The 72,089-nt window shown below is 33.8% G+C and overlaps 1 protein-coding gene and 1 pseudogene across 1 annotated transcript; both read right to left on the bottom strand.

Moving 5' to 3' along the window:
* Positions 1-12,941: 12,941 nt before the first annotated feature.
* On the bottom strand, positions 12,942-15,262 carry LOC139860439 (uncharacterized). The gene is made up of 3 exons (XM_071849197.1): positions 15,152-15,262; positions 13,730-14,206; positions 12,942-13,541 (listed from the first exon to the last, which is right to left on the bottom strand). The coding sequence occupies exons 1-3, from the start codon at positions 15,260-15,262 to the stop codon at positions 12,942-12,944; spliced, it is 1,188 nt and encodes a 395-aa protein (XP_071705298.1).
* A 16,252-nt stretch (positions 15,263-31,514) lies between these two features.
* Positions 31,515-52,878, bottom strand: LOC139858534 (uncharacterized; annotated as a pseudogene).
* Positions 52,879-72,089: the final 19,211 nt, after the last annotated feature.

Here is a 72,089-nt window from a genome sequence, read left to right as displayed (position 1 = left end):
GATATAAATTTCGAAGTACTAAAGCATCCGGTACTTTGGATGGGGTTTGTTAGGCCCAATAGATCTATCTTTAGGATTCGCGTCAATTAGGGTGTCTGTTCCCTAATTCTTAGATTACCAGACTTAATAAAAAGGGGCATATTCGATTTCGATAATTCAACCATAGAATGTAGTTTCACGTACTTGTGTCTATTTTGTAAATCATTTATAAAACCTGCATGTATTCTCATCCCAAAAATATTAGATTTTAAAAGTGAGACTATAACTCACTTTCACAGATTTTTACTTTGTCGGGAAGTAAGACTTGGCCACTGGTTGATTCACGAACCTATAACAATATATACATATATATCAAAGTATGTTCAAAATATATTTACAACACTTTTAATATATTTTGATGTTTTAAGTTTATTAAGTCAGCTGTCCTCGTTAGTAACCTACAACTAGTTGTTCACAGTTAGATGTACAGAAATAAATCGATAAATATTATCTTGAATCAATCCACGACCCAGTGTATACGTATCTCAGTATTGATCACAACTCAAACTATATATATTTTGGAATCAACCTCAACCCTGTATAGCTAACTCCAACATTCACATATAGAGTGTCTATGGTTGTTCCGAAATATATATAGATGTGTCGACATGATAGGTCGAAACATTGTATACGTGTCTATGGTATCTCAATATTACATAATATACAATACAAGTTGATTAAGTAATGGTTGGAATAGATTTGTTACCAATTTTCACGTAGCTAAAATGAGAAAAATTATCTAATCTTGTTTTACCCATAACTTCTTCATTTTAAATTTGTTTTGAGTGAATCAAATTGCTATGGTTTCATATTGAACTCTATTTTATGAATCTAAACAGAAAAATTATAGGTTTATAGTCGGAAAAATAAGTTACAAGTCGTTTTTGTAAAGGTATTCATTTCAGTCGAAAGAATGACGTTTAGATGACCATTTTAGAAAACATACTTTCACTTTGAGTTTAACCATAATTTTTGGATATAGTTTCATGTTCATAATAAAAATCATTTTCCCAGAATAACAACTTTTAAATCAAAGTTTATCATAGTTTTTAATTAACTAACCCAAAACAGCCCGCGATGTTACTACGACGGCGTAAATCCGGTTTTACGGTGTTTTTCGTGTTTCCAGGTTTTAAATCATTAAGTTAGCATATTATATAGATATAGAACATGTGTTTAGTTGATTTTAAAAGTCAAGTTAGAAGGATTAACTTTTATTTGCGAACAAGTTTAGAATTAACTAAACTATGTTCTAGTGATTACAAGTTTAAACCTTCGAATAAGATAGCTTTATATGTATGAATAGAATGATGTTATGAACATCATTACTACCTCAAGTTCCTTGGATAAACCTACTAGAAATGAGAAAAATAGATCTAGCTTCAAAGGATCCTTGAATGGCTTGAAAGTTCTTGAAGCAGAATCATGACACGAAAACAATTTCAAGTAAGATTTCCACTCGAAATAAGATTGTTATAGTTATCGAAATTGAATTAAAGTTTGAATATGATTATTACCGTGTATTAGAAAGATAACCTACTGTAAGTAACCAAGGTTTCTTGATCTTGGATTATTACTTGGAATGGATTTAGAAAACTTGGAAGTAAACTTGCAATCTTGGAAGTATTCTTGATTTTATGAAACTGGAACTTTTGGAATTTATGAAGAACACTTAGAACTTGAAGATAGAACTTGAGAGAGATCAATTAGATGAAGAAAATTGAAGAATGAAAGTGTTTGTAGGTGTTTTTGGTCGTTGGTGTATGGATATGATATAAAGGATATGTAATTTTGTTTTCATGTAAATAAGTCATGAATGATTACTCATATTTTTGTAATTTTATGAGATATTTTATGCTAGTTGCCAAATGATGGTTCCCACATGTGTTAGGTGACTCACATGGGCTGCTAAGAGCTGATCATTGGAGTGTATATACCAATAGTACATACATCTAAAAGCTGTGTATTGTACGAGTACGAATACGGGTGCATACGAGTAGAATTGTTGATGAAACTGAACGAGAATGTAATTGTAAGCATTTTTGTTAAGTAGAAGTATTTTGATAAGTGTATTGAAGTCTTTCAAAAGTGTATAAATACATATTAAAACACTACATGTATATACATTTTAACTGAGTCGTTAAGTCATCGTTAGTCGTTACATGTAAGTGTTGTTTTGAAACCTTTAGGTTAACGATCTTGTTGAATGTTGTTAAACCATTGTTTATTATAACAAATGAGATGTTAAATTGTTATATTATCATGATATTATGATATATAATATATCTTTGTATGATATATATACAGTTAAATGTCGTTACAACGATAATCGTTACATATATGTCTCGTTTCGAAATCATTAAGTTAGTAGTCTTATTTTTACATATGTATTTCATTATTAATACACTTAATAATATATTTACTTATGATTTAACATAATTAACCAAGTGTATCAATATCTTAATATGATTCATATGTACCTAGTAAGACGTTGTTATAACGATAATCGTTATATATATCGTTTTCGAGTTTCTTAAATTAATAGTCTCATTTTTATGTATATAACTCATTGTTAAAATACCTAATGAGATACATACTTATAATAAAATCATGTTAACTATATATATAACCATATATATGTCATCGTATAGTTTTTTACAAGTTTTAACGTTCGTGAATCACCGGTCAACTTGGGTGGTCAATTGTCCATATGAAACCTATTTCAATTAATCAAGTCTTAACAAGTTTGATTGCTTAACATGTTGGAAACACTTAATCATGTAAATAACAATTTCATTTAATATATATATAAACATGGAAAAGTTCGGGTCACTACAAATATTGTGATTCAAAATTGTAGGAAAGTACGTAGACGCAACAGAGATGATAAACATTAGATTGACCTTACGAGCATACCCTTGAACCATACCCATAACTTCCATAGTTATAACTCATAATTTTCTTATCTCTGCCCCACTCGTAAAACCGGTTTTTAAAAGTGACACGCTCATAACCTCGTCGTAGTATTTTATGTATAAATGGTAATAATACTAATAATGATAATAAGATTAATAATAATATTAATCTTTAATACTAATAATAATAATAATAATAATAATAATAATAATAATAATAATAATAATAATAATAATAATAATAATAATAATAATAATAATAATAATAATAATATATTATATTCATGTGCATAGTTGATTTGTAATTTTTGTCCCGATAGGTCGTACGTTGTCACTCGACTTATGTCCCGGTTCCGGTTTTTCAAATGTTCCTTCGTACGCTGAGAAAACTTGTAATTTACATTTTGAGATACGTACCTTTGTCAAAATATAGCCTTAAATTATCCCTAAACTATATCACTCGAAATATAACTTATACAGTTGAATGTTTTGGTTATTTACTTCTATAAATCAATGTCTCGCTATTTGTTAAAATACATTTTAAAATAGTGTTTTACTGTAGCAAAGTTACTGTAGCAAAGTTTTTTTTACTGTAGCAAATAGTGATTTTCGAAAATACTGTAGCTTTTCGGGTACTGTAGCAATTCGAAAATACTGTAGCAAATTAGTGTTTTACTGGTTCATCTTAAACTTTTTAGTTAACTTATCTAAATATCAATCAGATAATCAAACAAATAAGGTTAATGCACAGTATCATTTACTTAACACTTTGTTACGTTTTCAAGTTATAATATATGTATCTATTTACATATAATTGTTCACGAATCTTGAGAACAATCGAAGGGTAATTAAATAGTTCAAAATTTTTAGATTCAACTTTATAGACTTTGCTTATCGTGTCGGAAACGTTAAAGTTTAAGTTTAAATTTGGTCAGAAATTTCCGGGTCATCACAGTACCTCCCCGTTAAAGAAATTTCGTCCCGAAATTTGAGTGAGGTCGTCATGGCTAACAATAAAAATGTTTTCATGACGTACATGAGTTGATAAATAGAATTTTATCTCCGTTGAATAATATGGATAAAACAATCCGATTACTCGAAGCGTATGCGAGAAGTTATGAGGAAATAGAGGTTCGTTTTAACTCTTGACGTAGTAACGATTGATTTCCGGAATTTAAGGAATAGAAAATCTTCATTATCTAAATAAGATTTGATTCTTCGGAATTTGCGAAAATTAGGATTTTCTTTGATTAAATGTGTAATCTGCTTCGATTGCTATGTCTGATATTTCGCTATAAATTGACCTCTTCCGTTTCATTTATTTTCACCACTCCTATTATCTTTTCCCTTATTTTATACTTTCAAAAGATTGTGAAATGCTTCATCCAGTTCTGATTCTTGATATACTCCTAACTTTCATATCTGTCATTCTTCTTTTTCATCTACCACCAGAGGAAGTTATTTTCTTCTATCACTACCTTGGGGTTATAGTGTTTTTCATTCTCCCGTGTCTTTATATTTCTATACGCATTGATATACACGGTTTGTAAATTTATGTGTTTTTATCGGGCTTTTTATTCTCCGTTATATTTCGAAGCTTCATGCTTTCGTTCTCTCTTCCCGCCTTCAAGTCAAGCGAATAATGGTCCAGAATTCGTAGGTATGGATTTTGAAATGAACATAGTTAATGTTCTAAGAAGGGAATTGTAATGGCACGATCTTGATTTGTCAAATTACTAGAATATCCGGAAAAGACCGAATCATCAAGAAATATATTTTCTTGATATATTTAGAGATTATATAGAATGAAAGAGTTAGGTAACATGGTTCATGATGAGAGTGGGATCTGTGAATCTTTATCACATTCCATTAGAAACTCAGCATGACTTACTGTAATATAATCACGTTGATCAAGTGTCATTATATTATACTAACTCATGCTTCAGTTCCCAACACTGTTTCGAAAACATCCATTTTTCAAGATTTTCATAATTTAGAAACTAAAATAGTTTCTTTTATGATGTAACACATATAGCGCGAAGAAATAAATAATTTTGGATAATAATAGTTATGAAGATATCTTCAGAAATATCGAAGATATTTATAATGAAAGATATAATGATATCTTAGAATTTCTAATATCGAAGGATGATGAAGAAGATTTGTTCGTAACGGTTTTGAGTCAGGAGCAAGGTATTCGTTAATGACTTCAGCAGATACTGAATCATTTGTATTCTTTGAAGGCAAGTTTAGTCTTTGTGATTTGTCCACAGCCTCCTTCATGGTTTGCTCAATCCGTTTTCCAGTTCCAAACCTTCTCTTTTTCTGAGCTTTGCCAACACACTATTCTTTATCATCAAACTTTTGGCTGATAAAGTCATTTACAGTTTTTGCTGCTTCATCAGCATTTTTCCAAAATTCAGACAACTAGTTTCGCAGTTTGGTGTGTTTTTCAGAAACTTTACCTTCGAAGTAAATAAGTCTAGGAGATAGACATTATATGTATATATATAACTGTCGGCGTAGAATTGCTGCGAAATTTGAAATAGTGATTGCTAATTCTCGGTAGTTGGTATGGCAATTACCGTTACAAGATGTGGATGGGTACATGATAGGGTTTCAATGAACAATTATAATGGTTTTTCTGAGAGACTTTAAGTCACAGATTAATGAATTTACTGGTACATTTACTGTTAATGTGGTGGAACATGAAAGGTTCCCCAGTAACAAAAACGTATATACCAGGGTTACAAGTCTGAAAGGTCGTCGTTGACTGGTTGAACGGTTGATAATACTGGATACTTTTGAAAAGGAATTGCAAGGTTATTTTCGGTAAAAACAATGCTAATGGATCTTGCACAGATTTAAAGTCAAAGTATAGCTTTGAAAGATGTAGAGATCTAAGAATGATGTCACCTGTTCAGACCGTCAATATCAGAATATGTAATTGAATTTGTATGAAAACGATTGTATATTGTTGTGAGCATTGTTAATAATTTTTGAATCAAAGTTGAAGAATGTACAGTGTAACATATTAATTGCGAACTTATATATTTCCCGGGTATTACCTACCCGTTAAAGATTTCACAATTAATACTTTGTACAAAAGAATTTTTATTACCGTCTTTATAAAAATATATGTATGTATATTTTCTTCAGATGTAACACAGATTTAATGAGTTAATATCATATTAAGCTCATTTAATTTTTGGCTTGACTTAGAAATGATTAATCTCTAAAACATTAAAGATTACATAATCTTTGCGGAGTATTTCGCTAATGTAATCGATACTTCATTATTTATTCTTATTCCTCGGTGAAGGATGTTGATGCTCGTGGAATTTTTGTGAACCTTACAAGGCACAGATGATGTTTTCTGGAAAGTTTCGAGTACATCGAAAATGAAAATGTAAGATCAATTATGTAATTGAATAATACACTTGGTTTATTATGAAATGGAATTCATTGAGTTGAAACAAAGATTGTAGTTAACGATGGTTAAGTCGTTAACGAAGGATGTACATCATAGCATATTAGTAATATGAATTAACCGAGTAGTACCTACCAGTTAAGATTCACATGTAATAGCTTAGTACGAAAAGATTTATTTTGATTTCAAAATTCATATATATTAAATATACATAAAATTTCTTTAGGGGAAATGAGTTAATACTTCATCGGTTATTGTTGCTGGTATTTCTTGGTAACTATGGTGCGTATGACGTTGATGTTCAAGGTACATATTGTGATGTTGAGGCTTGCGGTGCAGATGTTGTTGGTGGTGGTAATGGTACTGTTGGTGTTGTTGTCGGTGGTACTGTTGATGCCGGTGATTTCGCTGGTGCTTGTAACCTTTGCACCATATTCTCCAAAGCCACTACTCGAGCGCGAAGCTCGTTGACTTCTTCCACTACACCGGGATGATTGGCGGTTCGGATGAGCGGATGAATAAGATCCAGAATTTGAGAGAGTATATGATCTTGACGAAATATTCTGGAGATGAGAGAAAAAATGGTATTACGAACAGGTTCGCCGGTAAGTGCTTCAGGATCTTCGCCAAGAGGGCAATGTGGTGGATGGAAGGGATCGCCTTCTTCTTGTCTCCAATAATTAAGTAGGCTACGAACCCATCCCCAATTCATCTAGAATATATGATGGCTAATTGGTTGATCCATTCCGGTTACACTGTCTTCGGAATTCAGGTGAATATCCATATCGGAATAGCTGTCAGAGTTTAAGGAATTTGAACTAGATACGGGATCCATCTTGTATAATTAGGGAGATGATTTTTGATATGAATTAGATTATAGAATTTAGTTTGGCATTCTTCAATACATAATTTACATATGTATATATAATACCAAATTCCATAAATAACGGAGAAATTTTTGAAAGATGTCAGGAAAAGTTTACAGTAACAGATACGCTAAGATATGAATTTTGTCTATACACTATTCATTCAATCAATGCAGTAAAACGTGTCTAGACTAGGAATGATAAGCATGTAATTTCCGTCAAGAAATGATAAGCAAAACTTTTGACATGCTGACACGGTCGAAGTCCAGACTTACTAATGCATCCTAACAACTATCAGTTAGACACACTCATGCAAGACCTGGTTCGCTAGGACCAACGCTCTGATACCAATTGTGATGATCGCTCCAAATCCATATGGACGAACACGTCATTCATCGATTTCATTGCGTGGTATTTGACCTCTATATGATACATTTTATAAACATTGCATTCTTTTGAAAAGGCACACCATAAATGAATATTTAAATCAAAGGTTTTCGACATCTGATGATTTCTACATATAGACAATCACCGTAAATAATAGTTTACAATAATACTTCCGTTGACAATGCAGTTAAAATAAGATACATGGTGATGATTTGGTGAATGCAACGTTTTCTTGAAAAATATGTCATGTAAGACTCCATGCACATAGCTTGTCTAACATGTAAGCAAACAGCGGAAGACTTCTAGGGAACCTGAGAATAAACATGCTAACAAGTGTCAACACAAAGGTTGGTAAGTTCATAGTTTTAATGTTTCGCATACTCTGTATATAAAGGTGGATCACAAGATTTCAGTTGTTTTATCCAAAACGTTTATCAAAAGATTCTACAAGATTGAGCACCCTGGTAACTAAGCTTTAACGTTATAATAAGTACCCCTGTTTTAACATACATGCAACCAACATGTACAATACACGCAATCCAACGTATATTAACTCAAACAACATACGTCTGTTTTATAGTTCAGGCTAGGGTTTTTATACCTGGAACAGACGGGGATGTCAAGCCCTATGGATCCATATACTACTACTCGCGCCCACCAGTTCTTATAACCGGCAGTTACTAGTTACCAAAGCTAAGGGATTTTCAGTTCAAACTCAGTGTAGAATTAAGTATGTACTTGTATCCATTGCGTTTAAAATAAATTGCATGTATTCTCAGCCCAAAAATATATATTGCAAAAGCAATTAAAAAAGGAGCAATGAAACTCACCTTAGCAGCACATAAAGTTGTTCATCGTAATGTGACCGAAACTCGGAATATCAAATAATAGTAGATCTCAACCTAGAGAACATATGTTGGTCAATAAATGTCTATCAAGCTAGGTCAGGTCATAGTGTATCACAATCCTAATGCTCGATATCGACATACAAAAGTTATCCAATGTTGTTTCAAAAAGTCAATTTTGACAGTAGTTCAACAAACGAGACGTACCTTATATAAGAATTCATTTACTCGGTTGGTAATATTTAAAAGTTCACTTTATCAATCTTGTAAACAAGTTGTTTAAATCTTAATTGCAGATTCAAAAGCAATTTCAATTAACGTCAATCATAATTCAGTTGATCATATCTTTTAATCCATTCATCGAAACTATTCGATATCTAAATGAAAAGTTATTGATTTTTCGCCAGCTTTCCAAAAACATGTATATCATATACCTTTTACCAGTAGTATATGTATTTAATTAGTGATTCATTATAAACTGTTTAACAATGAAATTTAGCATACAAGCCTGTATAAATATATATACTCGAGCACTAGACTTGGATACACAATTAATATATAAAAGATAAGATATGAATGCTCACGTATCAATATTGTGATTCAATATTGTAGGAAAGTACGTAGACGTAACAGAGATGATAAACATTAGATTGACCTTACGAGCATACTCTTGAACCATACCCATAACTTCCATAGTTATAACTCATAATTTCCTTATCTCTGCCCCGCTCGTAAAACCCGTTTTTAAAAGTGACACGCTCATAACCTTGTCGTAGTATTTTATGTATAAATGGTAATAATACTAATAATGATAATAAGATTAATAATAATATTAATCTTTAATACTAATAATAATAATAATAATAATAATAATAATAATAATAATAATAATAATAATAATAATAATAATAATAATAATAATAATAATAATATATGATAATAAAATAAATAACAGAGGGAGTAATATAGATTTTATGTGTGTGTTTCCCTCTAGCCAAAACTGTCGAAATATATAGATGTTGCCAGGATTTTTATCCCATGCGATCGCATGGGAATCATGGCACACAGCCATGCGATCGCATGGCTCTTGTTGCCAGCCCACAATTGTTTGTTTGCTACCTCGTTGACATGTTTTTATATTATAAATATAATATATTTAATTTTATATAATTAATTATATTATATATTATATTATATTCATGTGCATAGTTGATTTGTAATTTTTGTCCCGATAGGTCGTACGTTGTCACTCGACTTATGTCCCGGTTCCGGTTTTTCAAATGTTCCTTCGTACGCTGAGAAAACTTGTAATTTACATTTTGAGATACGTACCTTTGTCAAAATATAGCCTTAAATTATCCCTAAACTATATCACTCGAAATATAACTTATACAATTGAATGTTTTGGTCATTTACTTCTATAAATCAATGTCTCGCTAGTTAGTGTTTTACTGTAGCAATTCGAAAATACTGTAGCAAATTAGTGTTTTACTGGTTCATCTTAAACTTTTTAGTTAACTTATCTAAATATCAATCAGATAATCAAACCAATAAGGTTAATGCACAGTATCATTTACTTAACACTTTGTTACGTTTTCAAGTTATAATATATGTATCTATTTACATATAATTGTTCACGAATCGTTGAGAACAATCGAAGGGTAATTGAATAGTTCAAAATTTTGAGATTCAACTTTATAGACTTTGCTTATCGTATCGGAAACGTTAAAGATTAAGTTTAAATTTGGTCAGAAATTTCCGGGTCATCACAGGTTACTTACCTCTTGATCCTACCCCTATATATATATATATATATATATATATATATATATATATATATATATATATATACATTAAACTATAGTTTTTTAACGACTATATATATATATATATATATATATATATATATATGTGTGTGTGTGTGTGTGTGTGTGTGTGTGTGTGTGTGTATACATATACATATATTTCATGCGAAAAATTTAAAAAGACATTCATAGAAATAACATTCATAAAAATATTAAACATTTGATTACAACAACAAGTGTTTTTTGATAAATGACAAGAATTACACATCAATAATCATCATCATCGCTAGAGTAAGCTTCATTTAGAGGAATTTGGGGATTTAGCTCATCTTCAGCCACCACATCATCATCATCATCATCATCATCACAAATGTCATCATCATCATCATCAACTTCATCATCATCATTAACTTCATGTGTTGGTGGATTAATTTCATGTGTTGGTGGATTAAACTGAATTGGTATTGATTCTCCGGGTACACTCATACTTGTATAAGTCATATTATCTAAATCAGCATCAAGGCTAAGATCGGATGAATTGGTTTCGTGTACAACATCCCGTATGGTGTCTTCGATAATGTCCCTATCCCAGAGTTTTCGATGATGTACCTCATGAACGACCTTCCAGCTGCTAGAGGTTTGTGAAGGATCGTCGATGTAAAAGACTTGTTAAGCTTGTGTTGCAAAAATGTGTTGATCATCTTCGTGCCACTCATCTTTCGTGTCAATACTAGTTATGTTATTCACTTTAACTGTACGTTTACGATTCCGGGTGTTCTCAGTATTGAACCACCGGCATCTGAATAACACAACACTAAATGCACCACCATAATGCAACTCAACAATATCTTCCAACCGACCATAATACTTAGAGACACGAGCACCGGCATCTGCGAGTGTTGCAATTCCATTATTTTGTGTTGTGCATCGATCATTATAATTGCTAACCACAAACCTGACACCATTCACATTGCAGGCACTGTAATGGTTTGAGGTACCCACCGGTCCTTCAGATAGACAGATCAATTCATCGCTATACTTCGATCCGTCAACTGACCGTAGTTCACGTATCTATTAAAAAATAGTTATCAAATGTAAATTATATATATATATATATATATATATATATATATATATATATATATATATATATATATATATATATATATATATATATATATATATATATATGTATATACACACATACACACACACAATGAGTTTACCTGGTTGGTGAACCAACTAGGAAAATTTGTTTTCATGTCCATATTGGGGTTCTCTGCTTTAAACCTACTGTAAATGTTTAAAGAGAATTGTTAGTATGATTAACGTTTACACAGTTAAGTCATTATAAATTCATATTTTAGTATAATGACTTACATTTTGTATTCTTCGATGTCAGAACAATTGTCGAGTATATACCAGTGAATTTTATCCTGAACATCCCGGGCCAGAGATTTGAACACACCTTTACTGATAAATTTACATAACGAGTTGAACACACGAAACTCACATGACCTAATTGGCTCGTCTGCATATCTGTCAGGACGATTAAATCTCGTCTGTATACCTTCAAGAGACATTGAACATGCAGTTAATGCTTCATCGGCAACGTACCCCTTAGCTATACAACCTTCAGGCTTAGCTTTATTTCTAACATAATTTTTTAGTTTTTTCATGTATCTCTCAATTGGATACATCCACCTCATGTAAACAGGCCCTCCATATATAGCCTCTTCCGGTAAATGCATGACCAAATGAATTATTATGTCAAAAAAAGCGGGAGGGTAAATTAACTCGAGAGTATATAACAGTTTAATAAATTGTTTTTGAGCTTTCAACATGTCTGCCACCATTAACTCTCGAGCAAAAATTTGCTTAAAGAATGCGCATAGCTGCATTATTGGTGTAGAAATGGTTTCGTCCAAAAATGCGTTAACTCCGACCGGTAATAATCGTTGCATCATGATATGGCAATAGTGAGATTTCATGTTCGTAATGTTGGTATTATCCTTGTTCACTTTGTGCCTGAAGTTTGATCCAAACCCATCTGGAAGTTTTACTTCTCTAATGAATTTACAAAAACTTACCCTGTCTTTGGGTTTTAAAGAGTATTTGGGAAGAGGTTTGAAGAATTGCCCATCTTTTTTACCATTGGTTTTAGGTTTGAGCCACAAATCTTTTCGAATACCCAATTTTTCCAAGTCAACTCGTGCATTGTGAGTGTCTTTGGACTTATCATTCATTAATAAGGTACCCAAAATAGCCTCCAACACATTCTTTTCAATATGCATGACATCCAAGTTGTGTTACAGTGGAAGATATTTCCAATACTCAAGTTCCCGAAAAATAGAAATTTTAGTCCAGTTGTGACGACAATCAGGGGGACGTTTTCTTTTATCACCAACATTTGTATGATTTTTACTGGGATTACCAACTGGCAACAAATCTGTAAGTTGGTTTTCAATATCAGCTACTTTGAACTTTCTAGGTTTAGAGGTATGATCAACCTTACCATTGAATTCTAAGCTTTCTCTGTATGGGTGATTCGATTCAAGGTTCGGTCTGTGACTGACAAAAACAATTTTGTTTTTCACACGCATAACAGGAGTGTCCTCGTTACATGTAGGGCATGCTTTATAGCCTTGGCCACTCTAACCGGAAAAACTACTACGGGCAGGATAATCGTTTATGGTCCAAATAATCATTGCTTTCATTTGAAAATACGTGTTTGTAACTGAGTCATGTGTAACAACCCCTTCGGACCATAAAATTTTTAGTTCATCAACTAAAGGCCTCAAGTAAACATCAATATCTTTTCCAGGTGATTTAGGGCCAGGAATTAAGAGAGTCGACATGAGAGAACTTTCTTTCATACATATCCACGGCGGCGTATTGTACGTTGTCAATATGACTGGCCACATGATGTAAGGATTATTCATGTTGCCGAATGGATTGAAACCATCAGCAACCAACCCTAGTCGAATGTTTCTGGGTTCACGTGCAAAATCCAGATATCTTTTGTCAATTTCTTTCCAAGCTCGGCCATCTACCGGATGACGCATCTTACCCTCTTCATTGCACCGCCCAGTAGCATGCCAAGTCATATCCTTTGCGGTGTATCTGGAACTGTACAAACGTTTTAGTCTTGGAGTTATTGGAAAATAACGCAAAACTTTATTAGGAACTTTTTTCCCCGTTGTGCGTTCATCTTTCCATCTACTCTCTTTACATATTGGACAGTTTTCCAAATCCTGGTATTCTTTATAAAACAAACAACAATCATTCTTACAAGCATGTATCGCTTGATACCCTAAACCGATCTTTCTCATCCACTTCTTAGTTTCGTAAAATGATTTCGGAATCGTGTTATTTGGGGATGTGATTGTATGAGTAATTCTAACAATTGGTCAAATGAAGTATTCGTCCATTTGTTCAAGACCTTAATGTGTGTTAACTTGGCTAAAAACTCTAATGAGGACAACTTGCTACCGGGATATAGCTCGATTTGGGTGAAGTCAATTAAATCATCAAGAGCAGTTGCAGTCGTGTCATTCATAGTCTCATCGTCATTCGGACCTTCGTCCTCAAAATTAGGAACTTCCTCCAACTGAATATCGTGCAAGAAATTTCTTAGAGGGTCCGTTGTGTTGTGTACTTCGGGTGGTTGTGGTAGTTCACCGTGATGCCGCCATATGGTATAAGAGGGTTCAAACCCATATCTAGTTATATGGGCTTTTATATGTTTAGGTTTAAGAAAAACCGTATTACCACAATGTTTACATGGGCAACTACACTTACCGTGCGAATCCAAATTGTTGTTACACCTCTCAATAAATGCATTAAGACCTTTAATAAAGTTAGGATTAAATGTATGTCGTATAGTAGTCCACCTCTTATCAATCGTCATAGATATTCCCTAATTAAATGAAGTTTAAAACAACAAAAAACTTTAAAATTAAAAACACTTAATATATGTATAATCACTATGGAAGGCAACCTAACCCACTCTCTGAATGTTTTGTCTCAACTATGGATGCGCACAACTAATTTAATAGTTAGCAAAAATTCGGCAGCATTTCCCCTAAACTCCCCAAATATGTCGTATTAAACGCATATTTGTAGGAGTAAAGGGAAAATGTGTACCAAAATTTTTGTAACTAGTAAATAAGTTATACGCATCCACATCCTAAAAGAGACAAAACACACAGAAAGCAGTCCCAAAAAGGGGACCTTCCAAAGTTAATTTCTAATAAATTAACCTTGGATGGGTATTCTATAGGATTGATTAATTTCGAACCTAAGGTACAACTATTCCGAAATTAACCACTAAACCTAATAATGTTCATAAAACAATAAGCATAAACATAAACATAAACATAAACAATAACATTTACACTTATACTTATACTTATACAAACTAAACATACAACTTTCATCATCAAACCCATCAATTTACTAACTAAATAAATACTTAATTTTCTAATTAAAAAAATACATAACTAAACATAACTTAATTTTCAGTTTATATTAATTAAAAAAATATTAATTTTCAACCTACATAACAAACATAATCAACATACATAAGTAAAATTCGGATTTAATTAATAGCAATAACTCAAAGCATGTTCTTCATGAGCATAAACATAATCACACACAAAAATCTTCAAAACATACACATAAAAATCGGATTTAATAGCAATAACTCAAATTAAAGCATAAAAATTCGAATTTAACAAAAATAAGCAAAAAAAAAAAAAAATCGGATTTAACAAAAATAAATGAAAAACATACCTTACTTAGTGTTATAGGAGTAAGATTAGGTTGGATTAGGAAGGATTTGGTTGGATTTGGTTGGATTTACCTCAAAATCGTCGGAGTGTATGGGAGTTTTTTTTTTTTTGTGATAAGCTCGACAGGCCCCAGCAGCTTTTTGGCCAAAGTTTTTTTCCGGACGACTTTTCCCAAACGACATGTCGTCTGGGAAGCTGGTGGAGGGAAACCAAAAAATTGCTGCGCCACTTTTTCATGGATATTTTAAATATTTTAACATTTTTAATTTATTTTCATTTATTAAACAAATCTATATAATTACTTAAGTAATTAATTAAAATTACTTAAAAATAAATTTTAAATTCTTAAACATTATTTTTAATTACATTTAAATTATAAAATTACTTAAAATTTATTTTTAATAACTATAAAACTTACTTATACTTACTTTTAAAATTACTTTTAATTACTTATATAATTAATTATAAATTACTTTTAAAAACTTAAATATTTTTTTAATTACTTATAAATTATATAAATTAAATCCTAATTAAACCCTAATTATCATCATCGTCATCGTCGTCATCCTCATCATCATCATCATCATCATCATCGTCATCATCGTCATCATATTCCTCTTCATCGTTAAATTAATCTGTTATTATCATCGTCATCATCATCGTCATCATCGTCATCATCATCGTCATCATCATCATCATCGTCATCATCGTCATCGTCATCATCCTCGTCACATGTGACGTGAAATCTTTGGCGGAAAACATTTGGTGGGAAATTTTGGGCGGGAAAACAGAAGATGGCTTTTTGTGCGGGAAAATACTTCTATATAACTACCCCACCAATCACAACACTAGATGACAGCAACAATATGGCTGATAATTACCATTATGGACCAGTGGAAACTTTGCCTGTGAAATTTTGTCGATCTTGTGGTTCAAAGATGGTTCTCAAAACTTGCTTGACTGATGAGTACCAGTACGGTCGACGATATTATGGTTGTGGTGGTAGGTTCAGCACCTTGATGTCTACACTTTGTAGAAAGCGACAAATTTGGATTGATTCGCTCTGGTCTGAGAGGGCGCTTGAGGTGATACCAGAATTGTTAAGGTCCAAAAAAGATCTAGAACGTTCACTCAAAACCGCAAAACGTCAAGCAAAAATGTTGAAACTGATGTTAATTTGTACTTTTGTAGCATTTGTGTCGTATTTCATTTTCAACTAGTATTTCAGTTTGTAGTATTTCAGTTTCAGTATTAGTTTGTAGTTTCATAATTAATTTCAGTTTCTAGTATTTCAGTTTCTACTATTTCAATGCATCTTCATGGTTGATATTGATGCCAGCCTTCCATCATCTAATCCACTACCACCACATTCATGACCAACTTTGAATCAATGTCATTGTTGTATTTTTAATTTCAATAAAGTTGTGTTGAGCAGAGATGCTCTGCATAAAGTTGTGTTGAGCAGAGATGCTCTGCATAAAGTTGTGTTGAGCAAAGATGCTCTGCATAAAGTTGTGTTGAGCAGAGATGCTCTACATAAAGCGGTATTCAACATGTGATTTTAATTCATGACCACTGGATGTGTTCAAACAAGTGCTTCAATCCCCTATAAATACAACCCCTCAATTGTTAACAAACCATACCTCAAACACTTATCTCTCTACTAAATCTAAAATTTATAAGTTCAAAATGTCTCAGATGATTGTTATGCTTCAAGTTAACTATGGTGGGGAATTCGACCGAGAGGTCAAGAATTACTCCACCATCAATTCTGAACAGAGGAAGTATTGCATGAATGTCCAAAATTACCCGTTGTCTGAACTACTTGATTTTCTCAAGGAGGACATACCTCTTTCATTCTTACAAGTGTGGTTCTTCAAGGAACCCAATGTTCCAACCAGTCTTCTTAAAGATGAAGAAGACTGGACCATGCTTGTGGGTCGATCAGTGACCAGCAACGAAATCATCAAGTTGCATATCGAGTTCCGGGATGAGAGCGAAAACATTGTGTCTGATGAAGAGGTATGTGCCCTCCGGGAAACAGTACGACACGGATGGAAAATTCTATTCATCTGATTCTCCTGATCTCAATGATTTCTAAATGTTTTGTTGTATTATCGTTGTTTATTATCGTTGTTTAGCTTTCATTGTTATTGTGTTTAATCTGTAGTTTCAAAAAATTGTAACCGTGATGTTATTTTAATTAAAGTGATGTTAAAAAAATAGTGATTTATATTTGTAATAATATGAAAATTTTAATAAAGTCTTAATAAATTACATAATCAACAATACACCATAACAATACACCGACACATGCATAACACTGTTACAATACACCGTTACATAACAACGTTACAATCGCACTTTATTTCCGGTACAATAATTGGATCATATATTTCCGGTACAATAATTGGATCATATATTTTCGGACGACACTGGGTCGTCCGGGAAAACTTTGTGGATCTACTTAAAGAGTAGCCATACACACTCTTTTCATCCATATCCACCAATTCAAGTCTCTCTATCTCTATCTCTACAATCACACTATGAATCAACCAACAAATAATATACCTATTAGTGAAGGTCGACAAGTCAGACTACAAGAATTTTCAGAGATCGATCGTGAATTCAGAAGAATGGGTTGGCTTCCTTTCCTTTTGCTTGATAAGTTTTTTTTTTCTGCTCTCGTGCATAAATTCTATTCCAACTTTGAATTCACTAATGAATAATTGGTGAGGTTTCAAATATATGACAGGCAACACGAGTATACTCTTGAACAATTTGGTATGCTATTGGGCGTACCATTTGAAGGTAAAAATATCTATTTTCCCAGTGAAGACCTCGAAGCTCTTCCTCCGGATATTTCAAAATATGACATGGCCATACTTGTGTGTCGTATTACGGTTCCATTTAGAACCATAGAACATTCAGGCATCCTTGACGAATACCTTCGTCCGGTAAATATTGCTATAAGAAATGGACTTATTAGGAGTAACATGTACCACCGCGAACCAAACGTCACTCGATTGTCAATGACCGAAGCATGTCTTCACTGGTGCATAACTCAAAACATCCAAGTAAATATTGCTCATTTGGTCGCTTCCCGAATGAATCAACTTCGTTATGTAGAAACAAGACCTCATCTTCCGTACGGAGCATTTCGGAACCGTCTATTTACTAGTATTGGTGCGGTTGAAGGTCTGTGTAACAACCCAACCCGTAATACAAACGATCACGCGAAAATATCAAATAATTTTTTTTTTTGCTGGAACAGCATATGGCGTGGCGCGCCATATGGCCGCGCGGCGCGCCAAACTGACCTGTCCAAAAAGTCATGAAATGCGAAAAATGTTTGACCACTTCCCGACGTATTTAGACAAAACGCTTTTCACAACCTATTCATATATGAAAAACTAACACGTTCCATTCATAAAATAAGTTTTATGAGGCCGGGCCCACATCGGCCGTTTTACGACTTTCATACGAAAATACAAGTTTTCAATCACAAGATTTGTAACACCAAATAAAGCCGAGCATGGCGATTGGGGATACGCTACCCAATCCTAATCAATCCAAAAGCAAGCCTTCTAAAGCAACTACGCGAGTCCACTAGTCCCACGCTTACCCGAGCCACCGCATCCATGCAAATCTATAAAAAGGTAAACAACGAGAGGGTTAGCTAACGCTTAGTGAGTGGGAATATACTACATACATATATATATGCATAAAATAGACATGCCACACAAAACCAAATAACGCATACCAGAGCATCCAAGCATAAAGGCAAGCTAGTCTATGCATACCGTAAGATCACTAAGCAACGAGCTAAAGATACATCAACAAAATATAAGTTCACCAACAACAATGTGAACAATGCCAATAAGCTACACCCGGAGGGTTAGCTACATCACGACAATACAACATTATATGTATACAATATATATATATATATATATATATATATATATATATATATATATATATATATATATATATATATATATATATATATATATATATATATATATCGAATAACATAATTTGCTTACGCTTACAACACAATAACCATGGTTAACCAAATCTTCGCAAGGGAATGACTTCGCGAAACAAGTCATCGATGTTCATAACAACCATTAGTGCACTTAACACTTCGTACACTAACCCTACGGGTGGCATCTTAACACTTCGATACTTCACCCCGGGTGGCGTCTTAACATGTCGACACTTCACCCCGAGTGGTGTCTTAACACTTCGACACTTCACTCTTCATTTTACTTGAGGTGGCATCTTAACACGTCGATACTTCACCTCGAGTGGCGCCTTAACACATCGGCACTTCACCCGTTATTCTCTTGGAGTGGCATCTTAGCACATCGATACTTCACTCCGGGTGGTGTCTTAACACATCGACACTTCACCCCGGGTGGCGTCTTAACACATCGACACTTCACCCGTCACATTACTTTGAGTGGTGTCTTAGCACATCGACACTTCACTCGTCACGTTACTTTGAGTGGTGTCTTAGCACATCGACACTTCACTCGTCACGTGAAATGTGGTATCTTAGCACATCGACACTTCACATCTCACGCTACAACAAATAAATACATTATATACCTACGCATATAATTATTCCACTCACTATATTAACCATTCGTCATTGGGGTTATATAAGTCCACATCACACGCCCATGTGATAACGTACACATAAAGTGTGCACCTCGCCAAAGTGGTCAACCAAAACGCACAACCGTGCCAATTGGACCTATACACAAGTCCAACAATTCCACCTATACGAGAAGCGAGCTCTATAAGCGAGAACCCCTTCACCCGACCCGCACCCATCCTACACATACATATGCATATAGGATGTTAACACTCACCTTGTCGCCTTGAAGAATGCTACCGAATAATCCGCAATCGCCGATGGAATGTACCTAATCCATTTATCACATAACAAGTAACACAATTAGGGTGGATATACAAATCAACCCAAATTGACAACTAGTGCAATTTCGACCCAAATGCACTTCCAAGCACAAACCGCGCCCAAACTAACCAATAATCACTAACACAAGTGAGAATGGTCCTAATATGCCAATCAAAGCCAATCATAGGTGTTAAACACCTATCTTGCCCAAAATGACACTTAAACCCTAATTTGACCCATAAGAAGTCAATATCACGCCATTAGCAAGTTTTGACACCAAAACATATTTAACTCGGTTCTATGCTTCAACTTAATCCATTTTAAGTTTATAAACCTTATTAAATCGGCAATTGAGTCATAATCATCAACAAACCCTAATTTTGACGTTAGTCAAAATTAGTCAACCATAAGAACCCTAATGGTTTCCAAAACACCAATAATCACTAACACTAGTGATTATACACCATTTACAAGTCTTAAACATGGTTAAATCATTAACCAACCCAAAACCCGCCAAATATCATAATAGCAAGTTTCCATAAACCCTCTTCATCAACCAAATGGGTTTTACAACTAACAATCTCAAAACCCTAACATTGAATCTCAAATCAAACAATGAAATTCGGAGTTTGAACTTACCAATACCACCAAAATGATGCCGTTGACGAGTAGAACAACTTTAAAACCCGAGCTTTGGTGAGAATCCAACTCCTTCTTCTCCAATTCAAGCTCTCACACTCTAGAACTCTTCCTCTCTCTCTAGATATGGATGGGAGTGTTTGTATGGGTGAGAAATGAGCTCCAATGGAGTTCTATATCAGGTTTTGTGACCCTAAACCGACCCTAAATGAAAAGACCAAAGTACCCCTCATTTAAACCTTTTAAAAAGGCTGAAAATTTCATTAGCAGCAATCGGAGCACCGCGCCAAATGGTGGAGCGCCGCTCCAATCTGCAGGTCAGTTTTCAGAAACTTGTTTTGGCCATAACTTTTTGACCGTAGCTCCGTTTTCGATGAATCAAATATCGTTGGAAACATAATAAGATTTCCTTTCCAATGGTAAGGCTTTGAAACATCAACACAAACTTTATTTGGGGTTGAAAATATACGTACACACCTTGTCACTTCAGACAACGTCAAGTTTCCTTCGGCGTTCGAGCAAACAACACGTACACTTCATACACGCATCGTACACCATAAATACATTATGTACAATAAATATTTGGGTCTTACAACTCTCCCCCACTTAAACTCGATCACGTCTCCGTGATCTTCTCCACTTAACCAATCCGGACCTACTCAACGGTCCTCAATTATAAGTCCCAATCCGAACTTTCCTGGACAATTCTTCCCAATAAATCTCCTTTAACAACTAAATCGTCACCCGCGATTTATCAAATCCACCAACCGAGCACTAAAACCTTGCTCAATCCCTCACATCGGGAAAAACTCAACCAATCTCGTACCGAGATATCAATTCCTTAGCGTACCTTTACCATGGACAACGCTAAAAGCGACCAAGTCTCAACCTAAAGTCAACAATCTGAACGTTGAAGATAGAACCACATGAATCCTTACGGATTACACTTACCTCTAAACATCCTTTGTAGTGCGCAATATAACCAATACGCCACTATCCTAACATCATAAGCAACGGCTAAAACCAAAAGCGCCCAAAATGACTATGCCAACGCTAATCCTAAGGTGTACAAAATCGACTATTGTCACACCCGTAACAACATGTGAGCGAAACACGGCTATCACATCACTAATCACACAACATGGTCCTCACGACCCCACCATCGGTGTATAAAACAACCGATAGATCACCCAACACCGGATGAAGTCAGCGGACCCCGTCAACGGTCATGCTTCACCGATATATCACTACTCCCATAATGAAGTCAGCAGACCCCGAAGGTCATGCTTCACCAATCAACAATACCATGATGAAGTCAGCGGACCCCGCAGGTCATGCTTCACCAATCAACGCCCTTTTGGCCTCGAACAACGAGTAGCGTAACATCGCGCTCTGCTACGCCATAGTGAATCCTAACGGATACCACTAACCATTCACATAATCGAGCAAGAACCACCTATATCGAACATAAGCACAAAACAAAAATTCTCTAAAAGAGAATCCTACACACACATCCCTTAACCGAGGGATTTCACCTTGCTCGCCAAACACGTCCATTATCTCTCAACGTGATTTACCACATTACCACCTCGGTGATAATTTCTAAATCCAAAATCATAAGTACAATTTAACCAAAATTGTACTCTACCACAAATCGACCAAAACTAGGTCCCAACACAAGTTTCGGATCTACCATAGGCATTATCCGAATTCACACCCTATGGATCTCATCATGCGGGAGTGTAACTCCCCCACTTGGAACTACGTTCCATATCTACCACTCGTACAATGCTACCAAAGGTAGACTTTACCAACAATTGGGTTCACACGATCCATCACCATATCTTGCTCTAATCTTGGGCACACGAAGGATTTCAATCAATTCTTAAACACTTCGAATAAAAAGTGTACCACAATTACACAAACCATACCCCAACAATCATCCAATTGCTTTAGTTTGTCAAATTCCACCTAGTCACTCATGTACCTAAGGGTTTCTCCTCGGTACCCTAAGTACAATGTAACCGCAACACAATCGGAGTCGAACACCACGATCGTAGGTATAAAAGAGGCACCTAATGTCGCATCACGTACACTCCTTTACCAACATACATCGAGATCAACACTCGATTTCTCGGGTTTCATCCCACCCGTCGAACCTCATGGTTCATCAACTTCAACACAAAAACGAACACGCTCTAACATCCGAACACCAAAACTCATTTCCATGGCTTGGTAGAAACATTTCTCAAATACTAAGGAATGCTTGGTTACGCCAAGTCTTACGCCCTTCGTCCAACAATCAAAACGTCACCATAGTGTACTTCCATTAGGAACGTCACCCATGACGATAACAAGCACAACACGATGCATTTAACATACTCCAACTCAAACGGCACATAATAAATAATCAAAGGACATATTTATCAAAACGAAACGTACCTTAACGTCTCCTTGCCGCCCCCGTCCCTGCTAACTCGGGACATTCGGACTTACAATGTCCTTCTTCTTGGCAATTGAAACATACTGTGCCATCACCCTTTGGCACCGGACATTCCCAAGACTTGTGACCCCTCACGCCACAACTGTAACACCTAGACGCATTAGAATCCGATATACCCGTCCGTGTACCACCCGTGCTCACACTCGGACCCTTAGTCCTCTTACTCGGAGCACCAAAAGAAACAACCCTTCTCTCACTTGAAGGTTCACCAACCTTCGATCGCGAATACGACTCGAAACCTCTAGCCGCGGTGAATAACTCCGCAAACGATTTCGCCTGAACTCTGCTAATCTTACTCCTCAAGTCATTATTCAAGGTTCGATAGAAATCTTGCATCAACAAATGATCATTCCCCAAATACTCCGGGCAAAAACGATCCTTCGCCATAAAGGTCGTCTTGAGAGTATTCAAATCCATAGCTCCTTGTCGCAAATTTCGTAACTCATTACGCAATTCCCACAAATCGGCTGAAGTCCGGAACTCCTCGAAGAATTCCTCCTTAAATTCGTCCCACGATAAAGCCATAAACGTTTCGCCACCGACAATATCAATCTTACCGTCCAACCAATCCCTCGCCCTACCCCGCAACAAACTAGTAGCGAGTCTCGTCTTTTCTCGGGAGGGCATTCAATAGTGCGAAAACATCCTTCGACATCCGAGATCCAAGTTGTGCTTATCAAAGGATCCGGTTTCCCGTCATACATCGGGGTTTAGTCCTCATGAAGCTCTTAAGACAACGCTCCATTTCACCACTACTTTAAAGTTCGGAATACTTCCTATCCATTTCTTCTCGAAACGCACTCATTTGCTTCGCAACGGCGGCCGCAACTCTAGCGTTAAACTCAGCGTCGTTCGTCTCGATCCCATTTCCCGTCGCCATTCTGAGGAATGCAAAGCGATTATATCACGAACGTATAAAGCACACACACAACACCGCCCCATCTTGCTAAACACTCGTCGTACATCACTTGTTAGACACAATTTGCACTCGTAATAAGGTTTGCAAGTCCTTATTACGCATACACGCCGTATCGATTCGTTAGTACAATGACCGCCTCGCTCGATGATATATGCAACTGCAAACGTAAACAAAACACAACACAAGAATCATTATCACAACACAATAGCATATTAATAATATCCGCATTACTAATATAAACGTTAGTCAACCTATAAACAAGGCACTAACTAAACCCATTCCGACCCGTAATCCTACAAGTCCTGCAACAAATTAAGCACACACAAAAGTCTAAGTCTAGGCACCGATCTCAAGTCACCTAAATCCCTTAGACCATGCTCTGATACCACTTGTAACAACCCAACCCGTAATACAAACGATCACGCGGAAATATCAAATAATTTTTTTTTTTGCTGGAACAGCATATGGCGTGGCGCGCCATATGGCCGCGCGGCGCGCCAAACTGGCCTGTCCAAAAAGTCATGAAATGCGAAAATGTTTGACAACTTCCCGACGTATTTAGACACGCTTTTCACAACCTATTCATATATGAAAAACTAACACGTTCCATTCATAAAATAAGTTTTACGAGGCCGGGCCCACATCGGCCGTTTTACGACTTTCATACGAAAATACAAGTTTTCAATCACAAGATTTGTAACACCAAATAAAGCCGAGCATGGCGATTGGGGATACGCTACCCAATCCTAATCAATTCAAAAGCAAGCCTTCTAAAGCAACTACGCGAGTCCACTAGTCCCACGCTTACCCGAGCCACCGCATCCGTGCAAATCTATAAAAAGGTAAAAAACGAGAGGGTAAGCTAATGCTTAGTGAGTGAGAATATACTACATACATATATATGCATAAAATGGACACGCCACACAAAATCAAATACCGCATACCGGAGCATCCAAGCATAAAGGCAAGCTAGTCTAAGCATACCGTAAGATCACTAAGCAACGAGCTAAAGATACATCAACAAAATATAAGTTCACCAACAACGATGTGAACAATGCCAATAAGCTACACCCGGAGGGTTAGCTACATCACGACAATACAACATTATATGTATACAATATATATATATATATATATATATATATATATATATATATATATATATATATATATATATATATATATATATATATATATATATATATATATATATATATATATATATATATATATATATATATTATATATATATATATATATATATATATTGTATACATATAATGTTGTATATATATATATATATATATATATATATATATATTATATATATATATATATATATATATATCTCGAATAACATAATTTGCTTACGCTTACAACACAATAACCATGGTTAACCAAATCTTCGCAAGGGAATGACTTCGCGAAACAAGTCATCGATGTTCATAACAACCATTAGTTCACTTAACACTTCGTACACTAACCCCACGGGTGGCATCTTAACACTTCGATACTTCACCCCGGGTGGCGTCTTAACATGTCGACACTTCACCCCGAGTGGTGTCTTAACAATTCGACACTTCACTCTTCATTTTACTTGAGGTGGCATCTTAACACGTCGATACTTCACCTCGAGTGGCGCCTTAACACATCGGCACTTCACCCGTTATTCTCTTGGAGTGACATCTTAGCACATCGATACTTCACTCCGGGTGGTGTCTTAACACATCGACACTTCACCCCGGGTGGCGTCTTAACACATCGACACTTCACCCGTCACATTACTTTGAGTGGTGTCTTAGCACATCGACACTTCACTCGTCACGTTACTTTGAGTGGTGTCTTAGCACATCGACACTTCACTCGTCACGTGAAATGTGGTATCTTAGCACATCGACACTTCACATCTCACGCTACAACAAATAAATACATTATATACCTACGCATATAATTATTCCACTCACTATATTAACCCTTCGTCATTGGGGTTATATAAGTCCACATCACACGCCCATGTGATAACGTACACACAAAGTGTGCACCTCGCCAAAGTGGTCAACCAAAACGCACAACCGTGCCAATTGGACCTATACACAAGTCCAACAATTCCACCTATACGAGAAGCGAGCTCTATAAGTGAGAACCCCTTCACCCGACCCGCACCCATCCTACACATACATATGCATATAGGATGTTAACACTCACCTTGTCGCCTTGAAGAATGCTACCGAATAATCCGCAATCGCCGATGGAATGTACCTAATCCATTTATCACATAACAAGTAACACAATTAGGGTGGATATACAAATCAACCCAAATTGACAACTAGTGCAATTTCGACCCAAATGCACTTCCAAGCACAAACCGCGCCCAAACTAACCAATAATCACTAACACAAGTGACAATGGTCCTAATATGCCAATCAAAGCCAATCATAGGTGTTAAACACCTATCTTGCCCAAAATGACACTTAAACCCTAATTTGACCCATAAGAAGTCAATATCACGCCATTAGCATGTTTTGACACCAAAACATATTTAACTCGGTTCTATGCTTCAACTTAATCCATTTTAAGTTTATAAACCTTATTAAATCGGCAATTGAGTCATAATCATCAACAAACCCTAATTTTGACGTTAGTCAAAATTAGTCAACCATAAGAACCCTAATGGTTTCCAAAACACCAATAATCACTAACACTAGTGATTATACACCATTTACAAGTCTTAAACATGGTTAAATCATTAACCAACTCAAAACCCGCCAAATATCAAAATAGCAAGTTTTCATAAACCCTCTTCATCAACCAAATGGGTTTTACAACTAACAATCTCAAAACCCTAACATTGAATCTCAAATCAAACAATGAAATTCGGAGTTTGAACTTACCAATACCACCAAAATAATGCCGTTGACGAGTAGAACAACTTTAAAACCCGAGCTTTGGTGAGAATCCAACTCCTTCTTCTCCAATTCAAGCTCTCTCACTCTAGAACTCTTCCTCTCTCTATAGATATGGATGGGAGTGTTTGTGTGGGTGAGAAATGAGCTCCAATGGAGTTCTAGATCAGTTTTGGTGACCCTAAACCGACCCTAAATGAAAAGACCAAAGTACCCCTCATTTAAACCTTTTAAAAAGGCTGAAAATTTCATCAGCAGCAATCGGAGAGCCGCGCCAAATGGTGGAGCGCCGCTCCAATCTGCAGGTCAGTTTTCAGAAACTTGTTTTGGCCATAACTTTTTGACCGTAGCTCCGTTTTCGATGAATCAAATATCGTTGGAAACGTAATAAGATTTCCTTTCCAATGGTATGGCTTTGAAACATCAACACAAATTTATTTTGGGTTGAAAAGATACGTACACACCTTGTCACTTCAGACAACGTCCAGTTTCCTTCGGCGTTCGAGCAAACAACACGTACACTTCATACACGCATCGTACACCATAAATACATTATGTACAATAAATATTTGGGTCTTACAGTCTGGTGGGATGACATTCGATAACCACGTTACATATCGACCGGTCCTTCGTTTCTGAAACATCGGCAGCATCGAGCTCAGGTTCTGAAAGTTCGTCCACTAAATCGGATGCTTGTAGTCATCCTCGACGTCGTTATTAGTGTGTTTCAATACCAGTAACTTTGTAGTCGTGTGCTTGAAGTGTGTTTAATTCAGTAAGTGTGTTTAAATTTAGTAAGTGTGTTTAATTTTAGTCGTGTGCTTGATGGATATGTAGGACGACGTCTGATAACTAAGTGTGTGTTTATTCCAGTAAGTGTGTTTAATTCAGTAAGTGTATTTAATTCAGTAAGTGTGTTTAATTCAGTAACTTTGTATTATATTAATTTAATGTTTGTCGTTTGTTGTGTTTAATTCAAAAAAATTTGTTTGTCTACTTAAATACTGCTCTTTATATATAATAACCTATTTATCTACTTACAATCCGTTTTCATTCAAAACAAATGACAACAACATAACAATTTCATTCAACGGAACTAATACAACCGATACAAATACAAACGATACAAATACAAACGAGACACAAATACAAACGATACAGAAATACAAACGATTCAAATCCACCAAGTTAACTAACTAACTTAACGGAAAGTTAAAAAAGTGTTTTCGTCTTCCAAAACCAAATAAAGAGAAATGCGATCAGAACGCCAACTTAGGGTTTCTTTTATACCGTTCCACTGATCATTGGTACGGAGATATGTGGCGGACAATTCCGGAACACAGTCATCTTCATAAAACAAGACGTCCGTATGTTCGAACGGAACATTTTCTTTCAAAAAGGTTAAAAGCTCATCTAAACCAACGTCACGAACGTCAATGTTTTTGAACGTAGCTTTTGAACCACGCGTATAATCGTAAACTTTCATTTCATTACGGAATTCACTTCCGTAATACACTTCGATTGAGACAATCATCGGCGAAAGGGTCACCATTTTGAGTTTGGAAGTGTGATAGTGCAGTTTAAGTATTGGATGTGTGTTAGATACGTGTTCAATATGTGTTGAGGATGAATTATAAGTAGACAAAATCGACCTGTCGTCCCCAAAGGTTTTCCGGACGATTTTTCGTCCCCAAAGCCTTTCCAAACGACAAATCGTTCGGAAAAAAAGCCCGCGAAAGCTTTCTATTTTTTGGAGCCAATTTTTTTGGGTACAATAATTGGAGCCTATCTTTCCGGACGACATTTAGTCGTTCGGGAAAATCTGGTCAAATATTCAGGAAAAAGCAAACAGAAAAGGCAAAAAAATTTGTCGGTTTGTGGATTTTTGCGGACGACTTAAGTCGTCCGGGAAACCCCTGTTCGGAAAAATCGTTTTTCTTGTAGTGTTTTAGTAAGAATTTGAAGTCCTTCCACAACAATAATAAAAGATCATCTTGTCTAACTGCTCTTTCAATCATATTCCTTAGTAGGTGAACGGTTCACTAAAATAAAGATGGTAGCCAAGCTAAGGAAAGAATTGATCCACGACCTCCATCGAAACCCATACATTCCATAATATTAACCAAGAAAGTTTAATTAATGCTATCTAATGCTTTCTTTAAATTCGCCTTAAAGATTAGGCCATTTCGACGTTGGTTCCTCAAATCGCAAATTGCTTCATTAGATATAAGAACACCATCCAAGATGAATCGATATTTAAGAAACGTACTTTGTTCCTCTCCAACAATACTAGAAACCACCTTTCTAAGTGGATTGGATAGAATCTTGCCTATTATTTGCAGAACAACTAACAATAGTTATTTGGTTACATATATTATTATATAGTTCAACATTTGACATATTATAAGCAAACAATAAAATCATAAACATTGCAACAAAGCGAGATGTCTATTTTTCTTTGTTTATAGCTACATGCAAGAGATAAAGGAAGAATCATCAAAGTTTGGCTTGAGTGGTATATGGGTGAGATCTAACTTGGGGTACTACCAACTCATATTCGATTCTCATTCCAAACACTGAGTTTTTTTTTTTTTTTTTCTTGGCGAAAAATAACGAAGACTTATATAAAAAACGAATAACGTTTCCGAAAAGAAAACGAAATCAACAAAAGATACAAAAGATGACCCAGGTGAGGCTCGTACCTAGAAAGCGGCTAATAACGAAATGTCTATACCGAGCCTCACCAAACCTAAAACGAAACATAAAAGTATAAAACCACTATAATAAGCTAACAACAAACAAACGATCCATGAAACCAAAGTGCACTACGAAAAAAACATGAATCCGAAGGAAACGAAGTCAGATATCTTTGATGAAAACGCCGAATCCTTCAATTTCAGCACCTTGAACCAATTTTTTTCCTACGTTTTTGTTGATGAGTGTTTATAACTGGCACCCGGGGAATCTCACTAGATTTAATTAGGTTAACCTTAACCGGTTTGCTCTTGGCCATACTCGTCATCGTAGAATCAAAAGCAGCGAAAGCCTCCTTAGTCATTTTTTCCTTTCGCCAAACCCGAAGAACCACCTTTACCTGACTCCACAAAGCCGTCTTTCTTGACTAACTTGCCACCCATAAACAAGTTTGAATGGCTTTCCCGTAGTTCAAGTTGTCATCGTGATCAATGAGCTTATAAGAGCCCGAAGTGGAAGCGACATTCCTTCTAGACCTCAAGTTCACGCCATTGAGTTGATCTCTAGGAACATTTCTATTCAATACGTACCACGATTTGCAATAACCTTTGCACAAGAGTTCTTCATAATTTCAATAATATCTTCCACTACGGCCAATTAAAATCGGTAAAGGCCTATCTTCGTTCTTTTCAACCTCTCTACTTGCCTTCATTTCTTCTTCTCTTTTTCGCCTTCTTCAAGCGCGCCAACCTTTCCGCAAAAGTGATGTTGTCGTCTTTTAACTCTATAGTTTCATGAGGGCTTCAATAACAGCTCTTTCTGGGCCCATCCCAGGCTCAAAATCAAGACCGGTGGTAGCAAAGAGGTAAACGCATCACCGGGGACATGTTTAGGCCCGCAAACTGACCCGGGCTGTTCTGAACAGGGAACATCACCATCGGATGGGCCTTTATCTCGCCCAGTAACAGCATCCTAATTATTTTTTGAAGCTCCACAATGAGATAAAGTCGACCAAAAACTGTCAAATGAGATGGGCTGCCCACGGGCTCAACTGGAGCCTTTCTAACACAAGAATCAGGCCCCAAATCAGAAGCTTTGATAGAGCCAAAGAACAAGTTCAAACGATCACGTTTCTGAGTTGCTGGCGTCGAATGAAAATAATCCAGAATCAAACCCGATGTTACGAATGGGAATTGAATATCAGTCACAACTTCGACGTTACCATTGGCCAAACATGGAGTTTCTAACCTTTGATGGTACTGCCAACATCAGTGTGACTTGAGAAGGTCTCTGGGGGTTTTCCCAACCTTCGATGATACTGCCAACATCATCACTAATTAGGTTTCCTCTTACCGCGTGTGTGGGTGACAAATGAGAGCATTCAATGTCGATATTGCCGTTAAAAAAATAAGAGATAAGGGAAGTAAGTATGCTTAATCTAAGCCTATGTCTACCCTGAAACAAATAACAACACTATTTGTTTTAGTAGTGTAAGTTTTCTAAATTATTTGCAGTTTATTATTTTGTAATCTTATCACAAGAAAACAAGATTGTGCCATCAATACACTCTTGTTCTCAATACCATCATCATCAACGTCATAAGCATTCGATTTCATCTTAAACTTCCTCATATCTTCTACACAAGCACTTCTAAACAACCTGATATCTACAGTCCCCGATATCATATGATACCCGTAACAACATCCCAAATTCCCAATATGACCTTATATATAAAATACTAAGCGATTATCCATATGGCAATCAATATAAAAAAACACAATTAGTTGGATCATTTGTTAACATAACAATGTATGTAACGCACATTTTGTAGTTTCACTGGTCATAATTAGAGCTTTAAGCCGCCTCTAGCCATAGCAAGTGCACCATCGTAGGTATAATTGCCGCCAATAAAGCCACTCATATGCACGAAAACACAGCCATTGATCCCAGATTCCTTTGATAGATCACTGTCTCTTAGGCCTCTCCATTGAGTGGGAAGCGCCTTGCGGCTCTCAAAGCTATCAGGGGCTTTTGCCACCGCCTGCACCCTCCAGCTTTTGCTCCTTTCGTCCTGTCAGTTTTTATCTTAATTATCAATACAAAAATACACAATAGTAAATAAAATTACGTGGTTGGTCCCTCGCGTTTACCCAAATTGCACGTTGTGCTAAATCAGTCTTCTCCATATTGTCGTTGCTTGTAGTTATTCACCATGGTTACAGACAATAAAAGCTTTGATTTAATTTGTTCGAAATTCTAGGGTTTTAGAGAGGGAAATAAGATCAGAGTGTTGGTGATAAAACCGAAATGAATTCAAACCGAGTTAGATGGGGTTTTCATTCATTAATTGATGTTTTAGATGCTTACTTGGAACAAAGTGAATGGATTTGATTAAAATACCCTCACGTGTTAATCACGTGGAACCACTTGACGGACTGACACTAACGGCCGTAAGAACTAGGGACCAACCGCGAAACAAGTGCATAATTGGGTGACCAACCGAGTCAAAAAAAAACATAAATGGCAAACGTACAATTTTGGATAAACATGAGGGACCAACCACATAATTTTTCTAGTAATAATCACTTGACTATATTTGACATATGCATATAAGATACCTGGTAAAGAACATATTTGATAGATGGCTCCACTTTCAACTCCTGTTCGAGCTCATACAAGTAAAGCTTCCACTGTTAACAAACAGAATTGATTATGAATGGGTCCAAGTATCAAATTATTTAACTTATAAAGAACAATATCTGAGCAAAGATAATTGAAATACTTACAGGGCAAAGTCTATCCAAAACCATGATTTCGCCGCTAGGATCAATATCAGTTCTTGCTGCAATACATTCCATGACAATTGAGCGAGCCGGAGCCATGATCTTACATGAAACCGAACACTCTGTACACCACAAGATAAACGTAAGCAATAAAAAAAGGTCGATACAAAAAAGGAATAGTGATATTTTATAATTTAATAACCACTCACGTCCAAAAACTCACTACCAGCAAGATCTATTGCTCGTTTGAAGGCTTCATTTTCCTTGTCAGAAGACTGATCAGGATCGGTCCAATCCAAATTAAATCTTCAAACCCTTGATGATTTTCCTGGCCACCACTAAATATCCTTCCAAGACGGGATTCGAACTTGAGACATCCTGTAAGGAACTAAGGGCCCAACCACTGGGCTATCTAGTGATTGATGGTTTAATTAAGAGATTGATTATACCTTGTAAATAAGACCAGCACTACTAAGTTTAGTATTAAACCCATGTCCAAAAACCTCAGCAAAACCCTTTTGATGGTGGTCATATCGAACTTGACTAGGATTGATGTGTTAAGACGTAACCTTTAAAATGTAGACAATATGCTTAATAATTAACACATAATACAGGCAACTAAAACCCGATCATGTAGTAACTAGCAAGTAAATTGACCAGTTCGATCCACAGGGAGAAGTTTGTTTTAAGGACTTCAAAAACAGTTAATTATTCTAAGAAAAATGGGAGTTTTAATTGTAGAATTGTTAAGTAACAAACGGGAAATAAAATGAGATAAATAACAAGGATGAGAAGGCGGTGTTTACTTCAATGCTTGATAAATGATAAGGATTGTCCTTTTATACTTAAACCCGTTATTTTGTAGTTACAAGTAAATGGTTCATATCAATCTCACAATATCTATAAACCGAGAACTATAAACTTAGTAAATTCACATAAACCTTGTCATTAGTTCTTCTTTACCTATGTTTAATCAATAAGACTCTTCCTTGATTGAATTCACATAAAACCTAGTTTATTAAGATCACTCTAAATAAACTACACTATTGTAAAATCTAGTTACCATTCAATTACCATCCTACACTCACATGTAGATGTCTAAATCACTAGGTGTTGAAGTACTAGCCATGAACATTGATAAACTCACATAAACCAATTCATAACTTGTATAATTGAACTAGAGTAAATGGATACTTACAACAATGGATCTATGGAAGAACATAATTGATTTAGATTGATTAGATTAATTAGACCCAACCCGATTAAACTCACGTAAAACCTAATTTACAACAATCACTTGAGGTAAATTCATGACTATGTAGTTCTAGTACTTGTTCAATTACCGATCTAAACATATAGCAAAGTCGTCAATTAAGTATATGTTTACCCGTCTAGATTACTAAAAGTATTGAAGCATAGATTGTGTTCCTAGTGTCACATGTAGTTAACAATCTATGTAATTGAAGGAAAGTACCAAACTAGCATAACTATGGTTTTTTTGGTTGGACATGGTAATTTAATCAATCAAACATCATAGTAACTTAAATAACATTAAAAGATAAAACAATCCCAAACCATAAATCTTACATTAAAGTAAACACACAAGGCTTTAGCCAATCATAATAATGAAGGTTACAACGATACAATCGAAACAATAGGAATTCATAATCTTATCACTAAAATAAATGAAACCGAGAGTACCTATCGTAGCGTATGATCCCTTCTTCAATCTTGATGCTCAAAAGGGTGAAGAACCCTTTAGAATGGCTGGGGAAACCCCCCTTCTTGGACTACTACTGATCTATATTGTGGTGTCTCAAATGTGTAACCAAAGCTCTTCTTAAATAGGCTCAAAAGTTAGGTAAAATGGCCAGAAATGCATCAGATGCGCCGCATCTAAAGGTGATGTGCCGCATCCCTTTATTTTTAGTGGTTTCCAGCTCATTTTAGGACCCAGAACTGTCGGCAGGACCTCAGATGCGCCGCATCTGAGTTAGATGCTCCGCATCTGGCACAGATGCGCCTCATTTAAAGCTGTCGGGACTATTTTGGCCTCAGATGCGCCGCATCTGGTACTGTTTATTGGTAATTTTCCAATATGATGTTGTAGAGCTCTGAGTTACGGACGTCTGGGCTCTAGATTCACCCTTTTTCGAGTTCGTATGACCGAGTTATGGCCAAAACGGTGCAGGTGCGCATAATCTTCTAAAATCAGCAATATTTTCCATAAATCTTCGCTTCAACACTCGCAATGGATTATACACACATTTTAACTTATTACAATACACAAGTACAACAATTACATACAAGATGATACAAAATCGGATCGAAATAACGACAACAAATATGTATAATTTTGGCGTTATCAAATCCCCACACTTAAACTTGCTTGTCCTCAAGCAAGACTTACAAAAACTAAAATATATTACGATGAATACACACATTTCTGAAAACAAACACGAATCACACTCACACTTTTTATTTATTTCACAATGTAACACACGCACGCATTTTGAGTATACACACACATTTAGAGTACACACGCGAATTGAAATCACACCAAAGTCGAAAGGTGGTTTTAAAGTCCCACATTTCTTAAAAATTTGGATCCTTAGGGAAATTAGGACCTTTGCGAAAAACCTTTGATATTTTGAAAAATAGTCATGTTAGTTTTTACACTAACAAGTTTTCCGGTTTTAACCTCAAAGTCCGGTTGAGGGTAACTGAAAACCGAAGCCTCAGTCGGCGTTTAGCAAGCTACTCGCCCCCATGATTGAAGTATCATGGAACTTGAAACCGGATGTCCTAAAAATGGTTTTACACAATATAGTTCATAAAATAGCATAAGTTTTAGAAGAAACTATATCGTGTCCAAATATCATCGGTGAACCATGAGTTTGCACACCTCAATTTGTTATGGCATACGTATGTTGACCCGGTCAACATAGATGCAGTTGATTTTTACGGAGATCATCCATGTGGGGATTAGATTCATTAGTCTTAAAAGCTAATTTGCAATGTGCCCCCCCCCCCATTGTACGAGACAGATCCATCTCATGGTTAGGATAAGTCTGACCACCAAAAACCCTGTTTGATGCTGAGGTGAGGTGGATTTTCAGCCGATGATAGAGATGACTTTTCAGGACTTTTCATCAACCTACAGCTGTTCTGGACTACATCTTCAAACATAAGTTAGCAAGTGCGTCATTTTGGAAGACTTGACTTCCTTAATTCAATGAGTATTGGATTTGATTTCCGATTCAACAAAGTACTATAGAATCCTTGCGCGAAGTATGTGATATAGCGTGTTGATCATTTCCTTAGTTGGCTATTTCTTGAGTCTTTTATACAAAATACATTCATGCAAATGAATTTATAAAGTTAAAAATTTTCACATTTTAAGCCATTTTAAACCATTTTTTTTTTTTGTAAAACCCTCATTTTAAGCCATTTTAAACCATGTTTTTGTAAAACCCGAAAGAATTTACTCCTTCCCCACACTTAAGATCATGCAATGCCCTCATTACATGAAATCAGAAAAATTGTAAATTTGAGAGCAAATAGTATGAAAGAGAGTTAATACTTTCTAGGCTTTAGGCCGAAGATCACGGGATGATGTAACACCCAGTCAAAAATCCCTTTAACGGAATGTTAACTCTGGTCCCAGTGATTGGCTTGACTACTACGTAACAGCAATATTCTACAGCGGAAGCAATTAATACCTGAGAATAAAATACGCAAAACGGATCAACAACAATGTTGAGTGAATCTACAGGTTTTAGGTAAATAATACAGTATATTTAAGAAATACATTTCGAAAAGGGTTATTAGTGGAAGACCACCGAGGTTCAATGTTAAAAGTTAGACAACTCCGTGTCCCATTTCAAAAGTTTGTTGACACTACCATGTCAAGTTTCAATCATTTGTAGACAATACCATGTCAAGTTTCAAATATTCGTAGACAATACCATGTCAAGTTTTATCTCATTTGTTCGTAAACCACAGTTTTAAATAACGTTGTATAGTATCTGAAAAACAGTTATCAGAAATATAGTTTAGTTTCCTTGACCACGAGATTTTACAAGTACAACTCCAAGTTGCGAAACGTTTGCATAATCTATGAGCACCTGAATACTAGCAATGACCCAAGTATAGAATCCACTATACCTGCCTTTACCTCATAAAAATGTTATACACTTGTACGAATGTATTATGTTCAAAGTAAATGCACCACAGTTTTTATAGCAGGTGAGGTTGTCAACCTAACGGATCCGTCCATCTAAATTGTGCCTACACCGATGGTATTTAAAGTATTCAAGCTAGAGGCTTTGTGTACAAACTCAATATGCATATATAGTACTCGTGTCAATACAAAAGCATTTGTAAAAATTGTAAGTAACAATAGCGTGTATTCTCATCCCTAAAAACATGTAAAAAGCGGGACTGTAGACTCACCTTTGAATAAAGCTCGGATTGAAAAGTGGACAATTTACTTGTACGGTTTATAGTCGAGTAATGCAACCTAAGTATATGTATTTAGGTTGGTCAATAAATATGTCTTAAACAAGTGTGGTTTCATAGTATAAGTTGTCTTATTGCTGGAATCGACGCGTTTCAAAGTAGAAGTCAACATACAGTCAACTAATTCATGCAAGTCAAACAAAGTCAACCGAAGTCAAACCGAAAGTCAAACTTGGTCAAAGTAGTCAACTAAAGTCAACATCAGTAGTTCATGTCAAATGTTGGTCAACATATCAAACCTAAGTCAAACAACACGTTTTAGATCATAATTGGTCAATTTCACAATTTCAGTTTATCGTTGTGCACAAAGTTCATGTACATGTAGCAAACTTAGCATATTATCTCATAGTAAAAAATTCAATTAAACATGGAAAACTCCAGATCATAAGTATACTCAAAATCGATTCCAAAAAGTCTGGCCAGGGTCTCATAAGATAATTAAAAGTCAGGAATCAGAAGGGGTACATTTGGGGTTCACCAAGTCAGTTTCTGACCGCGCACTGATTTGGTTTTAGCTATAACCGGAGTTAGGGACATGCAATTTATACAAGACCAGTGGCCATAGTTCACAAACAAGTTAAACTAACACATATCAAAAATTAAGCAATTTTGGTTTAGCCAATTTGTACAGTTTATTCATGCAAGTTGAACATTCAGTTTTTCAGCTCAAATCAGATTTTACATAAATAATGGCCCTATTGTGCCCAATACATAAGGTTTCAGAGATTGGTATAAACTAACAATAAGTCACATATCATGTTAAAATTCATATTCCAGAAGCTTACATGCTCATTCAATAAACATAATCCACATAGTATAAAATAGAGAGCAATTTACAGATTCGATTCTAGTTTCGCTAGTCACATTCGCACGCGATTAGCCGAAGATCTAGATACAATTAGCCTATGATATCTACATTAAAGATGAAGTACTTTTTGTGTATATTTCAAATATGCAAATCTTTAATCACAGAAGCTAACACATTTTATCATACAAGGTCGTTTTCATGCAAGTGCTGTATAAAACTACTTTTACACTAATTCAAGCATATCTCGGGTTTTACATAAGCAAACGACATGATATCCTAGTGTAAACTGAGTGTTTTTAAATTACCTATCCAATGGTATAGATTTCACAATCCAATTCGTGGTCTATCAAATCCAGATTTCTGATCAATCACAAAAACACAACGTTAATTTCAATTGGCCATAACTTGATCATCCGGAAATGAAAACAAGCGAATCCAAAGCCTAAAATCAATAGTTTTTTGAAAGGAATCTAATTATAATATAATATCATACAATTGAAAAATTAAAATTACTGTACACATCAAATACAAATTCGGTTTTCGCATAAAACAATCAAGACGAGCAATTTATCGCATCTAGTATTCATCAAACATTAAGACTTGAGCAATAGACAACCTAATTTATGAAACCTTAATAAAAATCTGATTTTAAAGATTAGGGTTTAGCTAATTATACCTTTGATCACAAAATTGTTTATACTAGCGCGTAGAGAACGACGATCGGAGCAAGATTGATCACACGAGTAAGAGCAAACAAGCAAGTTTGATGGTTGATTTGTGTGTGTGTGTGTGTGTGTTTGATGTGAAGAAGAAGAGAGGGAGGAGGAATGAGCTGCATTTTTCATAGTTAGGATGGAATGAGAGGATTATCTAACTAGTTATTTAGTGCCTAAAAATCAAAAGTCAACAAACATGGGCCTAAAAACCAATAGTCAACAAACATGTGCCTAAACTAATAGTCAACATGAATTGGCTACTCATGGGGCCAAGGATGATGAGGTATGAGGTCATGTCCATGTGGCCTCGGGCTCGGGTCTCGGGCTCGTTTTGTGTAAAAGCTCGTTCGCGCGTGGTTCGTTTCGAGTGCCGTTAACCGTACCGAATCTCCGGAACATTAACTAGTCGTTGAAACAAAATCACCGTGTTTAATTCATTACGTAAATAATAAATTAAATTTCTTTCGTAAGTTCAATAATTATTAACAATAATTATTCTATTGTTTTTCTTTCTAGGCGATTAACTTTAATCGTGTCGTTTCTAGTTTAATTTGTCAACCGAATTAAATTCACTAATTAATATAACATATTAATTCAAGTAATCCACTAAGGATCAAGTACGCATTTAATTACTTTAAATACGAAAAAGTTTCACGTAGCCACTGTTAACTTTAAAGAAAAAAATTTGGCGTATGAAAATTGTATGATTTAGCTAACGATCGTCAAGTATTTAACGGAAGTTTTAACGGAAAAACTCGGGTTGTTACAGATGATGGCGCTGAATTGGCTGTCACGATAAGAACATCATCCATTCCTTAAACGCTATCACAAACCAATCATCATGCAAGTATTTTGCTGAACTTCATGCCAGTCTTTGAAAATTGCAGCACATAGCATAATACTCATTTTATAGCATATTTATTAATGAGTTGTGCACCAAACTTTACCCCTTCTTTTAACACCTAATGGGGTCATTCTTCCCCACACTTATTGGACGACAAGTAAAATCAGTGGAAAAAGTTCCACGAATAAGTAACGTGAGCCAGTCATTAACCCCTCGGGTGGTATACAATATATCATATAATTCCTTTTTCAATTTCTTGAAAAAGGAATACCTAACCCGAGAGTCAACACATGACCCTCTCCTAAGTGCGGTTTGCAGCAAAAATTTTATTCTTTCAGGTGGATCATGTCCAAACGGATCATCTTTTAATATATTCCAAGTGCAAACCTCGTGAGGATATACAAATTCCACATGAGAAGGTGACTCCTGAAATAGTTCCACTATATTAGACTCCTCATCGTCGATGATCTTTGATGACTCCATTTCTTCGACCTCGGTAGTTAAAACGTCATCATCATCACTATCCCATGAATACTAACCTATCGCCCGCAATTCCCCCTCATCAATTTCTGGATTAAGCATTGCAAACGTGGACATAAAGGGGGTGGTAGGCGGTATAATAATGGTAGGCTCAACACTCTCCACCTCGGGTATCTGTGTATTACCCCTCGAATCAACTAGTGAATTAGCCGAAAAAGTGTCCGACTCCCTTTCTTCAATTTGTTGGAGTAGACAGCTCATGGTCCTCTGTAAACGCTCAATGGATTCTTGTTGGCCCGCTAGTGTTTCTTGCAAATTTTGGCTCCGTTCAGTCTCGTTTCTCATGAAGTCTAAAATTACATCTTCTAAATTCGACTGACTCTCTTCTCCTTCTTGAATTTGAAAGTGTTGTTGAGATGAATCCCAGGATGAGTTACCATCTTCATAATAATCCCATGGTTGGTCCTTAGGGGTATAATGATACATAAGACTATCATCACACTCCTCGGGCATATAGTAACCTCCATAAGTCTCACAAACACCTCTTGGTTCCACCCTAGCTTCCCAAGAACCCATATACCAATCTTCATTCATACCCATGAAAACTGATGATTCACCTGATTGTTGGACATCATACATAGCTTTTGAAATCATATAATCATACCCAGCCAAATTATACCTGTAACCTAGCTGCAATCACACCACAAAAGAAAAACAAAACAAACAAAAAATAAAAATAAAGCAGGTAACTTTCGTGAAAATAACTTCCCACGAAAGGATCGAATAACTAAAAGTCTATTAAAATCTTTTAAACAAAACCGCTCCCCGGCAGCAGCGCCAAAAAGTTGATGTGTTAAGACGTAACCTTTAAAATGTAGACAATATGCTTAATAATTAACACATAATACAGGCAACTAAAACCCGATCATGTAGTAACTAGCAATTAAATTGACCAGTTCGATCCACAGGGAGAAGTTTGTTTTAAGGACTTCAAAAACAGATAATTATTCTAAGAAAAAGGGGAGTTTTAATTGTAGAATTGTTAAGTAACAAACGGGAAATAAAATGGGATAAATAACAAGGATGAGAAGGCGGTGTTTACTTCAATGCTTGATAAATGATAAGGATTGTTCTTTTATACTTAACCCCGTTATTTTGTAGTTACAAGTAAATGGTTCATATCAATCTCACAATATCTATAAACCGAGAACTATAAACTTAGTAAATTCACATAAACCTTGTCATTAGTTCTTCTTTACCTATGTTTAATCAATAAGACTCTTCCTTGGTTGAATTCACATAAAACCTAGTTTATTAAGATCACTCTAAATAAACTACACTATTGTAAAATCTAGTTACCATTCAATTACCATCCTACACTCACATGTAGATGTCTAAATCACTAGGTGTTGAAGTACTAGCCATGAACATTGATAAACTCACATAAACCAATTCATAACTTGTATAATTGAACTAGAGTAAATGGATACTTACAACAATGGATCTATGGAAGAACATAATTGATTTAGATTGATTAGATTAATTAGACCCAACCCGATTAAACTCACGTAAAACCTAAATTACAACAATCACTTGAGGTAAATTCATGACTATGTAGTTCTAGTACTTATTCAATTACCGATCTAAACATATAGCAAAGTCGTCAATTAAGTATATGTTTACCCGTCTAGATTACTAAAAGTATTGAAGCATAGATTGTGTTCCTAGTGTCGCATGTAGTTAACAATCTATGTAATTAAAGGAAAGTACCAAACTAGCATAACTATGGTTCTTTTGGTTGGACATGGTAATTTAATCAATCAAATATCATAGTAACTTAAATAACATTAAAAGATAAAACAATCCCAAACTATAAATCTTACATTTAAGTAAACACACAAGGCTTTAGCCAATCATAATAATGAAGGTTACAACGATACAATCAAAATAATAGGAATTCATAATCTTATCACTAAAATAAATGAAACCGAGAGTACCTATCGTAGCGTATGATCCCTTCTTCAATCTTGATGCTCAAAAGGGTAAAGAACCCTTTAGAATGGCTGGGGAAACCCCCCTTCTCGAACTACTACTGATCTATATTGTGGTGTCTCAAATGTGTAACCAAAGCTCTTCTTAAATAGGCTCAAAAGTTAGGTAAAATGGCCAGAAATGCATCAGATGCGCCGCATCTAAAGGTGATGCGCCGCATCCCTTTATTTTTAGTGGTTCCAGCTCGTTTTAGGACCCAGAACTGTCGGAAGGACCTCAGATGCGCCGCATCTGAGTTAGATGCGCCGCATCTGGCTCAGATGCGCCGCATCTGGCACAGATGCGCCGCATTTAAAGCTGTCGGGACTATTTTGGCCTCAGATGCGTCGCATCTATAGCAGATGCGCCGCATCTGGTACTGTTTATTGGTAATTTTCCAATATGATGTTGTAGAGCTCTGAGTTACGGACGTCTGGGCTCTAGATTCACCCTTTTTCGAGTTCGTATGACCGAGTTATGGCCAAAACGGTGCAGGTGCGCATAATCTTCTAAAATCAGCAATATTTTCCATAAATCTTCGCTTCAACACTCGCAATGGATTATACACACATTTTAACTTATTACAATACACAAGTACAACAATTACATACAAAATGATACAAAATCGGATCGAAATAATGACAACAAATATGTATAATTTTGGCGTTATCAAGGATCATACACCCCACCAACATCAAGAACTGCATCATGAGTTTCCAACACCTACAACCCAACACCCAATTTCCATCAAGAATACAACTTTCATTAAAAAGCAAACAAAAAATAACCTTTTAACTTTTGGTGGCATTTTAACAAACAGTTGGTGTGCATAGTGTTGGGAAAGTTAATCTGATGAGTCAAAGTATTTTGCAGATTTTAGAGTCTGATGATGTTAGAGTCTGAGGAGCAGATGATGTTAGAGTCTGAAGTTTTCAAAAGTCAACTGCCGAATGATTTCTTGTTGATAAAGCCATTTGAAGATTCTGGAAGATCTCTTTTATATTTAGAAGATATATGATGATGCGTTTTTGTGTTTATCTTCCAGAATTAATCTCCTTAAGTTTAGCTTTGATCCTTGTATATCTTTTCCTATTTTGTAGAGTAGTTTGTTAAGAAACCAAATCTGGAAGATTTGGTTCTTCTTGTATAAATACACGTTTATGTTTGCAGTTTTTAAATATATATAAAAAACACGATTGTGCTTAATATATTATTGGTTTTCTTCTAATTCGTGTTCTCTTAATTTTCTGCACTTTAATTCCTATTGTTTGTGTGAAATTAAGAGTCTGGTGTTCATAGTTGAATTACTGTGAACTAATAACTGGTATCAGAGCGGGTAAGGTGTAAATCCGTCAAAGGTAATCTTTAAAACGATCTATTTTTCATCTTTGAAGAAATCAAGATGTCTACCAGTACAATTGTTACTCCAGTCATGGCTGGAAAAGGTGTGCCGATTTTTGATGGCACAGACTTTGCAACATGGAAGCTAAAAGTTCTATGGTTTCTTGGATCTGTTCATGAAGATGCAGAAACTGTCCTTACCACAGGACCCATTACACCAGGTCAAATGGTCGATGCTGTTCCTGGATCAGATACTGTTGCTGCACAACCTGCTTATTTTCGTTCAACTCCAAGAGAAAGATGGACAGAAGCAGAAGCTATAAAGTTTAAGCTTGACAGCAAAATAAGAAGTATTATTGGTAATGCTGTCACTGTTCCTATTCTCAGGAAAATTAGTCATGCCAAGACTGCTAAAGCTATGTGGGATCTTTTACTTAATGATTATGAAGGAGTCACAGTTGTTAAGACTCAAAAGAGAAAGAATCTGATCAGATGCTATGAAAACTTTGCTGCTGAGCCTAAAGAATCCTTAAGTGATCTCCACTCAAGGTTTCAGGTTTTGATAAATGATCTTGAAAGTGTTGGTATAGAAAAGACACAACAAGTTTTGTGTCAAAAGTTCATTGAATTACTACCTTCAAACTTTGAATCGGTTATTACTTCTATGGTAATAAGTGAGAAGATTGAAGGGTATGAGCTAAGTGAGTTGTTTGGTATTCTATCAAATTTTGAAGAAACACAGTTGAAGAACAAGATCAATGTTAAGAAGGTTGCTAAAGATCCAGAGGCAGCTTTGGTGGCTACTACAAAGAAGAACAAACAGTTGTTCTCCAGTTACTCTAGTAAGGTTGAATCTGAGGATGATGAAACTTCTGATGATAGTGAATCTGAAGAAGATGAGGAAGATGATGATCTGGAGGCCCAGATAGCTCTTTTGGCTCAGAGAGTTGAGCAAAGAAAGTTTGGTTTTAAGAAGGGTAAAGGTAAGAGTTCATTTGATCCAAAGAAAGCTAAGTGTTTCAAGTGTGGTAAGATAGGGCATATAGCTGCTGATTGCTGGTCTAAGGTTGAAGGAGGTTCAGATTCCTACAAGTCTGTTGACAAAGCAAGAAAGTACAAGTTGAAGTACAAGAAATTAAAGAATGAAGCTGAGAAGGCAAAGGGTAAAGAACAGGAGAAGGCTTTGTATACTGAAACATGGGAGGATGAAGATTCATCATCAGATGATGAGGAAGACAAGTGTTTTATGGCTTTAACTGAAATGGTTGGTGGATCCAGTAATTTTGAAGAGGATCTGAAGGCTATTGAGAAGATGGATATGGATAGTTCTTGTAATAAAATTTCTGCCTATAAGGTACAAAACTTTGTGAACTATTTTGATAATGAAAAAGTGAGAATGTTTCAGTACTTGTTGCTTGACTTTAAGTGGTGTTTAGAAGACATTGATAGGTTAAGAACACAAATCTTTGATCTTAAACAGTCAATTATGGAAAAAGATGCTGAAATTAAAGGATTAAAATCGTGTGAGGCTGAATTAGACACTTATAAAATGGCATATGCTGAAGAAACTAAAAGATTAAATACAGAATTAGGAAGATCAATTAAAAGGTCAAAACATTATGAGTCAATTTGTAGATCTTGGTGTGTATCTTCTAAAAAGAATTCTGATGCTATTGCCAAACAAATTCCAGATGATGTTAAGGCTATATTAGGTGAAAACTACATATTAGACAATAATGTGGAAGCTGATCCTAATAGATTTAAACCTGATATTTTACCAGATACTTTTGTAAAGTTTGATGGTGATAAAAAGATTTTGACAAATGCTTTTGTAAAATCATTAGATCCTGTTGAGCCTTTAGACATCATTGTACTTGAGAGCAGAGATCCTTTAGAGTCTGAAATTTTGTTACCATCAGACTCTAACTGGTCAGAAAGTAAAAGTCAATCAGAGTCTGAACTTGAGAAATCTTCAGACTCTAACAGTTTAGATTTGAAAATTAAAAGTGAATGTTCTGACCAGGAGTCTATCACCCATGAGTCAAGTTGCAAGGACATATCTGATTTATCTTCTGTTACTAGTACCAGTCCAGATTCTAAAAGGTCAAAAAGAAAGTCAAAGTCCAAACAGACTAAGACTATTCGAAAACTTAAAAAGGAAATTTCAAAACTTAATAATGTAATCAAAAGTAAAGAGAAATCTCCTGTTAAGAGTACATGTTGTCTTCCAAAGAGAATTGAAAAGTGTTGGAAACCCAAAGTCTGTGAAAGTGAAAGTGTTTTGAAATCTGTTAAAGACAAGTTGATCTGGATTGGTAACAAAGCTTTTGTATGGAGAGTAAAAGATTCTCCTATTGAACCCACTGAAAAGTGGGTTCCCTCCAAGAATTAATTGTGTAGTTGTTTGTGTCTTGTGTAGCAGGGTAGTAAGTGGTATCTGGATAGTGGCTGCTCAAGACATATGACTGGATGCAAAGAACATCTTGTAGAGTTTGTAGAAGAGAAGGGTCCTCCTGTGAGATATGGTGATAATTCTGTTGCAAAGACAGTTGGTTATGGTACTGTGAAAGCTGGTAGTGTTACTTTGATGAAAGTTGCCTTAGTTGAAGGGTTGATGCATAATCTGCTAAGTGTTAGTCAAATTGCTGATGAAGACTGTGAAATAAGAATCAGAAAGAAAGCTGGTATTATTTATGATCCAAAAGGTAGGCCAACACTTGTGGCCTGGAGACATCAGAATGTGTATGTATTGGATCTGAATTCTGTTAATTCTGGTATTGAGACATGTTTGTATTCTCAGACTGTAAATGAGCTAAATTGGCTGTGGCATAAAAGACTTTCTCATCTTAATTTTAAGAATATAAATGAGCTGTCTAAGAAGAAATTGGTGAGAGGTCTTCCACAGCAACCCTTTAAGAAAGATAAGCCATGTTCTGCTTGTATTATGGGTAAACAAACCAAAACCAAGTTTCCTTCAAAAACCCTGGCTACCATTTGTGATCCACTTCACATGCTTCATATGGATCTGTTTGGTCCAATGAATACTAGTAGTTTGGGTGGAAAAAGGTATACTCTTGTGATTGTTGATGAGTATTCCAGATTTACTTGGGTTATTTTCTTGGCTGCAAAGAGTGATGCTCCTGAAGAAATCATCAGGTTGATCAAAAGAGAGCAGGTTCAAAAGGGTATTCTTGTTAAACAGTTAAGAAGTGATCATGGTACTGAGTTCAAAAATGTTACTTTAATTGATTTTTGTGAAGAATCTGGAATTGGTCAAAACTTCTCTGCTGTAAGAACTCCTCAACAGAATGGAGTTGCTGAAAGAAGAAACAGAACCCTTATTGAAGCAGCTAGAACTATGCTATGTCAATCGAATATAGCTTTAAGGTTCTGGGCTGAAGCTGTAAACACAGCATGTTACACTCAAAATAGGTCACTGATTGTGAAGAAACATGGTAAAACTCCTTATGAGTTATATCACAAAAAGGTGCCTACTATTCATTATTTTCAAGTTTTTGGGTGTAAGTGCTACATTTTAAATCAAAGAGATCAGCTTGATAAGATGAAGCCAAAGTCTGATGAAGGTATTTTTATGGGATATTCTTCTGTATCTAAAGCTTATAGAGTTTACAATCAGAGGAGAATGAAGATTGAAGAATCTATCAATGTTTCTTTTGATGAAAGCTCCTTAGAAATGGATCAATCATCCAATTCTGAGAATTCTGCACTTGAAGAAATGTCTAAGTTAATTTCAGAGAACATTGTTCAGACTCTGGATTCAGAGTCTGAGTCTGATGAACAGTGGTCAGACTCTAAAAATATTATTGCTGAAGGTGTTCATACAGAAGAATCTACACAAGAAGAAGAGATTGTTGTTAATCAAGAGAGTGGCCAATCATCAGATACCACCTCAGATCCCATTGTACCTATCAGAAGATCTTCAAGAAGCATAGTTCATCCAAAGCATCTTGATGATTATGTTGTGGATACTACAGGGTTACCCAAGACTAGTTCTTCTAATCAGGCTGCTGTGTCTGAATCTGCCATAGCTAATTTCTGTTTGTTTTCAAGTTTTCTTTCACTTATTGAGCCTAAGAAGATTGATGAGGCACTAGGTGATGATGACTGGAATGAGGCTATGACTGAAGAACTTACAGAGTTTGAAAGGAATGAAGTATGGGAATTGGTTCCAAAGCCTGATGATAAAACTATCATTGGCACAAAATGGGTATTCAGGAACAAGGTGGATAAAGATGGTATTGTTATCAGAAATAAGGCAAGGTTGGTTGCTCAAGGGTACAGGCAAGAAGAAGGGATAGATTATGATGAGACTTTTGCTCCTGTGGCTAGAATTGAAGCTATCAGATTGTTTTTGTCTCATGCTGCTCACAAAGGGTTTAAGGTATCTCAAATGGATGTGAAGAGTGCTTTCTTGAATGGAGTTTTGCAAGAAGAGGTGTATGTGAAACAACCTCCTGGTTATGTAAGTAAGAAATTTCCAAAACATGTTTACAAATTGAAAAAGGCATTGTATGGTCTGAAGCAAGCTCCAAGAGCCTGGTATGATACCTTGTCAACATTTCTTCTAGAAAATAATTTTTCCAGAGGAGCTATTGACAAGACTTTGTTTGTCAAAAAGGACAAAGGTGATGTGCTACTTGTTCAAATTTATGTAGATGACATTATATTTGGGTCTACTAATCCTAACTTGGGAAAATGGTTTTCTGATATTATGTCAAAAGAGTATAGAATGAGTAATTTGTGTACATTAAACTATTTTCTTGGGTTGCAAATAAAACAAAGTTCTGAGGGTATTTTTATAAACCAGAGTAACTATATTGCTAACATGTTAGACAAATATGGTTTCAAAAATTGTTCTTCTATAAGAACACCAATGAGCATTTCTGAAAAACTTGATAAGGATGAGTCTGGTAAACCCACTTGTCAATCAACCTATAGAGGTTTGATTGGATCTTTGTTATACTTAACTGCAAGTAGACCTGATATAATGTTTGCTACATGTCTTTGTGCACGTTACCAATCTGACCCTAAGGAGTCTCATTACAAAGCTGTGAAAAGGATTTTTAGGTACTTAAAAGGTACCCCTAACCTGGGTCTTTGGTATCCCAAAGACTCAGGGTTTGATCTAATTGGTTACACAGATGCAGACTATGCAGGTTGCAAGTTAGACAGGAAAAGCACTTCTGGTGGATGTCAATTGTTAGGTGGAAAACTGGTTAGCTGGTCTAGTAAGAAGCAAAACTCTGTTGCTACTTCTACAGCAGAAGCTGAATATGTTGCTGCAGGAAGCTGCTGTGCTCAATTACTTTGGATGCAACATCAACTTTTGGATTTTGGGTTGACATTGTCCAACACTCCAATCATGTGTGACAATGAGAGTGCAATTGCTATTACTGAGAATCCAGTGTTTCACTCAAGAACAAAGCACATTGAAATCAGACATCATTTTATAAGGGATTGTGTTGAAAAGGGCAAAGTGTATTTGAAGCATATTGGTACAAAGGATCAATTGGCAGATATTTTTACTAAGGCACTTAATGAAGAAAGGCATTTTTATCTTCTTGGACAACTTGGAATGTTAAATCCATCTAGTGAAATGTTGTCTAGTGATGACTCTTCCGGAGTCTGATGTTTTAATGAGTCTGGATGAGGTAATGCTATTTCAGAGTCTGAGATGGTGTGACTCTGGTGTATTTTTGATGTAATTTTGTGTAAATTATTTTCTATCTTGAGTCAAATAAAGTTTTTTTTTTTTTTCTTGTTCTGTTTTAGGTAAGTTTATTTTTCTTTATTCTATTTCTTATAATAAAAGGGTCAAAACTGTAACTTTTTGAGGAGGTAAATGGTAAAATTTTTGGCGGTGTCAGAATTATTTAATAGGGTTTAAATTTTAAATTTTTTTGTCAAATCAGTCGATCATCTCAAAACCCTCATCTGTTTTTCGAAATTCTCTTGCGATTACAATGGCGAACATGAAATTCATCCCTTTTGTTCTGGAACCAACTGAAAGGATGCATCGAGCAAAGGATTTTAGAGGTAATAAGGAGGTACAGGTATCGGTGAACAATAGGGTAGCTTGTGGTAGAATTCCAGAAGGGTTTGCTAATGAGGGATATGAGGAATTGATGCTGTTTATGAGGAATCATTCTTTGAAGGATGCCTTCTTTAAGACAACGGTGATGTATCCTGAGATGCTGGCTGAGTTCTGGTACACTTGTAATGGGAACAGAGAAGCAAGGTCAATTACTGGTACTTACAGGAATGGTAACAACACCTTAACAATTACTGAAAATCATTTAAGGGCTGCTTTAAACCTTCCTTTTAATGAGAATTTTGTTCGAACAGCAGCAAAATCTGCTGTACGAAATTGTTTTAACCTAGTTGGTCAGCCCTTAACCAATTCTAGTGTCAAAATCAGTATGTTCAGTCCAAGGTGGATGTTTCTATTGTCAAATATAATCAGAAGTTTGAGTTTTAAATGTGGGAGTCTAACTGAAATAAATGATTTTGAGGCTCATATTTTTGATGCCATGGTAACAGGGAGAAATATAGACTTTGCACGTCTGTATTTTAATGAACTCTTAGTGCTTACTGAAAAACCTTTAAGAGATCACAATGTGCCATTCATAAGATTTATGAGTCTAATGTTTGAACAATCAATGACACCAATTTTGTACAATGGTTTGCAAACTTTTAATGTCTATGAGTACAGGTATTTACCTGAATGCAGTGTCAAAATGTTTCATAGGCACATTGATGATGGTCAAGAAGTCCCTCTTACAGCTGCTATGATGCATTGGGTCAATTTGGGCCGTGCAGACCAACCTGCAGATCCTGAGCAATCAGAATCTGAAGGGGCATCTTCTTCAGGATCTGAGCAATCAGAATCTGAAGAAGGTCACAACAATGGTCAACAACATTCAACAGAATCTGAACATTCAGTTTCTACCCCCCCAATTACTCCACCCCATATTGTTAATCAAACAGAGCAGGCTGAAGATATGGTTGAAGAAACACCACTTCAATCTAACCCATCTTCACCCACTGCTACTGAGCAAATATCTTCATCAAACAACCTTATGAACTCACCAGTTCATACAGAGAATACCACCATACTTGAACCCTTAGATGATTCAGTACCTGTGAATTCACCATTACAATTCACTAGGCAAGATGGTGCTAGTACTGTTTCTTCACCTCTGCTAGAGGTTGTTGCAAGCAGTGCTTTGACCTTAACCAAACCTGATAGGTTAGTTAACTTGGATACCCACATTACAGTTACTGATGCAACCCCCTCAGTTAACTTACAAACAGAGGTCCCAATCCTGGACTCATCAAACCAAATTCAACAACCTACTGAAATGGCCAAACCTACTTCTACCTCAGACTTAAGTCTGTCACTACCTTTCCAGAGCATGTCATCCTTACACACTCTTGCACAGGCTGCCAATGCCACACTCATGTCACAGGGTGTGGTACAGGCCTCAACACCTTCTTTATCCAAGGATTGCTTTTCTTCACAACAGGAAAGTCATGAGGATATACCAACCATACCCACATCTATTGACACTGCAGGTCAGACTGGGGCACCAGTTGAATTGGTTGGCTTGAATAAGGCTTTGACTAATTTGACTAAGAAGTTTGATGACAAACTATCTGTTGTGCAGTCTGATCTTTCTAAAAACTTTAATAATAATTTTGTTTCAAAATCAGAGTTGATGGAGGTGAGGAGGTTGGTTGGGGAGTTGCAGGGTGGTGCTGGTAATTCAAATTCTGTGGTGATGTTTAATGACAGGTTGGATGTATTGGAAAAGAAAGTTGATGGGGTAGAAAGTTGTTTTACAGGGTTTGCTTCTGATTTGGTTACTTTAAAAAATCAACAAGCTGAAATCTGGGAAATCATATCTTCTCTTCAGGTGGATGATGTCAAAAAGGGGGAGAAAAGAAAGAGAGTTGATGATGCAGAGGTTGCTGGTGATAAGAATAAGAGAGCTGCTGTTGAGGGGGAGAATCAAATTGAGGGGGAGCACATTGTTGTTGATGAGGTTGTGGTTTCAGAAAATGTGGTTGAGAATGTTACTGTTGGTGATGAAATTGTTGCTGGTGGTGTTAAGGATAAGGGTAAAAATGTTGCAGCTGTTGGTGAGATTATTGCAGAATCTGCTGGTGATATTTCTGAAAATCCTGCGGTCTTGAATGATCTGAGAGCTAAGTTGAATAAAAGGTTTAGATTTAGAAGGTATGAAGGAGAAGTGTTGAAGGTTGAAATTGATAGGACTGAGTATGATGGAGTGTGTTTGTTTCTGACTTTATCTCATGCTTCTGATAAAAGATTAAGGGTGAAGTTGAATCAAATATTGAGGTTAGGATTTTGTGAATGGAGAGGAATTGCATTTGGTTTGAGAGGTTGTGAAGGTGACAGGGTGATTTTAAGTGAGGTGTTTAAGAGGATTTTTATGTTTGTGCATCTGGTGTTTGAAGAAGGGTTTATTAGTTTGAAGGATTATGAAGTTTTCTGTGAAGCCTTTAATTTGAGAAAGAAAGAAAGAAGGGTCAAGAGGATAGTTGATACATATGCTGTTCCTGAACATATGGAGTTTATAGATGATTTTTATGTTGAGTATTTGGATGCATTGCTGGTTAAAACTTCTAATGGAAGGAGAATGTTGATTAGAGTGGATCAGTTTGAGGATGCTAATATTGAGCTGCTATTAAGTTTGATGACAAGGTGTGAATCTCTGCAGACCTTACCTTTTCGAAGAAAGTTGTTGATGCACTTGTACAGCAAGATCAGTATGATGAAGAAGATCTCACACATGAAGCATAAGTGCAAGCTGATTGAAAGAGAGGTCAAGAAGTTGATGGGTTAGTAGCTTGAATTGTTTTGACATCATCAGATAGGGGGAGATTGTTGGGAAAGTTAATCTGATGAGTCAAAGTATTTTGCAGATTTTAGAGTCTGATGATGTTAGAGTCTGAGGAGCAGATGATGTTAGAGTCTGAAGTTTTCAAAAGTCAACTGCCGAATGATTTCTTGTTGATAAAGCCATTTGAAGATTCTGGAAGATCTCTTTTATATTTAGAAGATATATGATGATGCGTTTTTGTGTTTATCTTCCAGAATTAATCTCCTTAAGTTTAGCTTTGATCCTTGTATATCTTTTCCTATTTTGTAGAGTAGTTTGTTAAGAAACCAAATCTGGAAGATTTGGTTCTTCTTGTATAAATACACGTTTATGTTTGCAGTTTTTAAATATATATAAAAAACACGATTGTGCTTAATATATTATTGGTTTTCTTCTAATTCGTGTTCTCTTAATTTTCTGCACTTTAATTCCTATTGTTTGTGTGAAATTAAGAGTCTGGTGTTCATAGTTGAATTACTGTGAACTAATACATAGTAGTAAATAACAAACCTAAGGGTCTCTTGTGCGTACGATTTCGGCTCCAGAATACTTGTTGGTGAGACGAATCATGAAGCAACCGAGTGCTTCGTCACAATGAAAACTTCCATTGTGCGTGCCTACCTTTTTCAAAGGGGTGTAAGATGGTGAATTAGTGGAGAAAGTAGCGGCAGCCATGAGTGAGAAATTGGAGGTCTTACTGAAATGAGAAATAAGAAGTCCAGTTGTTGGGACGAGTATTTTTGTAGCGATTGTAAACATGCCTTTGAAAAACTTGTTTCATTTCATTTCAACTTCAAATGCCTGCATTTTATATGGGGCTTTGATTCCCTTTTTTCAGGACCCGAATCTTTTTTGGGTCTACAATTGGTAATATGTTAAAAAGCTATTGTATACTTTTAATTTTGTTTCAATTTAGATATTATATATATATATATATATATATATATATATATATATATATATATATATATATCTCGTAAAATATTATTATAAATTATAAAATTTTCAAATCTTGTATAAATGTAAATAAACTAAACTCTTTTAATCGAAACAAAAAAACACGTGATGACGTGTCATCTAATATAACGTTGAGTTGTCATTAAACATAAGATTGAGATTTTCTGTTTTTAAACCCCCTTTTATATCATATATGCCATTATTATTTATCCCCTTTTACCCACTTTTAAGTCACAAACCCTAATTCTTAAAATTGATGTTTTCATCTTCATCTATATCTTACACGTCTGGGTCTTTGCTACTATTCTACCAAGTTTATGAGAATGTGGTCAAGCCTTGAAGAAAGAACATTTTGAACAAAAAAGAACCATGCAAGAAGATTTGTAGCATGCCATAATTCATCTGTAAGTAAAAGTGGAATAAAGTTCGATTTTTATTCAATGATGTAATCCTAATTCGTTAGTTTCATTGTTGTTCAGTTTTGACGAAGGAAATGTCGGTCCTTTTATTGACTTATTCAGAAGTCAAACATGAATGGTACAAAATTGTATTGTGTGAATTATATTAGAGCATAAACCAAGATCAAACACAAAATTACCATAGTATGATAAACGATAGAATGAGAGTTGAATATTTTGAAACTGAAGTTCGGAAGTTGCAGATGGAATTAAAGAAAAGATGAAAATAGATATCTACATAAAATGTTGTTTAGTTTTGGTAACATTGATGATTGTTTTATGGTTAATGAGGTAACTGTATCAAGTACGTTGTTTTGATGTAATGTTATTGTTATGAATGAATGAAAAGCACATATTTGCTGAAGAAAGCAAAATGAATTGTGTTGTCCAATTTTCATACATGTAAATTTAATATGTCATTATGATAAAAAGGAACAAAATAAATGTACTAAACAAAAGTACACAAAAAGTAATTGGCAAATACATTCATTGCATTAGGTAAACCGAAGTTATAACAAAAGTGGTGACAACAAACAACATTGTTGGCCATACATAAACTACAGACAACATCAATTATTTTTTTCTTCCTTCCACAGTCAAGGGTTTCTCCATACTTGAACCAGTCCCACGTTAATTGGATTTGAATCGGGTGGTCATTGTCTTCCCTAATTAGAAAGCATCGATTTAGCAAGTGTAGGATTAATGTGCAAGGTACAACATATAACTATATGGCCAACTTCATTTGAGCATTCGGGGTCATACACATATACACCGAGACGTCAAATAAAATATATATATGATGTATATATATTACTCAAGTAACAAAATAGTAAATCGTAATTAATTCATTTACTATTCATATGAATAGTAAATGAAACGAAATTAATTAATTTACTATTCACATGAAAGCGACATGATAGAAATTATTAATTATAAGCTACATAGCATACCCCTAAAGTATTTGAGAAATACGACTTTTTAAAACTAAATCAAACGAAAGATGATATTACAGACAAAGAAATCGAAAATGTATATATTCTTTTGATTTACTTTTTGCTACCAAACAAACAGAGTATATCATATATTCATATATATATATGATCGTTGGGTTATGAGATCAGTAAGAGAGAAGAGAGGAAAAATAACATATTTGTTTTGCTTTCCTTTGATAAATCTCAACATACACATACAGAGTATTATCGATTAATGTATTAATATAATTGGATTATATTAATACGATATTTGAGTTTGGACTAGCATCCATTGATGGTCGTTTTAAAGTGTAGTGTGGACTATCCAAAGAGATGGTCATACTTTTGATCGTAAGTATCTCTCCGTCTCATCAATTTCTCCAAGAAAGGTATATCGTTAACTCCTCTTTTGTTTTGTATTCATGACAATTATTATGGTGTAATTGGATCATTGGGATAAATTAATCGTGTGCATGTTTCATTAAATATATGAATATATAATCTTGTAAATGTTTTTATGAAATAATAAAAGATTATTATTTTAACTATCCGCTGCGTTAATCTGAAATTGGTAAAAGTACACACGGTTTTCCAACAGTGGTATCAGAGCCGCTTTTACACCATCTTAATTGTCACGTGATTTTCTTTAGATTTAGCTTTGTGGTGAATTGGTGAAGTCAAAACCTTTATGGTTTTGAAAGTCAACTTTGTTGATTACCTCATGACGCACGAATAACATCTGGAAAAAAAAATCAATGTTATAAATTTTGAATTTATTTTTTTTATGGCTTGAATAATTGTTGTTTATTTCATTACATGGTTGTACACATTCATTGTAACAACGTTCAAGTCATATGTAGGTTTTAATAATGTAGTTATTAAAATTGTGATTGCACACATAGCCCATAATGTCCCGACCTATGTATGATTGTTGTGATTGTTGATTACAACAATATTATGTTGATTATTTGATTTATTAGAAAGGCCATTTTGAAGCCAAAGTTGTATTATATTTATTTTTCATTTTCATAGTATTGTATTTATGTTTATTTTAAATTGTAAAAGTATTAGATTAGTTGTATTTTTCAATTTTAAATAAATGTAATAAGATGAAGATTAAAGATAAAGATACAACGTGGAGTTTGACTTAGAAGATGGCGAACAGGTCAAGTTGACAACGATGGCGTTTGTCAAGTTTTCACTTGATTCTTGAATTAAGTGGGAGCTACGATATTACCCTTAGTTTGACCTCTTGATCTCATGTCGGCTCATAGGATCAAGCATAGGATTTTTGGGCTAGGCTATGTGTGTGTGATGCATGATATGGTTGTGTTTTATTTTTGCATTTATATATAATTGTTGATTAGAATATATGCTAAATGTTTTTGATGAAAACATCAAATAAAACCGTAAACAGTTTCAAAGATTAAAATTGATGATTTTAAAAGTTAAACTCTAACGAGTTTAAAGTTAAATGATTTTTGAAACACAAATTATATATGACCGAAATCTTTTAAAATTATTTTAAAACGATACATTTGTGTATTTGTTACTTTTATATATAAAATAAAATAACAAACTAGATGCATAAGCACGATCGACATATATAAAATTGGTTAAAATGATTTTTAACAAATAGTGTAGCGAATCTTGTGTGCATGCATTATTCGTTAACACAAACATTTTTTATACCCATCAAATTTAAGTCATGCCATCCAATAAGCTTGCAAACACTCCTCGTTATTTTTTGATTACGGTGAGACCTAATCGAATTATAGCCACGAGGTGAATTTTCAGTTATGAGTGAGACTAGGCTGAATTTTCACTGTTTCCAAATTGGACAGCTTAATCGTATTCACGGTGAGACCTGAATTCGAGGCAAGGATGGGACAAACATGCTAGTAGATAAGAGTGGTTTGTTGAACTACACATATTTCTAGGTCCCGTAAAGATCTAAGAGTTGCACCTATGATGCAATTGGTACTCACTACCTACCAGTAGACTCTATAACTGATAGCTGATCAACAGATGTAGTTATGGAACCTCTATGTGGATCTTAGGCTTTCGTAAATTAATTGTTTTTAAAATATATTAAAACTTGGGTAATTAATTTATTAAAGTATTATATCGAAAATACTAAAATTGAACCTTGTTCTTTTATAGATGTCAAACAATCAAAACGTAAACCAAAACAACCTCCGTTCTTTGTTGGAGAAGGAGAAACTCAATGATTCAAACTTCCTCGATTGGTACCGCAACCTGAGAATTGTTCTCAAATATGAAGGGATGTTAAACAAAATTGAAGAACCCTTACCTGATTCTCCTGCTGAGACAGCTACTGCTGCTCAAAAGAATGCTTATCAGAAGTTGTTTGATGAGCAAGAGAAGATAGCTTTAATCATGCTTGCTAGTATGACTTCTGACCTTCAAAAGGAAATGGAAGATCATACAGCATATGATATGATGACTGAGCTGAAAAATATGTTTAAGAAACAGGCTAGTCAAGAGTTATATGAAACTTATAAACTTCTTCAAACATGTAAAATAGAGGAGGGTCAATCAGTGAGCTCTCATGTCTTGAAAATGAAAAGCTACATTGACTGATTGGAAAAACTTGGAACTACCTTGCCGCCTAACTTGGCTGTGAACACGGTTTTGGCTTCACTACCAAAATCGTATCACTAATTTGTGATGAATTACAATATGCAAGGTTGGGAGAAATCTCTGGCAGAGGTGCACTCGATGCTCAAAACTGCTGAACAGAATATTCAATCTAAGGTTTCCAATCCAGGTGTCCTTATGATTAGGGAAGGTAAGGTGAAAAAGAATAAGTCAAAAACTTGTGGAAAGGGAAAAGGCAAGTCAATTGCTAAGAAGAAAATTCCAGCACCTCCCAAGAAAGAAAACCCAACAAAAGAAGCCGAACGTTTCCATTGTGGAAAGGTTGGCAATTGGAGAAGAAAGTTGTCCTATCTTCCAATCTGAGCTTAGAAAAGGCAACGCTGGTGAGACTAGCAAATCAGGTATATTCCATATATAGTTATATACTTCTTCTAGTGATTCCTAGATCTTTGTTAACTGGTTATGGCCTTCACATCTGTAACAATATGAAGGGAATGAGAAGAAGTAATAGACTGAAGAAAGACACACTGGATTTGCAAGTAGGCAAGGGGGATCAAGCTTTTGTTAAAGCTATTGGTACCTCTGAACTTACTTCTCTAAGTGGTCATGTTTTGTTGGAACAATAGCATTATGCTCTCAATACTACGAGCGACATATTTTGAAAGATGTTAGTTTTGAACTTGCATTTACACACTTAGGTATTTCAGTTTCTAAGGATAATGTATTTATCTTAATACCTATCCACGTGATGGTATTTTTGAAATTGATATGCATAGTGTAATTTCAAATGAGAATTCTGTGTATACCTACATCGCCAAAGTCTTCAAGCAAGACTTGAATAAGCCCTATCTATGACATTGTCATATTGGTCATATAAACAAACAATGCATTTCAAAACTCCAATCTAATGGACTTTTGGAATCAATTGACTCTGAGTCATTTGATGTATGCGAGTCATGTTTATGTGAAAAGATGACAAATGCTTCTTTCTCCGATTTAGGTAAAAGATCTAAAGATCTTTTAGGACTAATACATAATGTTGTATGTAGCCCTTTAAGAACAATGTATAGATTTAGTTAATTTTACTTCATTACATTTACTGATGAGTACAGTAGCTATGATTATGTTCACTTGCTGAAACATAAACATAAAGCTATTTTAACATTCAAAAGTATTCCAAAATGAAGTAGATAATCAGCTTGGAAAGACCATTAAAGCACTTCGCTCCGATGGAGTAAGTAAGTTTATGAGTCAAGAGTTTTTTGGACCACCAAAAGAATTGTGGGATTGTCTCATAGTTCACTCTACCTTACACACCACAACACGATGGTGTGTCTGAGTAAAAGGAATCGAACTTTACTTGATATAGTTTGATTTATGATGAGTCTGATTTCTCTACTACCGTATTTTAGGGATATGCATGAGAGTCTGTTGCAGGCATACTTGAAACGACCCGTCCTAATCCATCTGGACGAATACATTACATTTGGTTACATCGCGAGGTACTTAACCTCTATATGATACATTTTACAAGCATTGCATTCGTTTTTAAAAGACAAACTTTCGTTACATCAAAAGTTGACAGGCATGCATACCATTTCATAATATCCAAACTATAAATGACCTAATCTGTCATTTATTTAATAATAATCTTTATTGAACTCAACGACTTGAATGCAACGTCTTTTGAAATATGTCATGAATGATTCCAAGTAATATCTCTAAAATGAGCAAATGCACAGCGGAAGATTTCTTTCAAACTTGAGAATAAACATGCTTAAAAGTGTCAAACCAAAGGTTGGTGAGTTCATAGGTTTATCATAACAATCATTTCAATATTTTAATAGACCACAAGATTTCAGATATTTTAATTGTACCTGCAACTCGAGTACAAAATAGTACGCATAACCTGCGAATTAAAAATCATTCATATGGTGAACACCTGGTAACCGACATTAACAAATGCATCTAGAATATCCCCAAATATACAGGTACACTCATCTGTATATAAAAATTGAAGTACTAAAGCATCCATAACCTGGATGGGGTTTGTTAGGCCCATAGATCTATCTTTTGGGTTCGCGTTAATTTGGGGGTCTGTTCCCAAATTCTTAGGCAACCAAGCTAAAAAGGGTGATATCCGGTATAATAATCCAACCATAGAATGTAGTTTCAAGTACTTGTGTCTATTTCGTAAAACAGTTATAAAAGCAGCGCATGTATTCTCAGTCCCAAAATATATATTGCAAAAGCATTTAAAAAGGGAGCAAATGAAACTCACGATACGATATTTTGTAGTAAAAATATTCATACGACGGAACTGAACAATGCAGGGTTGGCCTCGGATTCACGAACCTATATCAAGTATATATATTTACATATATAATATTATTTAAATAAATATATATTTTTGATATTAGTAATATACTTGTGATATTAAATTTATTATTAATAATTACATATCTATATTTATTATATATATTCTATAATAATATATTACATACTTTATTAAAATCTTTTGAATAAGTACTTAGTATCAATATTTTTAAATACTCATAATTTTTAATATGATAACATTTTTAACAAATTCGAGTTATATTAAAACGTAATTGAAAAAAAAATGTTTTTTATTAGTAAAAGTAGTATACTTATTATATATACTTCCATATATCTAATGTTTGTATCTAATTTATAATATCTATCTTTTTAGTTTAAGATCATAAAAATTTAGTTATAGTTTATATACGATATACATTTAAAACTAAAATTATAGTTAGTAATATTAATTACAATAACAATAATGATAAAAATAATACTAACTTTAATAAAAAGATAAATTTAAAATTAGTGATACTTTTAGTAATAATGATAATAATAATAACACTGATAATAATAATAACTATAATAATAAATTTACTATTAATGATAATAATGATAATAATTTTTAAAATAATAATACTAATAATAATAATCATATTAATAACAAGGATGGTGCTAATAATGATATTGTTAGTAATAATAATACTAATAATGTTTAGTTAATAATAATAATAATAATAATAATAATAATAATAATAATAATAATAATAATAATAATAATAATAATAATAATAATAATAATAATAAGTAAAACTACCTCAAAGAGTTTTCCCAAAAAGAATGCCTCAGACAGGGCTCGAACTCGAGACCTCTCGCTAAATACAAACACCCATAAATCTCTTATTCTATGATTTCGGCCCAATAAATGAACTTAGTTCTTGGTCCAAGTATCTACTCACAGCCCAACAGGAAAATCGTCCCAGAACTAATACTCGGTCCAATAGAATTTAAATGGGACACAGCCCAACATAATTTCATGTCATCGGCCCAATAGAAACCCAAATTGATAGTCCATATTGCATAATCATTTAACACATAAATGGCCCAACATCTCAAACTTTGACAACAGCCAGCTTTTAAAAAAAAATATACGTGCAGGCGCCTATGCCTAGTTTCGAACCTGGGACCTCTCGTATAACACAAACATTCCAAACCATCCCTCTATTCTATTATATCTGTTTTAACTCGAATTCTTTTTTCTATATAACCCAAAGCTTTCTGTCTCATCTTCTTCCCTCATAACATAACCCAAAACTATTCATCATCAACTTAAAAACATAATTGTTCTTCATCATCATTAATCTCATTTATTACTAACATTATCTACAACATTTCATAACTTAATCCTAATTAAAATCATTATCCATCATCTAATCTAATCATTATTTATCACATAAAATCATAAATTATAATCATAATCTTAATCATGTATCATCATCTCACCTATCATTATAATCATCACGTAATTATCACAGTAGCAGGTGATGTTCGAGGTTTATGGTTTGGGACTCGATCGAAATAGAAGAATAAGGCAGAAGCAACAGTAAGCTAAGTGGGTTTTAGATGGTGTAGTTTGTGATGGTTTGGAGGGTGGTGATCGAACGACATAGTAGCAGCCCTCGGTTCTCCTTTCTTTTTCTTCGAATCATAACAGACACATAGGTGGTAACCATAATATGGCTCGATGATAAATAAAAAAAGGAAGTGGGAACATATTAGTTGCAGTAGTGGAATGATTGTTTGTGGGTGATATTCTAGGTCGAACAACAACAAGATATGACGACCCGGAAATTTCCGACCAAATTTAAACTTAATCTTTATTTGTTTCCGACACGATAAGCAAAGTCTGTAATGTTGAAATCTCAAAAACTTTGAAAACTATGTTCATGTGTTCAATTAACCTTTGACTATTTTCGACGATTCACGAACAATTGCGTAAATATATGTGTAATTATATATATATATATATATATACATATATATATATATATAATATATTGTAATTAATAGATATTAAAGACTCAATATATATTATAGTTAGTAAATACGATATAATTAATAAATTGTATTATAGTAGTTATATTAAAATTATTATCATTACTTTCATGATTTTTATTGTTAATATTAATATTAATTATTTATAGTATTAAGTCTAGTATAAAATATATTTATAAAATTTAATATGTATAAGATATTATATTATTAATATCATTAATAATATCAATATTATTATTATAACTAATATTATTATTAATATCATTTATAAGACTATTATTATCAATTTTATTATCATTGTTATTATTAGTAATTAAATCTATTAAAAACTATCATTATGGTTAATATTAATATTATCACATTATTATTTATTATTAAACTCTTTATCAATAATATTATTGTTATTAATAAAAAAATATTATTATTACTAATAATATTAATATAATTATACTAGTTAATTATAAAAATTAATAATTTGATATTTAAATACAAATATATAAATAAGATATATAAATTCAGATATATAAATATAAATATGTATATATATGAAATACAGTTATAAATACATATACGGTTAAAAATATATAAATATTGATAAATACACACACACACACACATACACACACACACACACACACACACACATATATATATATATATATATATATATATATATATATATATATATATATATATATATATATATATATATATATATATATATATATATATATAAATACGTATTGATATTTATAAAAATCCAAAGTCTGTTTCAAATCACTATCGAACTGTTTTTGATTGGCAATCACTACTTCTAATTGTTAGAATCAAGATCAAAACAATCCAATTTAGTTAGCAATCAGATCAAACTTTTGTTATTTTTTTTTATATTTTTCTCTCTGTCGATTCTTGTCTAAGATCTGTAGAAGTCTTTTTCGCGAATCAATTATAATCCAAGTTGATACTGCATCACGCCCTCAAACACATAATATATACATTATACACTGAAAGTCGAATTGAAGAGAGAAATTAAACGAAACTCAGTTTGTTCCTCTGTTCGTGTAACTTTTTACTCAAACCTCAAATTCGTATAAATTTTTAAAATGTAATAATACAATTTTGTTAAGAATCATCCACTCAAACTAACTGCAAATTTCTAAATTCCAATTCTTCTTATCGAATTCTAATTTCGAAGTCAAAGTTTTAGAAACAAAAGTCAAACGACGGTTCTTCGATTAAATTCGAGTTCTTTGTTATAATTCAAGTCCAATTGATGATTGAGATAGTTTCTAGGAACGGATTACAACATATTTCATGTAGTAACCGAAGCTTGAAAGTGTCTAAATCCTAAAATCATGTTTGAAGTTCATCATGTTCTTCGTGGTCTGCAACTTCAATTTTTTTTTTTGTTAATCAATCATCAATTACACAGGTCGTTTTTAATTCAATTGAGAGTCCTTGATAAAACTAGTGAGTCGTTGTTATGTTGGATCAATACTCTTGTTGTTCGAATTCGATTAAGAAGAAGGAAAGGGAAGGAAACAGATAAAAACGGATTAAATATAAATGTGTTCTGTAATATTTCGGAAAAAGGGCAATAGCCCAACTGGTTAGGAGTGTTGATGAGGTAGCGAGAGGTCATGGGTTCGAGCCCGGTCAGGGACGATTCTTTTTTACAAAAGCTTTAAAGGGTATACACAATTTTTTTTTTTATTATTGTTATTACTAATTATTATGATTATTATTATTATTGTTATGATTATTATTATTAGTTGTTGATATTATTATTATGATAATTGTTGTTACTCCTAAGATATTAGAAGTATCATTATTATTAATCACATTAAGAGTTATCATTATTGTTATTATTAATATAAGTATTATAATTACAATTAGGATTATTATTATTATTATTATTATTATTATTATTATTATTATTATTATTATTATTACTAATATTAATATCCTTACTAGTAATATCATTAAATAGTATTATTATTAATATTATCATTAATAATAATAAGATTGTTATTATTATTATTATTATTATTATTATCATTAAGTATCATGTATTTTTATCAAAAATATTATTTTCATTATCATTATTATCAAACTTTTCGTTTCATTTAAAAACTACTGTTATTATCATTATTATTAAAATTAATATTAACACTAAGCATTATTCGTATTATTATTATATGAAGATATTAGAATATTAGGAAGAGTGTTATGAAATAAAAATATTATAATTAAGTTATGAATTAAGCATGATATAATTAAAATTAAGAAAAGATCATGATTTAAAAAGTATTATTTTAAACATTAATTCAAAACTTCGAATATAAAAAATATATTTTTGCTATAAATAATATTAAGTAATATGTATGAAATTATGAATTTAAAACTATGGATAAGATTATGATTTAAGTAAGTTATTAATTATTATTATCATTAATGGAATCATAAACATTATTATCATTATTATTCATATTAAGTATTATCATTATTATCATTTATATCATTACAAATATTATATTAGTATCATTATAAAAGCTATCTTAACAAACAAATGACACACACACACACACATATATATATATATATATATATATATATATATATATATATATATATATATATATATATATATATATATATATATATATATATATATATATAACATAACAAAATCTATATTTTTATATAAAAATGAATATATGAAACATATATGTTATTAATATATAAATGATATAACTAATATATATATATATATATATATATATATATATATATATATATATATATATATATATAACATAACAAAATCTATATTTTTATATAAAAATGAAAATATGAAACATATATGTTATTAATATATAAATGATATAACTAATATATATATATATATATATATATATATATATATATATATATATATATATATATATATATATATATATATATATATATATATATATATATATATATATATTCGATTACAATTATGTGTGTTAATATATATATGAATAATATAGGTTCGTGAATCCGAGGCCAATCCTGCACTTGTTCAGTGACGTCATATGCATAATTGCTACGAAATACAGTATTGTGAGTTTCATTACTTCCTTTTTTTTAAATGCTTTTGCAATATATATTTTTGGGACTGACAATACATGCGTTGTTTTATAAATGTTTTACGAAATAGACACAAGTAATCGAAACTACATTCTATGGTTGGATTATCGAAATCGAATATGCCCCTTTTTAGTCTGATAATCTAAGAATTAGGGAACAAATACCCTAATTGACTCGAATCCTAAAGATAGATCTATTGGGCCCAACAAGTCCCATCCAAAGTACCAGATGCGTTAGTACTTCGAATTTATCATGTCCGAAGTTGTCCCGAAATGATGGCGAATTTATCATGTCCGAAGTTGTCCCGGAAGGATGGCGAATTTATCATGTCCGAAGTTATCCCGGAATGATGGGGATATTCTATATGCATCTTGTTAAGGTCGATTACCAGGTGTTTATATTTCGTATGAATGACTTTTATCTCTATGCCGTGCGAAATGCCTGATACGAGATGAAGTTTATGAAAAATGGAATTTAAATCTTGTGGTCTATTAAAAATATGGAATTGATGGATTATGATAAACTAATGAACTCACCAACCTTTTAGTTGACACTTTTAAGCATGTTTATTCTCAGATATGAAAGAAATCTTCCGCTGTTCATTTGCTCATTTTAGAGATATTACTTGGAGTCATTCATGACATATTTCAAAAGACGTTGCATTCGAGTCGTTGAGTTCATCATGATTATTATTAAGTCAATTATAGTTGGATATATTATGAAATGGTATGCATGCCGTTAACTTTCGATGAAATGAAAGTTTGTCTTTTAAAAACGAATGCAATGTTTGTAAAATGTATCATATAGAGGTCAAGTACCTCGCAATGTAATCATATGTTATTGTATTCGTCCTTATGGATTAGGACGGGTCTTTACATGTGGTATCAGAGTGGTGGTCTTAGCAAATCAGGTCTACATTAGTGTGTCTAACTGATAGTCGTTAGGATGCATTAGTGAGTCTGGACTTCGACCGTGTCTGCATGTCAAAAGTTTTGCTTATCATTTTTGTCGAAAAATTGCCTACTTATTATTCTTAGTCTAGACACATCTTATTGCATTGATTGCATGAATAGTGTGTAGGCAAAATTCATATCTTAGCGTATCTGCTAATTCATATCTTAGCGTATCTGCTAATTCGTATCTTAGCGTATCTGTTACTGTAAACTTTGCCTGACATATCCCGTAAATTCCTCCATAATCTACGAAAATATTTTGCTCTATATATATATATAGATATTCTATGTAATTAGAATACCACCCGATAGCCGGAAAATCATTTCATATCGAAAAATCCTTTATTCAATCGTACAAAATGGAATTCATCATTAGTTCAAGTTACTCGGATTCCGAAATGGAATCCCACTCAAGCTCCGAAAGCAGTGTGACCAGAATGGATCAACCAATCAGCCATCATCTATTTTGGATGAATTGGGGATGGGTTCGTAGCCTTCTTAATCATTGGAGACAAGAGGAAGGCGATCCTTTCCATCCACCACATTGTCCTCTTGGCGAAGAACCTGAAGCACTTACCGGTGAACCTGTCCGAAACACCATTTTCTCTCTCATTTCCAGAGTATCTCATCATGATTATATACTACATCAAATTCTAGATTTTATTTATCCGCTCATTTGAACCGACAATCATCCCGGTGTAATAGAAGAAATCAACGAGCTTCGCGCTCGAGTATTGGCTTTGGAGAATATGGTGCAAAGGTTACAAGCACCAGCAGCATCACCGGCAGCAATAGTACCACCATCATCAATATCAACAGTACCATTACCACCACCAACAACATCCACATCCCATACTTCAACATCACAAACTGTCCCACAAACATCAACGTTATACACACCATAGATACCAAGGAGTACCAACAACAATAATTGATGAAGTATTGATTCATAACATCATTGGAGAAACAGTCTGCGGCGATTATGTAAATTCTAAAGTCTTTGAGATTGTCTATTCTAACTTTAACCATAAATCTTTCCGTACTAAGCTATTATATGTGAATCTTAACTGCTCGGTTAATTCATATTACCAATATGCTATAATGTACATCCTTCGTAAGCAACTTAACAATCTTTAACTACAATCTCTATTTTAATTCAATGAATTCCATTTCATAATAAATCAAGTGTATTATTCAAATATATGTTTGATTTTACACTTTCATCATCGATGTATTCGAAACTTTTCAGATAACATCATTCGTACCTTGCGAAGTTCACAAGAATTTCACGAACACCAACATCATGCATCAACAAATAACGAAGTATTGATTCATAATTTCAATTTCATTGAAGAAATACTCCGTAAAAGTTATGTAATTTCTAAAGTTTTTAGAGATTATTCAATTCTAGTTTCAACCGTAAATCAAATGAGTTTAATTTAATATTAACTCATTAAATCAACGTTACATCTGAAGAAAATATACACATATATATATTTTCATAAAGACTGTGATAAAATTCTTTTGTACAAAATATTAATTGTAAAAAATTTTTAACGGGTAGGTAATACCCGAGAGATATATAAATTCACAATTAATATGTCACATTCTTCGATTCTGATTCAACAATCATCAACTATACTCACTACCTTCACAACAATACACATTCTTTCATAGAAATCAAAACAACCATTCTCATCCAAATTTAATTGCATAATCTAATTTTGACAAATCAAAATCCAAGTCAAGACTTAACAGAAGACATCACTCTTAGAATTCTTACATCCTTCAAAGCTATACTTTGACTTCAAAACTGTGCTAAAACATCATTTCTATTCATAGAACCCATAAAAATAATTGTATCACCCAAAATCCCAGAACATCATAGGTATATTAATGATTACAATCTGTGTTCAAACCCTTCGAAATTTCTGAAGACACTTCAAATAATGAACCATCGAGATGATGATCCAACCACATGTTACCCACAGTTATACACCTGAAAAACCCTCGAAACCAAAGTCATAGTTTAATACGTATCCGTGTCAGACCCTTTGGCATTTATTAGCTAAAATGACTTTTCAATTCCTTTCCAAAGTAGCCAGTTTTGTCACAGCTCCAGCAAGTCAACTTCGACTTTTCAGTCGAAACAGCCTTATTATAACCTTGATATATACGTTGCCCTTTCGCCATCGTTTTCAGGGAACCGTTTATATTCCACCACATTAGCAGTAAAATTATCAACAACCGTAATGATCTAGGATTTTCCGAAAAATCATTATATTTATCGAAACCCCATCGTTTACTCATCTGCATCTTGTAACGAGAATTTCCATATGAATCATTGGGAATTAGCAATTAGTATTTTGAAATCTCGCAGCATGTCTACGCCAACAGTTATGTGTGTACATATGACAGTTATCTCCTGGATTTACATAATTTGAATGTGAAGTTTCTGAAAAACACCCTGAACTGCGAACTGGTTTCGAAATGCTGATGAAGCAGCAAAAACTATAAACAACCTTAACAGCAAGAAGTTTGATGATAAAGAGTACTGTGTTGACAAAGCTCAGAAAAAGAGAAGATTTGGTACTGAAAAACGGATTGAGCAAACTATGAAGGAGGCTGTGGACAAATCACAAAGACGAAATCTACCTTCAAAGAATCTAAATGGTTCAGTATCTGCTAAAGTCATTAACGAATACTTTGCTCCTGACTCTAAACCCTTGTGAACAATATTCTTCATCATCCTCTGATATTAGAAATTCTAAGATATTGAAATGACCCGTTCATATACATTATAAACGATTCACAATAGTTGATTTCATTGCGAAGTATTTGACCTCTATATGATACATTTTTCAAACATTGCATTCGTTTTTTAAAAGACAAACTTTCTTTACATCGAAAATTAACGGCATGAATACCATTTTATAATACAATCCCACTATAATTGACTTAATAATAATCTTGATGAACTCAACGACTCGAATGCAACGTCTCTCGAAATATGCCATGAATGACTCCAAGTAATATCTCTAACATGAGCAAATGCACAGCGGGAGATTTCTGTAATACCTGAGAATAAACATGCTTTAAAGTGTCAACCAAAAGGTTGGTGAGTTCATTAGTTTATCGTAATCAATCATTTCCACAAGATTTCATATTTCCATTTCTCATAAACATTATGCATAAAAATCATTCATATGGATTGAACACCTGGCAACCGACCTTAACAGGATGCATATAGAATATCCCCATCATTCCGGGACTCACATCGGACATGATAAATCGAAGTACTAAAGCAGTTCAAATTTTTTGACTGGGGCTTGTTAGTACCTATAGATCTATCTTTAGGATTCGCGTTAATTGGTGGCAATTATCATAAACACCAATTCTTAGGCTACCAAGCTAAAAAGGGGATAATCCAACCATAGAATGTAATTTAGATTACTTGTGTCTATTTCGTAAAACATTTATAAAAGCAGCGCATGTATTCTCAGTCTCAAAAATATATATTGCAAAAGCATTGAAAAAGGGAGCAAATGAAACTCACTATACGGTATTTTGTAGTAAAAATATGCATACGACGATACTGAACAATGCAGGGTTGGCCTCGAATTCACGAACCTATATCATTTATATATATATTAATACACGTAATTGTAATCGAACAAATATATATATATATATATATATATATATATATATATATATATATATATATATATATATATTAGTGATGTAATTTATATATTTAATATTTGATAAATTTTATTATTATCTGACATATTTTCATTTCATATATATAAATATTAATATAGTTAAGTTGTGCGTATTAAATATACTTATATACAAATATCATTTATTTGTTAAATTAATGATAATACTAAAATAGTGATAATAAATAATTAGATTTAATATTGATGTTGAAAATAATAATTTTGGATAATAACATTTGTCACTTGATTTGTAGTAATAATGATAGTGATATTAATAATATTACTTAAGTAATAATAATAATGAAAATATAACTTTTAAATAAAAAAATAATCTTAATAATCATGATAATAATAATACTTTTAATAATAATGATGATAAGATAATGTTTATATAAAGTTGTGTCGATAATCGTAATACTAATCGTATTGATAATAATATTAACTATAAAAATAACCATTTTACTACAGCTAATAATAATGATAATAATAAGTTTAATAATGATAATATTAATAATCATATTTATAATAATGGTGATAATATTAATAATAATACTTATGTCATTAATAATATTAATAATACATATACTAGTGATAATAACAATGATAATAATTATAATACTAGTAAAACTAGTGGATATAACAATAATAATAATACTGATAATAATAATATTAATAATGATAATACTAATAAGTTTTAATTGATATTACTTATAATAATAATGGTAATAACATTCAAAATATTAATTTTAGTGATAACAACAATTAACATAATAATAATAACATAATTAATAATCATAATAATAATAATAATAATAATAATAATAATAATAATAATAATAATAATAATAATAACAACAATAAAAATAGAATAAAAGTGTATACCGTTAGAAGAGCTTTTCTAAAAAAATTACCCAAGACGAGACTCGAACCCGAGACCTCTCGCAAACATGCAAACTGTAACGACCCGGAATTTTCCGATCGTTCTATACTTATGAGATTAATATTTACATAAATTAAACCTTACCAACATGATAAGCAATCCAAACTGTTGAGACTTATATTTTTGAAAAGAGTTTTACACAACGTTTGACCGTCTAATTTGACCGATGATATCACGAACTATATAACACACGATAATTATACGATTATGTATATGTACATATCTATACATATTTAACATAATTTAAGGATGGTTTAACATTTCATTGTGAACTAACAACAATGAGTTATAAGTATACTTTGAGACCACTAACTTAAGTTTTCAAAACGATAACTATATGTAACGTTCTTTGACATATATACTTACAATCTTTAATGTGTTGTGATTTATGTCACCAATATGATTTAAGTGTAATGGGATTAATTTGTAACCAAAATAATCTTGATAAATATTAAACAAGTTTGGGGAAGTGTGGAGTGCACACTTGTTTGAACTTATCTTGATTATGACGGGGGTTCGGGGGCAGCGCCCCCGATAAGCAGGGTCCAAGGGGTGGCAACCCCTGGCGGGAAAATAAAAGCTCGATTTTGAGCTTCTTTTACCGTATCATACCCATCATCCATACGTATTTACTATTGGTAAATACACATCAAATCAATATCCTTATCAGCTTTAGATCTGCCCTAGATAAGAGGGAATCTTATTTGTAAGCTAGCATACATTATTACTCAAAAATTCAACACAATAATTTGTCCTTGTTCCCTCAACAACCAGACTTTCCTATAAGCATCACCATCACCTTGGTTTTTCATTTTATTCTTACAACCATCTTTCTCTAACAAAAAAAAAATACACTCTTAGGAACTCTAAGTGTTCTTCACAATCTCAGCAAATACTCATGAAGAACTAGCTTCATGAACAACCTATAATCATCATAAGAAAATTTGATCAAGATTATTTTCTATCTTTTCCAGTAGCTTTATCCAAGTAACTTGAGGTAGTAACCTTATTCATAATCTTATTCGATTCATATTTATATAGCTATCTTATTTTGTGTTATAAAATTTTTAACAACAAGAACATAGTTTGAATGATTTCAAACCTGTTCGCAAACTAAATAGATCCTTCTAATTTGATTTTTAAAACACTTCAAAACCTGTAATATATCATATTATGACAAAATCGGATTAATCATATCTTGGCTAATTAACATAATATTTAATATATATTTACTTATGATTTGATTTTATATATTCCAGGACCACCCGTAAACAACACGAGAAGATTAATCATAAGACCTCATGATTGTACGCAACACGTCATCTGACAACACGGTACTTTATGTACGCAACACGTCATTTGACAACATGGTACCATGGGTCGAGATTAATTCTGATCAATACGAATACGATGGGGTCTTTATTTATTTTATTGAGCAACTAATTATGGACCATTAACAACAGACTGCTAACTACGGACTAAGAAAATATTAAAAGTATTATAAGTATATATATATATATATATATATATATATATATATATATATATATATATATATATATATATATATATATATATATATATATATATATGTAACGATTACTTGAAAAGAAAATATGTTGATATATTATATATATGGTTAGGTTCGTGATATCTATCGGAGACCAAGTCGAGTTAAATACCTTCAAGGAAATGGTGAGTATATAGTCCCACTTTTAAACTCTAAATATTTCGGGATGAGAATACATGCATTTTATGATTTACGTTATGGACACAAGTGATTAAAAATATATATATTCTACGTTGAGTTGTACCACTGGCATACTTCCCTGTAACTT

The sequence above is a fragment of the Rutidosis leptorrhynchoides genome, chromosome 7 (genome assembly GCF_046630445.1).
Source record: "Rutidosis leptorrhynchoides isolate AG116_Rl617_1_P2 chromosome 7, CSIRO_AGI_Rlap_v1, whole genome shotgun sequence".
Classification (NCBI taxonomy): domain Eukaryota; kingdom Viridiplantae; phylum Streptophyta; class Magnoliopsida; order Asterales; family Asteraceae; genus Rutidosis; species Rutidosis leptorrhynchoides.
The sequence above is the reverse complement of the archived record's forward strand: the minus strand, read 5'-3'. Positions and strand labels throughout refer to the sequence as shown.

Excerpts from the sequence above, each read along its gene's own strand:
- LOC139860439 (XM_071849197.1), bottom strand. The coding sequence starts at position 15,262 with ATGTCGTTTGGGAAAAGTCGTCCGGAAAAAAACTTTGGCCAAAAAGCT. Across the intron at positions 14,207-15,151 it reads TACACTCCGACGATTTTGAG|GGAATATCTATGACGATTGA; the intron begins GTAAATCCAACC and ends TCATTTAATTAG. Across the intron at positions 13,542-13,729 it reads CCAAGTTAACACACATTAAG|GATTTGGAAAACTGTCCAAT; the intron begins GTCTTGAACAAA and ends AAAGAATACCAG.